We start from the raw sequence: 72,089 nt of genomic DNA on the forward strand, positions 1-72,089 counted from the left end.
TCTTGGATCGACGCTTCGCAAGTCATCGACTATAAAAAGAAGTGACCATCATGCCCTTTCACACAGCAGACGCAGCTACGTCGACCACTCCTCCTTCACCTAGTTCTTCTGTGCAAGATTTACAAAAACAACCCTTGTGGGTGTGGTGTGGAGAACGTGTGCCTAAAACGCAAATCGTCTTTTTCTGCCAAATCTTCGTGGTGTATTGTGTCATCGGGGCAGTCATCGCCAATTTGAGTTTGCAACAAGGAGACTAACAATTGTGGACCATTTTATTGAGCAGTTGCATCGGTTACCTGCTTCCTAATCCCTCCCTGAAATTCACCTCGAACGGGAACCCCGGGAACCTTGTGTCCAGTGCCAGTGCCAGTCACCACTTCAATCACAACCAGAACCCCATTTTAGACGGAGACACGCCTCTGACGTCCAGTAACCCCTCGGACAGCCACAGAACTCCGGAATTATGAGTCACCAAAACCAATTTTACTTGACTTTACCCAGTGACAGTTCCATGGAGGTGTTTTCGAAGAACACGTTGTGCTGTTACACGGCCAAATTACCTCAGGCCATCCAGTTAGATCACGAAGCCCATTGGGAAGTGGCTTTAGTAGAAATGATTCACCCGACCCAAGTCCTCAATGTCCTTCCCAATCAAAATTTTTTTGATGTGGAAGTTCATGACGAGCAAATGCAACAGTGGATGGATAGCAATGTCAAATATGACAAGAAAACCCGTACACAAAAGTACACCACCTATCACTTGTTCATTCCCCCAGGCTATTATTTTAGTGGTCAACATTTGGTCAGCACCATAACCTCCAGGTTTAATGTCGTGTTTCTGAAAGCTTTGGAGCATGTCAACAAAAATGTCACCATGGAGTACCACAAAGCAGCTCGTCGCTTCTTGATGAAATTTGAACGGAGTAAAATCATGTCCATTTTATTTTGTCCTGAATTGTTTGACATGTTGGGCGGAGACATGGACATGAGAAAGGCCATGATCAAGAAAAACGAATTGCCCATCGTTTACGACAACGAGTCTTTTAGCAAGTTATTTCGTGCCCCGGTAGAACTGAACCAAGGACTGAATTTGATGTTCGTGTATTCCGATGTGGTGGAGTACAACGTGGTGGGACACACCTCCGTACCGTTACTGCGTGTCATTTCTTTCAAAGTAGATTCTGCCACGAACGCTGACGAGGAAGGTGGAAACACTTACCACGTCCACCGCGAATTTGTCCATCCTCACTATTTGCCGGTCAGCAAGTTGTATTTGGACACGGTCAACATTGCTATAAAAGGAGATTTGGGACAAAATATTCCATTCACCAAAGGAAAAGTCACGGTGAAACTCCATTTTCGAAAGCGGTTCTCTCACGACTCTTAAGTCATGTATCCAGTGTACCGAGGGGTTGCTCGACAGCGAGGACACGGCTTAGGAGATATGTTAAAATCGGCCTTTCGTTCGGTGGCCCCGGTGTTGAAACCAATGGTGACACGCGGATTGCACGCCTTGAAAGATGCGGCACTGACGCAAGGCAAAGAATTTCTCCAAAATGTCATCATCGACAAACAAAACCCTAAAGAAGCCTTCATGAGGGCAGGCAAAAATGTCTTGCTGCAAACGGGCAAAGACATTTTAGGCCAACGAGAAACACCTATAAATGCCCTGCACGCTACCGAGTCAGGCATTCAGCAAGGACAAGGCAGAAAGAGACGACGAAGAAAACACCCTTTCACCAGACTTCAAGCGAGAAAGGCCAAGAAAAGAAGAACCGTTCGAGACTTAGACGTTTTCGATTATTGAGAAAAGAGACAAAAAAATGATGCACCGAGAATCTTGCGCTTGTTCCAAGACGGAACTGGATCTGTTTGCCATGCCCCCCCCCACGATGATGACGATGCAAGAATCCCAATGGGTGGAATTTCACCCCGTCTCCTCACTGACCGATTCCGCTCCCATCGAGTTTGAAATCAAAGGACAGCCCGAAGATTACATCGATCTGAATAGCAGTTACTTGTACATGAAAGTCAAAATTCTAGATAAGACTGGAGGTGCTATAGACGATGAAGCAGTAGCTCCCGTCAACAATTTCATGCATTCCTTGTTCAGTGCAGTGGACTTGTACTTGAATAACAAACTGGTCAGTAGCAGCATGGATACTTACCCTTATCGTACCTACCTGGAAAATCTCTTGACGTACGGAATAGATGCCAAGAAGACTCATCTCAATGCCTGTGTGGTATGGAAAGCTGACGAACCTACCGAGTTTGAAATATTGGAAACTGATGAAAAGAAAGACAACAATGATGGATTTGTAGAACGAAGAAAGAGAATCACGGGAGCCGACACAAGTTTAGAACTGATGGATCGTTTGCATTTGGACATGTGGTTGCAAGAAAAGTATTTGCTGAACGGGGTGGATGTCCGCCTGAGACTGAATCGTAGCAGTGCCGCTTTCCATTTGATGGCTGATAGTGACGGTTACAAAACCAAAATCCTAGAAGCCAGACTCTACGTACGCCGTGTGGAAGTGTTACCTAAAGTGGGAAACGACATCAGTCAGACGTTGAGCAGAACGACTGCCAAGTATCCCATACGACGCGTGGAAGTGAAAACCTTCACCATTCCCAAGGGACAGCGATCCATGATCGAAGATCATCTGTTCCAAGGACAGTTACCCAAACGTTTGATCGTTGGTATCGTCGAGAATACAGCCTTCAACGGAGCTGCCGAAAAAAATCCTTTCTACTTTCAACACTTTGGCGTGTCCAAAATCGAAGTCAGTCGCGATGGCAAGACCTTGTGTACCCGACCTTTCGAACCTGACTTTACCAAGAAGAATTACTTGAGATCGTACTTGTCCCTGTACGAAGCCACCGGACAGTTAGGAACCAATACCAGTCACGGTATTACGTACGAGGATTATGCAGGAGGCTACGCTTTGTGGGCTTTCGATTTCACTCCAGACCAAAGCAGCGACGAGGGACATTTCCTCCCTATAAAATCCGGCCAGATTCGTGTGGAAATTCAGTTTAAAGACCGAGACCCTGATAAAACGGTGAACGTCATCCTGTATGCAGAATTCGATAATACCATAGAAATCAACAGTTTGAGAGAAGTCATCCTAGATTACTAGAAACCATGGAAGACTGTTATCCCTCTTTACCTAGTGGAGAAACTTTTAGTGTTGGATTATTGTTAAAAAATGTTAGAGTTGTTGTTGTTTAGTGTTAAGTGATTTTTGAATAAAAAATGTTGTGTTTTGAAAAAATTGTTTGATGTTATATTGTTGGATTATTGTTAAAAATGTTAGAGTTGTTGTTTAGTGTTAAGTGATTTTTGAATAAAAATGTGTTTTGAAAAAAATGCCTTTGTGGTTTGTTTAGCTATAAGAATGTTGGATTGATGCTCTTTCATTTCTTACTATCCCTCTCATGACACTCACTAAACGTTGCGACTCAAAAACCGTGTGGGGGATGTTTTCCTTCACGTCCGCGCTTTGACTTTAAGAACCGGGGTTGTTTCCAGTCTAACCATCCATTGTCGACTCATCCTCCTACGAAGATGTGCTCCAAACTAGCTAAGCTCAACGAAGCCTACGTGAATTTGCATAGGGTCAGACACAGTCTGATACCGAAGCCAGAAGAAATAGAGAATGTGAGAGTGTTAAAAATCACTGAAGACCTGATAGAAGAGCTCTTCAGAGAAGAAATGAACAGGGAAAAAGAAGAATGGACAGAGAAGTACAGACTTCAGAGACAGCAGCAACAGCAGCAGCAACAACAACAGCAGCAGCAACCTGAAGCTGACAGAGGCTTTGTCGATTGTCGTATCGAAACCAAAGAGTTCTTCTTCTCTTTTCGAAGAAGCGACCTATCGCCAGAAAGTCTATCCTCAGAGGACATCGCATTCTTAGAAACTAAAAAAGAATGCCATAGCAAACAAAAAAACAGCCCTTTTCAGGGCTACCCATTACTCTAGAAAAGAAATAACAATCCATTTGCCAATGTGTGTAGATAGAGTAGTGTGAAAATAAACACTAACTCTTTTTTAAAAAAATGTGAGGGTATGTGTTTGTGTTTGTAAGTGGTTAAGTAAGTTGGTATGGATAGTAGATTAAAATGATGTCTTTTTTTTGGTGTTTGAGGTGTAAATTTGGGGTTAGATTGGATTGCTTTGCGTATGTGGATATTCTATTGAAGTGATTTATAAAAAAAATTTAAAATAGTGATGGGTAGCATAAAAAAGTGATTGAGTGTTTCTTTTAGGTCCGCGCGTTGTTGTTTTTTGGTTATGATCTAGGTAAGATCAATTTTATGTTTGAGGGGGATGTTTTCCATCACGTCCGCGCTTTCAATATAAATTGAAAAGTCGCTGGGCAGTCTAGCTACCCTTGTTGATTGATCAACACAAGAATGAATAGCAGAATAAGCAAACTTCTTGAACTCCAGATACATCTGGAATATGTCAGGCGCCTGTTAAATGAACTGGCCGCGGAGGCTATAGTAGTAGAGGAAAGAATGAAGAACGAAGAGGAGGAGAGAAGACAGAGGGAAGAGGAGGAAAAGAAACTAGAAGAGAGGATGTCGTACAATATTCCCGAGACAGAGGATTGGGGTGTTGAAGCGAATCATCCTCCCTCTGCGCTCCCCAGAAGAAAGGTGAAAGGAGACTGGGGAAGAAGATGCGTGTGTGGCGCCAGGCCAGGAAGGTGCAACCATTAGATAGGTGCATCTGGAGTTCAAAAAAAAACAAACAGCCCTTTTAAGGGCTACCCAATACTCTAGAAAAGAAATAACTATCTATTTGCCAATGTGTGTGTGTGTGTGTGTGTGTGTGTGTGTGTGTGTGTGTGTGTGTGTGTGTGTGTAAGTAGAGTAGAGTGATTATAAACACTAACTCTTTTTTCATAGTGCGAGGGTATGTGTTTGTGTTTGTAACTGCTCACGTACGATTGTGTGGATAGTAGATTATGGATTTTGTTTATTGTTTCTTAGCGTATGTGAAGAGTATAGTTTGGGTTTTGTAACCGCTCACGTACGATTGTGTGGATAGTAGATTATGGATTTTGTTTATTGTTTCTTAGCGTATGTGGAGAGTATAGTTTGGGTTTTGTAACCGATCACGTACGATTGTGTGGATGGTAGATTATGGATTTTGTTTATTGATTCTTAGCGTATGTGGAGAGTATAGTTTGGGTTTTATTATATGAAATGAGAAAAGTAGGGGGATGTTTTCCTTCACGTCCGCGCGTTGCTGTTTCTTTGGTCATGATCTAAGTAAGATCAATTTTATGTTTTAGGGGGATGTTTTCCTTCACGTCCGCGCTTTCACTATAAGAACCCACAGTATTCGTCGTTCAAACCATTCTACAAAGAAGATGGCTTTTAACCAAATGGACAAAATACAAACATTGCAAGACGTTTTAGACAACTTAGGAATGATGGAACAGATGTTAATAAGACTCGTTGAAGACCATTATTCCTATAGTCCCCATCGTGTAAAGATGGAAATTAATAACTTAAAAAAGGTAAAGGACAAGATTAGTGGTGTCATGAAAGAGATAAAGGAGGAGAAGGAGGATGAAGAGGAAAGAATAAGAATAAGCAAATGGAACGAAAAAATTGAAAAAGAAGAAGAAAATGAGAAGAGGAAGAAAGAAGAGGAGGAAGAGAAGAAGAAAGAAGAGCAGGAGAAAAAAAAGAAAGAGAAGAAGAGAAAGAGTGTAGGAGATAAAATAAGAACTTGGTGGAGAAAAAGAAGAAATTAGAAGCAGAAGAAGAAGAAGAAGAAGAAGAAGAAGAAGAAGAAAACCCAAAGGCCCTTTTCAAGCCAGCCATATTTCTCGAAAAGAGATAGCCTTTCCATTGCCTACCCTTTTTTAAATTTAAATTTAAATTTAAATTTAAAAAAACTTTTTTTTAAAAAAAAAAAATCCCATATTCAATTCCCCTTGTCCCTAGACAAACCCAAACTCTATTCCCATGTTCAATTCCCCTTGTTCCTAGACAAGCCCAAACTCTATGTTAAATTCCCATTGTCCCTAGAGTGGCCCAGCGTTTTTCTCCATGTTAAATTTCCATTGTCCCTAGAGTGGCCCAGGGGTGTTTTTAATGCTAAGTCCCATTGTCCCTAGGGTGGCCCCATTCACTACTCTTGGAGCAGAGCTACAGTACATTACAGCTGAGCAAAACCGGTAAGAAAAACTGAGGCAGACAAAATAAGACAAGTCTACATGCTGATCATATTCAAATACGGTATCCATAATGACATCAAATATGGAAAGTACTATTACATTGGAATAAAAGGTTTATTAAAACTAGTGTCATAAAAAATTAGATACCTCTGAGATAAATATAACTAAAAAATATTCAAATTTGTTGGATACAACAATAGTATATACAAATGGAGGTTCTGGAACACTTTTATCACTACGTGATAAAAAGGAGTCCGATGGATATGTATACTACTGAGAAATGAGAATTCTGGACCAGGTGTGTTGCAGAAAAAATGCGTGCTTGATAGAGACCCAAGGATCACCGTGATGATGGACGGGCGTTCTGGACCACTCCTGCCTGTAGAATTCTGGGCAACTTTGACCTGTGTACCATGGGATCTCTGAATTGCAGAAAAAATGAGTGACCATTTTTTTCTATGGGGTCCTGAACCACGTTGAGTTGCATTAGAGATGTTATTGTAGTATAGAGAAGTATAACATATCTTCCGCGTTATCATTGCAGCGTCAGTCGATTGGGATCGGATAAGTCCATCAGAAGTCCAGTACTGGAATTAAGTGAAGAGGATGCCAAGGAGTGGCTGAAGCGTGCCAAGGAGCTGATAGCCTACGCGATTAAGGATCTGAGTTATGTGCCTGATACGATCTATTACGAGGAAAGCGAAGACAAGTGTGAGAACGAGGTGTAAGTGAGACGTAGTTATAGTCATCAGCCTCCGGAGCAACGGTACGATCAACAATATTTCATAAAAAATAAGCTGATGAGTCTTGTCTATCATCGTCGCAGCGAAATCAGTTTTATTATTGGTTGAAAAGGGTAAAAAATTTCAGATGTTGGGTCGTGTGAAATTTATAAAATTTAAGTATGTCTTCACGCGCATCATTGAAAAGGTGGGTCTTCATGAGAATGCGTAGAAATATAAGACGGTCTCCAGGAAGAGTCTAGGTGAGGAGTACGATAAGATTATTTTGGAGGCGCTGTCGTAGAAAGTGGAGTCAAAGATGCTTTGGGAATCTACGAGTTGAATTGTTAAAAATAACAACAAAAAATGACAAGCGATTATTTTCCATTGGTGGAGATGAACTTGTCGACTCTGAACAAGTCCTGCTTGTTTTTTTTAAACTCCTCTTCGTAGAAAGGACCTTGGGTTCTCCCGAGGAATCTTTGAACGTGTAGGTGACCGGAATGGTTTTTAGAAAGGTATCGATGACGACGACTTCTTCGGTCCATTTAGGAGTATATCCCTATTTGAATGTGGTATTTTCTTTTCTAATTCTGACGTGGTCACCTACTTTGAATTTGGATCTAAAAAATAAGATGTCTGTGATTTGTTGGTCTGTCGAAGAGGATTCTTTCGGTGCCATTTTAATGCTGCCGTGCCACGTGTGATTGTATTAGTCAATGATGTCTGGTAGAAAATCTAAGTTTCGGTAGGTATTATCGCTGGTGAATCTTTTTCATATGCGATTTTTGAGAGTTCTGTTAAACCGTTCGACGACAGACGCATTGACGAGATTGTGTGAGCTGTACAAAATAATATTGTTTCTTGAAGCCAGTTGAAGAAAGTTTTGTTATAAAATTCCATGAACTGCCCATAATTTATGGGGTTTTCGTGCACCTGGGCTGCCTTGCACACCTTAAATACTATCCAACGCTTTCACGATAGACTTTCATGTTTATTATTTCAGTATTTTAGTATTTAGTATGTTTGGAGCCAATGATGCCACTCACAAGAGCTCGGTCTACATGTTCTCTGAAAATTTTAGGCTGGAGTGTTTTTATGTTCCTCAGCATGACTCGATCATATCCCGCTTCGTCGTCGAGATGATATTATCTCCTGTAACAGAGATCGTGTTGCATCGCGATTGGCATCGACACCGTTGTAGGGCTCTTGACCGGGAAGCGGCTGGTCGTGCTCATCCAGTTGCAGTTCTAGGGGATTCCACGGTTCGGTGTATTTATGTTCCCGCAACGTCCATCCATGATTCATCGTGACCACCTTGGCAATGGCGACACTATCTGTTCTGGTTTCGCACTTAAGGCACCACGAGTTCATCTTGTTATGTTATGCATTTAACAACGATAAGTCTCCACTGGTGATTGCCCTCCGTGCCTACGTTGGATGTAATCTATGCAGTACCATCCACGCGTGCTATATCGGTCGTCTTGAAGATGCAACGAGTTGTACACTGATGATTTGTGCCCTGTTTGTAGATAACGTCATCGGAGGGGAGGATAAGTAAGCCAAAGGAGTCAAAATACTCGACGTCGCTGTTAAGGCTAGATCTGCCATGGGAAACATGAGTATGACCATTAAGCGGTGGTATCGTCTAGATCCATGTCGTGCAACATTGTTGCATAAAGTGCGTACAAAAACACCCTCATACATAATCTGATACGGATCCGACGTCATTAGTTGAAGATCAAGAAGATGATTGATGATATCCACCATCTCGTTATCGATTTATACTCTGACATTTCCCGTTTGTTTGGAAGCCATCACCAATTTTAGACGCGAGACACTCTCCGATGGATTTATATTGTAGCGGATGTTGTTACTTTAAGTAACAGCGCAGCCTCAGGTGCCATTACCTTGACGAATCTTCTCATGATCTCTTCTTAACACCTCTTTATCCACTTTTTAAGCTCATTCGTTTTACTTTCCACCTGTATCTGGCTTAAGTTTTGTACATTTTTATACGACTCACCTTTTACCTCTTATAAACTTTTTACGATCTCCTTGTCCGATAATGATTCTAGAGGAATACTAGCTAATAACTCTTTCTAAAGTACGAGCTTGTTTCAGACGAGCAGACTCTAATACTGGGAAGAATGGGTATGACCATTGAGCTGAGACCATTCTTTGCTTAAAGTAGAAGAATTTTGATAACCGATATTAAACGCCAAAGTACTTGCAGCGGTATTGAGCCTTACATCCTCGAGCTATTTCTTTTCATTTCCTCTTGATTTTTTTCCCTTTTCTAGCATGATCCTTTATTTCTCTTTTTTGACGACTCAGGGCTGGTTTCGTTTTTTTCCTTCTCTTTTTACAGCAGTTGGAGGGAAGCTGTTGTTTCCTTTTCTTTCTGTTTCATTGTTGTTGTTTTTTCAGTTCTATCCTGGTCTCTCCTTTTTGTTCGGCTTCGGCTCGTCTCATCACTACTGCGGTAATAGCTCCTTCAGCGAAGATGGAGGAGTTTCCTCCTCCAGCAATCAATGTTGCTGTTGTTGAATCAATTTGCAACGTGGCCAGCAACCGATCCTGCTTTACATTGTATGTCGTCGCCGCTTCGTCGAGTTTTGTCAGGATCGGATTGAACAGTTCTACAGCAACATCGCGCTGAACGACTTCACTCCAGCTTTATCCTAGAAAACGCCCTGACGTAACGCCATAAGCTGCTTGACAAACTTTTTGAGCACCTCCATGCGCTGACGACGCGTGTTGACTTTTTCGATTGGTTTGATGGCGACCACAACGCTGTTGCTGTTATACTAATCAGGGAGATACAATTCGTCAAGGCGATTTTGAAAGCCATCCGGGATAGCAAAACATACTGACATATCCGGTTCATGTTATCGCGGTCGATTCTAATGTAGTCGAACATGATCAATTATACGCGTCCTTGTCCAGTTCTTCTACACTACAGGATGGATCTCTTCTGGATTCGTTACCGTGAAAACGTCTCCAGAAACAAAGTTTCTAAACTCGTACAGCGTGCTGTATTTGTCCTGGTGAGCATTGGGCGTGTAAATCATCTCGCGATCTTAGTCCAGGATTTTGTTCAGTAGCATGTTCATGAAGGGATTCGTTTTGCCACGACCGGTTGGACCCACGATTATGTAATGACAATCCGGCATCAAACATTATATGGATGCGTTTTCGTTTTCTACTTCATGTCGACGTTAATGATATTTATTTTCTATATACCATTAGTTCGTGAAATTCTTTCGCCGGTGATTCATCATTTCGTACACATCCTTTGGTATTATCGTGAGATATGGGAGAAGTTTCTCTGTCAGTCAGGAGGAGCTGCAGGGCAATCTTAGCATGAACTGTCACAGCATCACCAATCTCTAGGGCGTGAGTTATCGACACCCGCATGCCAACTCCGCACGCTGACTGCACGTTAACAGGCTGGTGGAGACCAAATAGTTGCTGACCTGTAGAAACAGGACGAGAAATATTTACATTAGTGGAAGGATCTTAAACGGTCTTTCAGCGCCAAACGGACAGGTGTTGATGTTGTCCAAGGCCGTTTCCGCTAGAGATCTCGAGGTGTCTCTGGTGCTCAAATACGATAAAACGTATCGTGTCACAATCACGTTGATGAAACCCTTGACGATGTTCAGACAGGCATTGACGGGACTTCCCACGACGTGGACGATCACCGACGACACCCAAGCGATCTCGTATACTCAGAGCGATCTCGTATACTCAGCTCAATTCGTTTGGAGGAACTAAATTATCGATACGGGAGGAATCCTCGACAAGCAGCCGGAGCCAAGATGGTCATCACAGATTATCCACCTGTAGCAAACAACGAAGTATCCAATAAAATGTAGGTGGGTACGACGATTTCGTCGAAAGGAAGACGATGACGCACATCGGAAAGATCGCGAGTGCATGGAAAGAGTGGTGGCACGAAAACTCTTTCGCGGCAATCGAAAAATCCTAGGTCAGCTGCCGATGCCGTACACGCAGAAGACCGGACTCGACATTCTACATATGTCATGTTTGAACGCTTTCCATCTCAACATAGAAACCAGCGTGGCTCTCGCCATCACCAAAGTGGTAGGATAAGAAATGATCTCGTGCTGCTCACGGCGTCACAACAAAAACAGGAATACAATCATGATATGCTCATCGTTGTGGTCAGATCTGTTAACCTCGTTGTTGTCTGCGTCATGCTTAATCTTGGCCAAAAACTCGTAGAAAGCCGTTGAATTTTTCTTGAGTCGCTGGGTGTTTCTCGATTTGTAGTGGAAATATTTAATCGCCCTGATGTTTCGAACACCGCAATGCTGACACACCTGGAGCTGACCTAAAACCCCTTCTTGGTAACCCATGCATGTTATTTTTTCTTTCTTTTTTCTTTTTCTTTTCTGCGTTAAGAATGATGTCATATTCCTCTCATTTTGCCTACCTGCTCCCAAAAAAGGCTGCGACGAATATGTTCCTCCATTATTTTGAAGATCGTAATATCATCAAGGCCAGGGTTAACAAATCCGGTGTTTCTGCATGGCAGTCCTCTGTGTCCTGCTACTAAATTTTACTGCTAGACCAGAACAGGCAAATCATTAACCATAGTCCTAATCGGGGCAAAGGGTTTTGCAGGTTGAGGATCAGCTCGGTGTGACCAAAATAGAAAATCTAGGAGCAGGAATACGTATTGCCTTGGCCGCTTAGCCAAGGAGGCCAAATGATTTAGCAGAGCTATGGGATGGCCTTCAGTTATTTCAGCGCGCCAACAGAGATTTTGACTGTGTCATTTTATTCCGTTTTAAGGTTTCTGATCTGATCGTTTTGGTACCCAGACCAGGTGGTTCTGAAGAGCTGTGCTGTGTTCATCCGTTATATCAATGCGTGCAAGTAAAGATTGCTCTAGAACTGGTTTTTCACTTTACGGCATCGTAGCAGAGAACGAAATGTTCCTGAGAGTAGTGCGATAGCTTTCTGCTGTTGCTGCACTAAATCTTGAAGGCAGTTGGGATTGTGTGATAGCCCAGTGACTCAGAAACTCTATTTCATGTACTGATCTTTTTTGCAACTTGACTTACAATGCACGAGAAAATTAGTCATGTCCAATAGCTCTCCACTGGTACAAAGAGGTGAGGTGATTAAGTTCAATAATGATTTCCATGACTGCAAATGCATACTTATCTTTAAGTCAAAACACTTAAAGAGTTAAACATTTAGGCATATATCCACTGTTGATTGCTCTCATTTAGAAAATAAACATGCGCACGGGATATGAAAAATGCATACCACGACCCGCCTCCACCCACACCCACAGCCCCGGAAGAGCCTAACAGAATAGCAGCGGCTGGCCGCCAGTGTAGCTGTTCAGCTGCAACCATCGCTGGTTAAAATAAATACTACCAACGTTTGTCTACGCACAGAAAGCGAGTGAAGCATTCTCAGCGACAAATACAAAATATATGTTTACTTTATGTGGAGAGTTCGATATTTCATCGCTTCAGTCATGGATAACATTTGCTAATCTTATATCCCATTTCAGGCACAGTATTTTCATTATTGTTTCCTCAGTCATCACTAGTATTACTTATAAGAGTGTACTTTAGTGCTGACCATAACAATAATTACACGTTTCCTTAAAACGGAATAAAATGAGCAGCTTCTGTACAGTGTTCTGTCGTCTGGAAGTCATAGCCTTCTACACTCGATCATTTTTGTTCCCATTAAGAATATTTGCACACCCCTGTGCATCGAGTTTGGTACTTTTCTCTGGTTCTCTTTTAATGCAAATTCACGTGTGATGTCATGGGGGGATACCCCAAACAAAACCGACATAAGCACACTACTAATACGTCACTGAGATTGCGTCATAACTCTGTTGACTTGACAAGTACAAGTACATAACACAGGAACATGGACTAGTACAGATGCAGTCGCACGCACAAGTCCATACATGTCAACATCCACTGTCTTCTTTTCCATTGACCACGACCATGATTTGCATCAACGCTCGCATGGTGAACAAACCGATCAGGATGGACCGTGGATAGATGCATGGGAACTCAGCTACATATTTGGCCGTTAAAGCTCATCTTATATTTTCATTGTTCATTCAGTCAATAGTAAAGCCAAATATTCCCTTTCAATTGTGGAATAACTTTCCTGATTTCTGTCATGCATTTTTTTAAATAGCAAAATAGTGCACTGGATGATACACGCCATCCTTATCTCCAATACTTCACCAACATCTTCCACCAAAAGAGAATTTAAATAATTGGTTGAAAGTCGGTGCTGAAAGAACTGGTGCACTAATAAGTATGGTCTTTAATTTGTGGAAAGATTCTTGACATTCGTCCGAGCAAACAAAAGTAGATTTCTGACTCAAAAGGTGTGTCAGAGGCTCTACAATTATGGAAAAAAATTTGAGCAAAATTTCAGATAATATACAGCCATACCCAAAAATCGCATCCTTTGTTGTTTTGTTTTTAATAAAAGGCACTGACCTTAGCATGCATGCACACAAATATTAAATTGTTAAATTAAGCTTTTCAATGTAAGAATTGTAAGTATTGGGCGTTTCAAATAATAACTGAAAGATGTGTATTAGGAATACATTCTCATGTCCTCAAAGGTTAGTCACCAAGAGCTAAAGTTACATCAAACAGTCACTATTTTGCATCATTTGTTTCCAATTTAAATTCTCAAATAACCAGCTAAAATATATATAAATATTTTGATTTTGTCCTGCAAATCACGGGAATATATATATATATATATATATATATATATATATATATATATATATATATATATATATATATATATATATATATATATATATATGTGTGTGTGTGTGTGTGTGTATATATATATATATGTGTGTGTGTATGTATATATGTATGTATGTATATATATATATATATATATATATATATATATATATATATATATATATATATATATATATATATATATATATATATATATATAAATAATGGTTTTCTTCAGCGCACTTAGCCTAATCTATAAAACAAAATTTGAATTTGTTATTAGTTTCAGCACTTACATTTAGTATGAAGTTCAATACCTCCGGATCTACCAAGATCTGTAGTTTCTATATGTATCCCAAATTCAAGTTGAGGCATTTTTGCAAACGATTTCACATTTCCTGTTAGGTACCTTACGATTAGTTGATATTCGATGTACAGTAAATACTATTATACCGATTGTTCATATATTTTAAAGAAACGAACACTTTGATATCAGATATACGTGCAGTACACATTCCAATTGTGCTATATAAGACAAAAGTCAAAACAATTCTACATTCATTATATTTATAAATTTGTATTTCCTACCCAAACGTCCTTTGAATATGGTCTAGTGATAAAAATGGCAGAATACTTTTAAGCAGTATATGCAGCAATTATATAATCCAAATTAGATATAAGCGGAATCTTGCTCCCTTATTTAACTACATTTCAGTCGCTGTGTATTTACCTATGAGCAGATTTGTCTTCAAAATGTCATCGTGGAGCAACGTTGCACTGACATCTACAGACCAGAACGTTTTACGATCTATATAACATTAGCATTTTGTTGATGTCGCACTGTTGGTACCTCGGTCTTCACTACCCGTATGTAAGTAGAACTGCAGTTCTTTCAACATTTGTGCTGTTCATATCAGTATTGTGCTCAAAATATTCAAGGAAATAATAGAATGAGACTTTAAACAATCCTATTAATGGCTATCTTACACTCTATCGTTTCAAAAGCTGAGCTTGCCTTGTGCACAGCATGGTTCAGTTTTTAGGAGAGGCGCCAGAGGTGTACAGTGTGTGTGTGTGTGGGCACAGTGTGTGTGTGATCTGGATTTTTAATAGGTACAATCGGGTATTACTATTAAATCGAGGGGCGCTGACGTGTCGTGCACATGCACACATAAGTTTCTCGGGGAAATACCTACTCTCACCAGAACCAGTCTCGCATTCTTTTGCGGGTAGTGAAGAAGCAAGCATGGCACGGACGTCGGAGAACATGAACTGCTGCATGGGATGCAGGAGTATTGGTGATGTAAGCGCATAATTGTTACAGTGCACAGCTTTATTTAACAAATAAATTTTGACTCCGAGGTCACAACTATGGAAAGGATTACCATGTTGCGTATATTTTCTTTTCTTGATTGAAGCAAATTGTGAATGGCAATCCTGAAAGTTCAACTTTTCTTTTGTATTAAGAAATATTATTTCTTTGTAACTATGCATCTTGCAGTTTACCGGATGGTATTTTCTATATGAGTCACCACAAGTTTGTATCTACTCTTTATAAACTTGATGTATTGCAAACTGCATCATTCTAACGCTTTCATTTCTTCGTTCGACTTACCCTGCATTATAGCAGTTTAAATTCTAGATTTTTTGTTTGTTTGTTTTTTATGACAGATCGCAACTTATTTTCTTGTCTGTACATTTTTTAAATAAAAATTTCATCCTCGTTTGTTCACTATAAACTTTAAATTCAGTTTAAACATATTCGTGATGATAGAATAGTGATATAAACCCTCGTGATAGTAAATTTTGTATAAAGTTATGTTTCTCCAAAAATATGTATCAGATTACAGGAAGTACTTTCTGCAACCTCTGGAATCCAGCCCTCCTATAGACGTGAAAACATCATTGTGTGGGGGCGAGGTGGGGGGGGGGTGTAGGTGGCGACTCGGAACTGGATGTCGTCAATGTTTGACGACTTGAATATAGAATGGATGGGAGGTCTTACTCGTAATGTCCTAGTGTAATTATTTTCGGAGAGACATACTTGACCTAAAAATTTACCTTCTCCGTCAAATACTTTACCCGATGATATTATCTTTAGGAGAACGGGTAAGAGGGTGAAGGAAATGTTGAGGATCCGTCGTCTACCTAAGTCATCCTGCATAGGCGTACTAAAAGTGCTATTCATATGGTGAATTGCTGCAAACGTTAGTTAGCAAACCCTTATGTCTTGAGATCACGTGTGAGCAAACCCTTATGTCTGAGATCACGTGTGTGCGAGGCACGTCTCTGTGGGATCCCAAACACGGTATTTGCTTGATACCGTTTCTCGAGCGAATCCATACTCAATTAGGAGGATGTGTTGTCGTTGGCTTGGTATTGGATGGCAACCAGAAGTTTTACTAGATTCAGTTCAGTTCGTTGTCGCGCAAGTAGAGGGTGGAGAAGGTACTGGGCACACCAGCACACTGACTCCACTATGTCACGGCAGAAAGAGTAGAGTAGCGTGCGGACAGTACGTTCTTCGTGAGTTTCATGTATTATATGAGATCACGGGTATTTAAAGTTCGTTTCTCTCGAAGAATCTATCCACAGGATTTATTATTTTTTTTATAACCGGTGGACTACAGTCGGTCGCTTGTAATGAAGCTGGGCTTACTCATCGGAGCAAAAGTAAATAGTTCAGATCCAAGGACAGAGCACGTAGTCACTCACTCTTGGTAAGGAAGCTGAATTTATCAAGCAACATGCTTTCTACGATAGCTGCTGTAGCGAAGAGTTAGATAACGGCTTATTTGAGTTCAAAACCATCGACAGGTTCCACTTTAAGAACAGTGTCAGTGTGCTTGGTCGAGATCTATCTAAGTTAGTCACCAGGTCAAAAAAGTCCTTGTTTTGACAAATATCTTATCTTATTTACTGTCTGAAGGCACATGAAAGCATAGAGCGATATTCCTTAATTGTTAATAGTGGCTAGCATAGCTTCATTGAGAAAGATAAATAAGTTGACCACTTGTGGGATGAATGCTTACAGATGTGTCACATTGTGTGAGTGACACCAATTGGTGAAGGCGGCTCGCCACTGTCCCTTGTGTACTTTTGGAGTGGACGGGCTGACTAAATGATGAGATCCTTCCGCTGGTAGATGGACGGTTAGAGACACCATTTCGTGCGAAGAAGCCAGCCTCTCTCGGGGGGGGGGGGGGGGGGGGCGGGGGTAGCGAAAGAGGGAGGGAGAAAGTCAGCTAGGATATTGAGCTTACGCGAAATGTGTTACAATCAAATGTTGATACAATAACGGTTACACCAAGATCACTGTCTATTTGCACAACAACAAATCCTAACAGTCTTTGAACCAATGCGATGCGATACACCCAACCGCGGGAAGCATGGAGAATGGCTTTCATTTCCACCATGTTGTGATGATGTGAAAACCTTCGTCTGAACTAACTATTTGCTGCTCACCAAGAAATCTGGGAGAAAGGAGCGACAGCGTTTAAGCAGCTTGCGAACTATGGTTGTGGCGCTTCAATCCATTCTCTGTTTTGCCATTGAAACATAATGTATGTGATGTCCTATGATATCATGATGCAGTGATTCAGAAGATTCTGGGCACAGCTGAGATATGAATGTGATTTACAGACGGAGCATTTAAAGACGTCCTAAACATTTTCCGCACCAAAGAAAAGGCCGATTAGTTGAAGAATAGTATTTTTGGATTAGGTCTTCAGAAGACATTTGAACAGTCAGGTCTGTGCGGGTGGAAAGGGGATAGGAACATAATACCTATGTAAATTAAATGTTGAGGAGGAACATGGTCCGAATTATCCAGATTTACTATGCAGCCTAGGATGTGAAGGTGGAGAATGGGTTAGTTTATTCATTGAAAATATTGGTTATAACTTCGAGTTGATTTTCGCTACCAGGAACAGTCTAGAATAGAAAGACCAGAATGGCAGGTTTTAAACTACCAGTACTGCCCGTTTCTTCAATAAAGTGTTAATCTCCTTCTGTAGTGTATCCGTCTTCGTTAGATTGGTGGGAGTGTCCGTCATGAAGAAACAAGGCAAAATAGATGGCGGTTTAGCATATTCAAAGCACCTACGAAATAACTGGAGCAACCAGTCATTGTGTGGTAGTAAAAATGCTCCACAAATCTTTAGAAAACAGGAGACTGATATCCACCTGATGCGTGACAGCGGGCGAAAGGGAAGGTTGGTAGGCTTTGGGAAGGAAAAAGCTTTGTTTTTGTCTCCCTTATCCTTGGTTGTTTGTGATTAATATGTGGGTCCGATTGCTTATTACTTGCTTGGTCTCGTATAGGGTCGTCTTCACCGAGTTTAGACTCACGAATTCGGCTGACGTTTATTGACTCTTCTCTGAGACGACTCTTGGCGAGGACGTGTCTTAATGGGGGTCTAGGCTGAGAATTGAAGGGGCAACTCCTGTTTCGCCTGTTTACTACCTTCCTCCAGTCTACTCCAAAATACGATGAGAGAGCCGAAAGTGAAAAAACTCAGGACTGTGGCGTGGTTTTGTTTCAGCGACGACGACCACAAAAGAAAGTCCCTCCTATCCGCTTGAGACTTATAGTATTCACCACCGTGCTGCCCTAATTATCACTTGTGATTGCTCCTAACTACATCCAAAGCATTTTGATTTCATGCCTTCTCCGCCGAGTATTAAATGACCAAAGACGCCAGATAGATAAGAGATCAGATGGGAACGAGGTTCCTAACTACTTTTGTAATGGCACCAAATATTTGCTGTCCACTTTAGAGAAAAGGCTGGTCGAACATTTTAACAGTCATAGGATTCTTATCCATTGTGGGAACTTGCACGTGATAAATATTGCTGTGTTTTATACTAGCTTGGTGAACGAACGGCTGTTATCTGACTGAGGAAACAAAACCGTGCAATTGCCTAGATCGCATATCTCTTGTTCGTAGGGCGTCCAGAAATTTCAACATATTTGGAAGATTTGTGGAGAAATCAAAATTGCAGCATCTTCAGCATCCCTGTAAACCCTCACTTTGTCTGCTTCGCCACTGGAGGTGGAGTAATGATAGGAGATGGTATATATCCCTTCCATTGTGGCTTGAAAGATAACATATGTACTCTTTACCGAGGGGACAGCATTCTCAAGTAGGTCTGAGTCCGAGCGATCATCTGTGTGGGGACTTTGCTTTACATGTGCCGAATTCAAGGGTCGGTAAATAACCACATGGAAACGAAGGCGCTGTATCATCAGTTCGTGTTACAAATGACCTGCCAACAGGAAGAACCAACTTAGGCAATCCAGAAGAGTTTGGAAATACACGTCAGGTTAATAGGTGTTGCCGGGATCTAACTGTAACTGGTTTGGTACGATCGGTTGGCTCTTTACGTTCGGTATGGGCGGTTGCATATGTATGTCCAGTGAGGTCAGTTGAATCGATCTAGCTGACTGGGTCATATGGGATGCTAGGTTGCCGTGGATGGACGGCAATGAAAAGTCGGTTCGAACAGAAGGAAGAACGTCTGGATTTGAAGCTTCTGCATGTTTTGCATTTAATTATTTCTTCACATACAGACCTACAATGATGACGAAGAAAAGGTGCAAAAATACATTTAATGTTAATATATCGAGTCACGAATGACAATAACTAAGAGGCAACTAAATAATAGGTAATAATTACAATCATTAGTATAAATATTGCTCGAAAAGGTGCCTTCACGGTGAGCTGTCAATATATATATATATATATATATATATATATATATATATATATATATATATATATATATATATATATATATATATATATATATATGTTTGTGTGTGTGTGTATGTATACATATGAGAGAGAGAGAGAGAGAGAGAGCGAGAGAGAGAGAGAGAGAGTCAAAGGAAGGGACGTCTTAAGACAAAAAAAATGACGTAGTGATGAGGGTTGGAATTCGGAGGTATCGGAAATAAATTCATAACGTTATTAGCAGATTAATGTATTTGACGATGATAGGGCAATACATAGTGTCTGAAATTTCGTAATGGAGTTAGCTTGGTCACAACAATTAGAATGCTCTCATCGCTGAAGTTAAACAAGACATGAAACATAAAGTAATGTGACGAAAGATAGCAGTATGATTGTTACAGACAAAAATATTCCACATTGCTGTTCTACACTGTAAAATACGAGAATATATGCGAAAATTAGTTCGTGCATAAATATGTTTCAAACATATCAATAGTCGGTAAATCACGTCGCAGCCTACGATAGATTTAGACAGCTAATGAACAGACGAAATTTCGTGGCACGTCCTTTGACCGATGAGGAATATAAGGGTATACGATTGGTTTGGTGCTTTACGACACATAAACACAAGTAGATTGTTTATTGCAATGCACAAGGATATGCCACGGCAGTTGTGCCCAGTCGGTTCGATCGCAGGATTCGAATCCGCAACCTTCCAGTAGTGAGACCGGCACGCTAACCACTGAGCCACCACTGCCCCTGGGGGAATAATAGAGATGAAAACCACCTTATCTAGGTTGTTGTTGTTGTTATTGAAGGGTTTAACGCCATCGATAGTATTTACGAACATTACTTTTAATTTTCGGCCAATAAAAATGGTTCAAGATCTTATTGTAAGCCTTATTGACTCCAAAAAATAGACGTAAAAGGAGTTGCATGGGTTAGACTAAGATTTTCATGCTGATATGATGTTCAAACAACATCTTATTGACTACTGGTCATCAGCAGGTACCTCGGCTGGTCTCTTGTTTTTTCCTAGCAACTGCACCAGCAGAATATAAATTAGCGATTTCAATATCAACAGATCAACGTTCTGATCCAAACAAGGCTTGTCATTTACAGGTGGATTAACCACGCCCTTATATCCAGCTAGATCATTGCCTAGTAATAAACGAAAACACTCGTTGGGTAAAGAAATCACTGTTCTGACTGTCACAGCGCTTGAACTAAGTCTGATGCCAAATTGACATAGTGGAGGTGAAAATTGTCAAACCCATATTCTACTTACTGAATAAGAACACTTTCACTAGACAAGGACTTCTCAGACAAAAGCAAATACTTTATAAATCAGTTAGACCATTGCATTGTAAGATTTTGGATTATCAACAAATCAGTTAGAATACCGAATGGTAAGATTTAAAGTTAATAAATCACGTAGACCATTGCATTGTAAGACTTTTTTATTATTAAAAAATCAGTTAGACTACCGCATTGTAAAATTTATAGTTAACAAATCATTTAGTTAATAAATCATTTCAACTACTGTATTATAAGATTTATAGTTAATAAATCAGTTAGACTACCGTATTGCATGATTTATAGTTAGACTACCGCTTTGCATGATTTACAGTTAATAAATCAGTTAGACTATTGTATTGCATGATTTATAGTTAATAAATCAGTTAGACTATTGTATTGCATGTTTTATAGTTAATAAATCAGTTAGACTATTGTATTGCATGATTTATAGTTAATAAATCAGTTAGACTATTGTATTGCATGATTTATAGTTAATAAATCAGTTAGACTATTGTATTGCATGATTTATAGTTAGACTATTGTATTGCATGATTTATAGTTAGACTACCGCTTTGCATGATTTACAGTTAATAAATCAGTTAGACTATTGTATTGCAAGATTTAAAGTTAATAATTCACGTAGATCATTGCATTGGGAGTTTTTTTATTATTATCAACAAATCAGTTAGACTATTGCATTGCATGATTCATAGTTAATAAATCAGTTGGACTACCGTATTGCATGATTTATAGTTAGACTACCGCTTTGCATGATTTACAGTTAATAAATCAATTAGACTATCGTATTGCATGATTTATAGTTAATAAATCAGTTAAACTACCGCATTGTAAGATTTATTAATAAATCAGTTAGACTATTGCATTGCATGATTTATAGTTAATAAATCAGTTAGACTACCGTATTGCATGATTTATAGTTAGACTACCGCTTTGCATGATTTATAGTTAATAAATCAGTTAGACTATTGTATTGCATGATTTATAGTTAATAAATCAGTTAGACTATTGCATTGCATGATTTATAGTTAATAAATCAGTTACACTATTCCATTGCATGATTTATAGTTAATAAATCAGTTAGACTATTGCATTGCATGATTTATAGTTAATAAATCAGTTACACTATTGCATTGTGAGATTTTTTATTATCAACAAGTCAGTTAGACTACTGCATTGTAGGATTTATAATTAATAAATCAGTTAGACTATTGCGTTGCAAAATCGCACTGTAACATGAAAACGACTACTGTAAATATATTTTATTATATAATAATAAATTAAATTAGTATCACTAGTGTGTCATTAATTGATAAAAAATATATTAGTTTTATTTAGAATGTCAATACAGTCTCATTCCCGTTACAATCACACTCCATACTATTTATTTATTTTTGGGTGTCTTTTGTAAAAACGGAAAAAAAACACGTACGAGAGAATTAAATCTAGCTGCCGCTGATGTTTGTTAACAATCGTGGACGGGTTAACATCGTCATTTACCGTTTCAAGACTGATCCACGGAATTAATAAAACAAAGTCGTGCCAGTCTTATATTTTATCAAGTAATCTACCAGAAGAAGCATAGCAGCACAAGTGACCTCGTGATACAAGAAAGCCAGAACAAATTCGGCCTTTGTTTCTACAATGCAGGGCTTTATGAAACGATTAATTAGGTTTATATTGGATTGTTAGTGAAATTGAACATGTCAAACAGTTGTGTAAAGAGAAAATTTTTACAGTTACAAGAAAAGCTTATCTGGTGGGGGTGGGGGCTTCAGTTTATGTCCAACAACCTAGCTAGATAGGCTATGATAGTTTACAATTATCTTTGGTAAACATGTATGACACATACATCTTAAGCCTCGCTTTCAGTCAGCGAAAAAACCCTTGCTACCCTAAATATAGATCTCCTTCGATGATGAAAAATAAGAAATGCACAAATTAGTCCGCCATTAATGGATAAATCTCACGATTTCTATAAGCTCGTTGTGAATTGCAACACACACACACACACACACACACACACACACACATATATATATATATATATATATATATATATATATATATATATATATATATATATATATATATATATATATATATATATATATATATATATATATATATATATATATATATATATATATATTCTATTATTGTCTAGCGGGTAAATATTTGTCGAAACTTCCGATCGCTTACATTACGTGCGAGAAATATCATTCTTTCTCGTTCAGAGAAAGAAGCTGAGTTTTATCTATCATTTATTCTTGAAGTTCTGAGTCTAGCTTTGTCAGGTAATAGGAACAAACTATGTATTTACAAGTAAGGCCCTTGAATGAATCCCAACATCATATATGCCATCAGTATTTTAAAAACTGAAGCTGGCCTGACGTATGTTTAAAATACAATTGTCCTGTTCAAATCATGCCTTTGTGTATTCTCGCCCTTAACAATACACCTAAATGGCAAAATATTTTCTTTATTTGTTCGTGTTTTGCCGTTATTGAATCAGTGCTGGTCATAATGTTGTTCTGTTTGAACAAACGGTACGGCTTACGGTCGCCACTAATTTGCTAAGGGGTCTAGAGTTTAATTAGTGATTGAAAGCTGCCTCAAAATTGCAAGAAACCAATAACTTGGAACCAGCTGCTGGCTTATTAAGTAACTCTGATCGATTTATTTAAATAAAGCTGTCAGATTCTGGCGGCTTTTATTAACATGCCTCCAACTTTAATTGTATATTCCGTATTTCAGACTTCTAATCAATTTAATTGTCACCTCCCAGTAGCTAATTTTCTGTAAAGATTATTTTATATACGAGGATTTCTAGCATAAGCAGTTTAGATCAATCAGTTTTGGAGTTAAGTATTGGAAGGAGGGCTAAAGTAACCTGATTATTCATCCTATCAAAGAATCTGATTGAAAGCTTCGTCTTCTTATTGCAATCTTACAATTAACAGTTGAAAACAATTGTTGACAAAAAACGTATTTAATTTCCCAATGTCACATTGAGGCTGGACCGAGGTTTGCTTTCAATGTCTTAGATGATTCTCCATCCTGGAAACTTCACTGGACGACCGTCAACATATAAGAAAGATCAACATACACAGTTTTGCACATTTTTAAGTTAGTGAAACAAAAGTTATAATTTAGCAGACTTAAGACAGACAAGATTATTTCATTAAATAATAGCGCATGGAAGTACAAGTCGGATATGAGTTTGAAAAATAGCATATGTAGTTTCATGATAGGACTGGCAAGAACAGAACGTGAGTTATAATTCTTATTATTCTGTAATTTAGATTACGAGCCTTTTCAACAATCCAGTGGTGAATAAATACTAGAATGATGATCGCTACAACGTTTCATTGATATAACATTTGAGTATTTCGATAACACAGTTCTACAAATGAACCAGTATATATAATTCTACTACACTGATCTAAAGAAAGAAAATATTAGAGGAGGAAAGATGGCTAATTGTTGCTTCAAGATTTATCGATGCTTCAGATTGTACTGTCCACGATTTTTCTCGAGCAAAGAGGAACGGGTGAGTTTTGCAAAATATCCCAGTTTCCAAGACGATATAGACCTCGCAGAAGTGTCTAATGGTACAGTTTGGAAGAAAAATAGTTTAAAAAGTGTTTATGAAATAAACAGCAATGGGAAGTTAACCAGACCGGATACAGACAGTCTTGGCGCGAAGAAAATAACGGAATGGCAAGCGGCTTGGAACGTAACCAATGCTATTCAGGTGAGATGATTGAAATTGTGATGTTTATAGATTTCGCCTTTTGATATATATATATATATATATATATATATATATATATATATATATATTGTTATGTACATTTTATTTAATTTATATTTTATTTAATTTAATTGTTTGTTTGTAAGTTTTACAATATTGTATTCCATTATATGTTAATTCAAATGGTACAAACAGGAAATTCTTAGTCTGGCCCATGACGCTCCTTTGGCTGGTCATTTAGGGATTAATAAGACTTATCACAGGATCTTAAATCTCTTTTATTGGCCAAAAATTAAAAGTGATGTTTGTAATGACTTTAGATCTTGTCATACTTGTCATATGGTAGGAAAATACAATCAGAGGATACCTAAGGCTCATATGCAACCTATTCCTGCATTTGACGAATCATTTAGCAGAATAATAGTAGACTGTGTTGGTCCCTTACCTAAGAACAAGTCAGGGAGCCAATACTTGTTGACCATGATGTGTGCGCCAACAAGGTTCCAATGGGAAATTCCATTGAGGAATATTAAACCTAAAACAATAGTAAAAGCTTTGATAAAGTTTTTTTATACTCAGTTTGGCCTTCCCAAATCTGTCCAATCTGATCAAAGGTCAAATTTTATGTATGTAATGTTCCAGCTAAGTATGCTTAAATTTGGCGTCCATCAATTCAAGTCAAAATTGAAATGGTGGTTTGACAGAACTACAATGGAGAGAAAGTTTGAGTCAGGTAATAGAGTTCTGTCTCTCTTGCTCATTCATCAATTTTGTTTTCATTTTAGGTATTACGGCCCTTACAAAGTTAAGAAGAAAATGAATGAGTCAAATTATAATAATAGTACTCCTGGGATGTAAATAAATTAAAGGAGTACAGTATATTGAGAGAGATAGCCAGGTTGAACATGCAATTAATTTAGTTATACCTGTCCCACTCAGTGAAGATTTAAGTGAAGGAATACCATTGTACTCTACTGATTTTGGAGTGAAAAATCTTCGGAATTCAGAAATTATGAATAATCTGGATCAGAAACTTTCACATTTCCATCAATAAGATAGGAATAAACTTAAAGAACTATTATTTGAATATGATCACTTATTTCCAGAGGTTCCTACAAGAACAAACACATTTGTTCATGACGTTGAAATTGTAAATTCCACACCTGTGAAACAACACCCACACAGGATGAACCCTCTCAAACAGGAAAACTTGAAAAAATAAATTTATTATTTGCATGATTTCACAGAGTCGGGTAAAAGTGACTGGAGTTCGCCATGTATACTTGTTCCGAAACCAGATAAAACCTTCCGAATGTGTACTGATTAAAGGAAGGTGAACAGTGTGACTAAAGCAGATTAATTTCCATTATCAAGAATCGATGACTACATTGATAAAATTGGAAATGCCATATATGTCATCAAATATGAAATTCTGAAAGGATTTTGGCAAATTCCACTGACGGAAAGAACAAAGAAATTATCGGTATTCGTGACTTTAGATATACTTTATCAACAAAGTGATGCCGTTTGGGATAAAGGGTTCGTCAAGTACTTTTCAACGTTTAATGAATATGATTACCTATGGTCTAGATAATTGTGATGCTTACATCGATGATGTCATCATCTACAACGACACCTGGAAAAAACATTTAGCAACAATTCGGAAATTATTTGACAGACTCACTGATACAACTTTGACAATTAATTTAACCAAAAGTGAGATCTGCTGTTTAATGTAACATTTGTATGACATATTGGACGACATGGACAAGTTAAAGCTATAGGTGCTAAGGTCAAGGCTATCTCTGAATTCCCTGTGCCTGTAAGTAAATAGAAACTGATGCGATTTTTAGGTATGGCTGGATACTACTGGAAATTTTGTTCCAATTTTCCATAATTGCTGAACCCCTGAAAATGTTATTGAGCAAGGGAACAAAGTTTCATAGGACTAAAAAAATGTCAAGGGGCTTTTATAAGTTAAAGGCCATACTTAAGAGTGCACTAGTTCTTACAGTTCCAAATTTCAGTCAATCATTCAAACTGTCTGTTTATGCAAGTGATGTTGGGGTTGGAGCAGATAAAAATGGTGTTAATCATCCAGTGTGCTATTTTTCTAAGATATTAAAAAAGCACCAGAGAAATTATTCAACAATCGAGAAGGAATGTTTGACTTTGATACTGGCATTACAACATTTTGAAGTTTACATTAGTTCAAATCTTTCTTCGATTATTGTGTTTAGTGATCACAACCCCCTTACTTCCTTCGGCAAGATGAAAAATAAAACTCAGAGACTTCTAAGGTAGAGCTTGTTGCTACAGGAATAAAATATTGACATCTGGCATATCAAGGGAAAATATAATTTAATAGCCGATTCACTTTCCCGTGTATAGAAATATTATTTCATGTACACTTTGTATGAGTTCTTCTTATATCATTTTTAAACCTTATATATAATTATTCTATGGTTAAAGAAACCTTTATTATATAAATCTTTATTTTTTATGGATAAAATTGTTCTGTATATTTCATTTAATTTATATCTCATTTAATTTAATTGTTTGTTTGTTAGTTTTAAAAAAAATTCCATTACATGTTATTGTAATGTAATTTTATTTACTGGATTTGACATTGTCCAGAAATTTAATTCAGTGATAGAAACACATATTTGGAAAGATTCAGATAAAATATAAATACTCTCCCTCGCTTGTATACCAAAACAATGACTTCTAAGTGTTTCGAATTTTACATTTTTTGAATATCAAAGAAATCCAACAATAAATTCGACAAGAGGAAAATAAAAAGGCCAAATATGAAATAATACCAAAACCAACATTGATTATACCAATTCAAAATGAAAAGAATGAAAAGAATGCATTTAAAACACTAAATTGCCATAGTGAATAACAGTTTTAAACTGAAGAAATCTAAAAATACTGCCCCGTCTATTTCATATATATATATATATATATATATATATATATATATATATATATATATATATATATATATATATATATATATATATATAAGGTATGTACTTGCTTACCATTTCACTCAATGGAACGTTTAAGCAACTCAAATAAACTATATATAGTCAAACATACAAATGTATTTTCTTGTCTTTATCTATGGAGTAAATTTTTTATTCCCATTTTAAACAACAGGAAAATTACATATGTTGCATAGATTAATGAAGCTGTTGATTAATTGTAGATGTTCTTGCATTAACCTTCCAAATCATTTTACCGAGGTCGAGAATGTATTATGTTTAGAACAAAAGCCTTTAAAATGTTTACCGTAAGTACACGTTTGTAAGCCGAATCCAACTGCAAACTTCACAAATCCATATATATCGTCGTATAATTCGCCAACAGATCTGGGTCAGTATAGTTTGTTAGGAGTAGTCAGTAAAACAAACAACATCGACCCTGATATGATGGTGTATGATGAGACGGCAGATTATTGTCTATGTTATTTGCAGTTTGTTATCGACTTACAAGCGAGAATAGACTGTACTTTACTAGTGACAATATGAACGAACTAGAACTGACTGCATATGTTCGAATCCAGGCTTGACCAACTTCGCTATGTAAGAAAGATCGCCAGTAGATTCCCATGGATCAGTGGTTCTTCACGGGCCTTCCTTCACCAAATATACGGGCCGCCATGTATAGCCGACCATGTGCTGAAAAATGGCGCTATACCACACAAAATAAAAACTATGCCAGAGTAAGAATTGCATGTCTGTTGCGTATTCGCCATTATTTACTGCCTTTGGGTAATAGCTTTAACTTGTATTATTTGCAGCAAAACTAGTTATACTCAGATAGCAACAAGGGAGTACCGCCATTTACTTGTAAAGGCCATCTCTATCATAATCTCTCAGGCGCTGATTGCGTCTAAGCTGGTTGTTTGCCATTCACCAGATTTAAAACTTCTAATTACATTTTATCGAGAGCAGGTTTCATTTAAGATGAAAAAATATTCAACTTTCTTATTTGAGTTAGATGATTGAAACAATAATGTATTGGCATGACTTTGGCAAAGTTCAAAGACAGATGACACTATGTCATGTGAACATTGTTCAGTTAGAAGTTAATGAATGGCATATTACTGCCAGAAACTTTGAGAAAAAAATGGCTTTGTGAAATATCAGATTTATTGCTGTGTTCCATTCATCATTCGCAACTCGATATTTTACATATTTTAATCTGTTTACAGATTATACATGAGGTGCTTAATATTTCAATTTCAACCAATCCCCTACAGCAAAAAGAGCAAAATAAGCTAACCCTTCTCTCGTCTCTTTGTTCTACAGTTGAAGGATGATCAAATAGTCCTTAGTTACGCCTCCTTACATTGGACTCGAATGTTGTACTTTTCGTACTCGCTTATAAGTCGAGTCCAATTGCAAACTGCACATAACCAGATCTGCCGTAGAATAATACACCGGCAGATGTGGGTATATGCAATTTGTTACGAGTAATCAGTAACACAAACACAATAGACCCTGATTTACCGGCGTATTATGCAACGGAAGATCAAGGTCTATGTTGTTTGCAGTTAGTCCTCAAATGCACTGACTGATGATTCTTTTCACTAACTAAATTGTAATTCCATTAGCTGTAAATTATTTTTTCTACATTATTTATAACCGTTCTTTCATCGCAAACCGTAGACCTTGATATCTAGCATTGCAATGTTTCTTTTGTTGTAATAACTACAGAAATATTAAGCTCGATTGAAAAAAATGACAATTAACACTAAGCTAAAGATAATGTGTTATCTTCAAGAATGTATACTGTTTAATTTATCGCATCTTGGCTGCTTCTCTCGACCACACAGACATACATGCAGACGTATGTACATACAGACAGAGGTCGCAAAATATTTTGGCACGACAGAGAACTCAGATCATCATTATTGTTTTACATTAGAGATAAAAGTCTGATTAATATGTAGCTATATTATTAATGTTGAATTTTATATGGGTCTGCGGTCCTTAGTACTAAAAACATTGTCATTGTCATAATATAACCAGACAAACAGACACACGAATACTGACAGACAAACGGATGGATGAATGACAGCATTTTGCGTTTGTGTGCGATATGCCAGCATTATATTTTCACTTCAATCAATTGTTCTTAATCCAGACATATATTCCAAGAAGTAAATATGCCACAAATTTTACTTATATATATATATATATATATATATATATATATATATATATATATATATATATATATATATATATATATATATATATATTTCTGTTTTCAGGGTATGTTTATTGTGAGTTTCCCATTCGCCGTGCTTCAAGGTGGCTACTGGGCGGTCTTAGCCATGGTTCTGGTGGCATACATTTGCTGTCATACAGGCAAAATTCTTGTTGAATGTTTATACGAAAATGACGAGAACGGGTCTAAAGTACGTGTTAGAGATAGCTATGTAGACATCGCTGAACACGTGTGGGGTAAGAGATTTGGCGGGAAAATCGTGAACTGCGCGCAGATTATTGAGCTGCTGATGACGTGTATCCTGTACGTGCTGCTCTGTGGTGATCTAATGTCTGGGAGCTTTCCTTATGGGCCAATCGACCTTTCCTCCTGGATCATGATAATGACGACCTTTCTTTTGCCATGCGCCTTCCTGCAGTCTCTGAGCAGCGTGTCTTGGCTGAGTTTCTGGTGCACAGTTGCCCACATGGCAATCAACGCCATCATCATTATTTACTGTTTCACGAAGGCCGCAGAATGGAAGTGGAATGCCGTCCAGGTCAAAATTGACATATGGACCTTTCCAATATCCCTTGGTATTGTCGTTTTCAGTTACACATCTCAGATTTTTTTGCCTACACTGGAGGGAAACCTGACTGAAAGAGGGAAATTCAACTGTATGATGAACTGGACACATATAGCGGCGGCTGTTTTTAAGGCTCTTTTTTCTTATATCGGATTTCTAACATGGGGTGAAGACACCCAAGAAGTAATAACAAACAACCTGCCGACGGAGTCTTTTAAGATTGTGGTTAACTTGATACTGGTTATAAAAGCTCTTTTCTCTTACCCACTCCCTTACTTTGCAGTCGTTGAATTGATAGAGACAACACTTTTTCAAGGCTCCAGTAAAACACTTTTTCCTTCGTGTTCAGATGACAACCTTAGCTTAAAGGTTTGGGCGTTAGCTTTACGAATAGGCCTCGTCTTACTAACGACGCTTTTGGCAATCTTTATACCTCATTTTGCTATTCTGATGGGTCTGATTGGGTCTTTCACTGGCACTATGCTTTCCTTCGTATGGCCTTGCTGCTTTCACCTAAAGATTAAATGGTCAAAACTGAAATGGTATCAAAAGGGTCTAGACATTGGTATCATACTTTTAGGAGTTGTATTTGGGTCTATAGGGATCTACTATTCTGTACACGCGCTATCAAGGGCTTTTCGCGGTCTGCCTACTAATCCGGAGAAATCTCCTATACCAATCGTCCCTAAAATAAACAGTGGCAATAATTAAGTGACATCCTCGTTTAAGTTAAATTGAGATATTTTATATGCTCTCTCCCCCTCTCTCTCTCTCCCTCTCTCTGACATTAGTATTATAAAAAATCGTATATGCCTAGATCTACGACTTTCAGCAAGGGGGGTGGGGTGAGATATCTCTTTAATTCAACATTTATCGGTAATGTTATCTTCAAAATACCTTTCCTAAACTAATAAGCAACGGTAGAAAAATTTTAAATTGCTAATTTACAAGAGTTTGTATAATATGTCGCGTATTCATCATGCGCTACATTAGCTATCTATACAAAATTATAAAAGGTTAGGGTCCTCCAAGGTTTACTATGGGATTATAAATAAAGTCATGCAAATATAATTTCAAAAGTGGAGTCATCTTTTTATTTCTTCTATATTCCTCCGTAATCACGAATCATCGTAGCTGTGTGTGTGTGTGTGTGTGTGTGTGTGTGTGTAATTGCAGCAAAATTGTTGGTAGTCCAGGTAAAACAAGAGTCTTCCGCAAATACAAATAAGTTATTGTTTGTGTGTCTGGTTGATGTTTAAGGGCATATTACTAGTTATATAATGCCGAGGCAGTTCGAGGAAATTGTCCTGAGCAGAAAGCTCCACGACAGCCAAACATGCCATCTTGTTAAAATTCACCCTTCTGCTGAGCTGCCATGCCTTGTAATACAATTAAGAAACTAGAGTGCCCGTAAAACATATCCTGCTCTCCACCTGGCTTTGTTCCAAAACGCATAAACCACTCCACCCCTAAATATGGATGGTAAAGTTAAATGCAGGGGACAATTTTACATGCATATCTGTAATACGCTCTTCATACTCAGTAATTGCGAATTTGTTTTTCGGGTGAGGATCTCTTCAGTTTCCATGTTATGGTCCAGGGTCTAAGTCCCTGTCGGTTAGGGATGAAATCCAGGTTCCATTACATGTAAATATTTTTTTCATACCCAGGAAGTGTCTATAGAGTTATAGAGTGGCAATTTCGATAGTGTATATGCTATGATAAGTCTCCTATGGTAAGAATAGATTCTGGGGCCAAAGTCACCTGCATATCTCAATTTGTATTTCATCTATCAATAAGTATATATATGGTTCTAGCATCGGGATCTCAGTGGTTTCTAAACTGTAACCATCAGTAAAATCTATGCCTCAAGGCATGATCCAGGGGTTCCACTACAACTCCATCTTAATGTGTTGACAGCTGAGTCTCTAATCACGTACATGAATTCTTAGACATGTTATTTTTATAATTTGGGAGTTATTCTAAATTTATTAAAAGCAACGCTCTTCCGTCTACCCGTACCCGCAAGAACTGTTTCAACATGTTAAACTGTTTTAGACATCTACAGGCCATCCTGAATCATCTTCCATTGTCTTGAAGTCTATAACTTCAACAGTGAAGTGTGCGCTGCACAAATTTTCTTACCCAAGCATCCACGCCACTTACGCACGTTCATGTAAGCATGATCACATATTTCCCTCCTTTATTTGAAAAGTCCCTGCATAATAGGTTCGCTTTTATATACAACTGTACACGATTTACTTTCGACTTGTTAATAAGTAGTGTATTGACAAGATTAAGTAAACTCGTTAGTGTTACTTTGACCTGGACACGGCTATGCATACTTTCAATAAGCTAATAAAAAATTAATGAATACATAAATAAAAATACAAACTTGCTTGTAGTCAAAGCAAACATCACCGGTTGCTTGGATGGACGAATATATAGATCTACGCACAATCACGGTCTCTATGCATATATTTAAAAAGAGAATAAGCACTGATTGTGGAAAACATGGATCTAGATGGCAGTAATAGACTTGGAAAGATGAAATGAATTTGAAAGGAAGTAAGCAATATTAAAGTCACTGTCCTGCTAATCCGTACACAACGAATGAAAGAAAACGTTAAGGAAGTTTTGAAAGATGAGACATTTTAAAATTAAAATAATTATTTGTGCATACATTACAAGAACAGCAAACAATATTGTAACATGAACGAAGGTATAAAAAGTATAAGATATATTGAAATGAACCTTAAAGATTTTTCAGAAATGAATTTTCCTTGTACGAGATATATAGTATAGTATAGTAAGACGAAAAAATACAATTCATGAGACATGTATCGGAAGTAGTTCTACAGGTAAAAAGGTTGGTACTGGTAGTGTTAAAAACAAAATTCTATTCAACATCCGATAGAATGACGCCACATCGATATCAAAAGAAGAAAACAACGGGTGTCGTTTACGGACTAACAAATTAATGTTGGATTTTCTTGTCAAGCAAGATCTATTATGTTTCTATTATCTCAAGACAATTTTTTCTCAACCAATATGATGAACAAAATAACTTTTTTTGTACAAAAATCAGAGGAAGAATATATTCTTTCAGGCTCTTTGGAAGTGGGCAATGCAGTTTTTTCAAACACAAATATCTCTCCCCCGATTAACTAAATGGTTGGTCCGTAAGTTGATGAAATGTATTAAGTAGCCAGCATTAAAAAATATTCACAAGAAAGAGGAGATGCTATACAATGTTACAGACAGTAAATTCCTCCAAGTTGTGATGTTTTTCCCGAAGGTCCTGACATCCCCACCCACTGCGTCTTTGAAATTCAAATTGTGGTGGAACCACGACAATGATGGCAGGGATGGAGGCGGAGGTCACAGCGCGTTGCACCCACCCCATTGCACCTAGTGGTGACAGCAGGGTTGCTTCGGGAACGAACACTGGAAACGAAAATCACGGGTTCTCAAAATACGAACATCCCGAGAGGCTGCGAAGCAAGCAACTTTGTTCTGTGATGGAACTTTTATTTTTGACAAATTCTGCTTCCAGTCCGTAACGTTCACACGTGGAACCATCAGCGGATAGGCTGTGATGTTATCAGCCTGTACTGTTCCGAAGTGCAAACCTAACGACTGAGGTTTATATACATGTGAGAGACGCATTAGTGTGCTATCATAGGCGATTTATTAAACGCTGTGGCTATACACTGTAGCACCAGGGTTGTTTTGCTACGGGTGCTGTTGTTGTTGTAGGGTTTAATGCCATTTTTCAGCATAAGATAGGCTATACCTGGCGGCCAGTATTAATGGTGGAGGAAGAACCCGGGAAATCCCCGGAAAGAACCACTGACCCACGAGAAGCTACCGGCAAGCTTTCTCACTGCTACGGGTGCAGATATCTTAATCAGCTGTAACAACCGTAGTTGTCCGAGGAATCGCAACAGCAATGGTAGAAGTAGTAGAGTGGTGTACTGTAGTAGTAGTAGTAGTAGTAGTAGTAGATTTTTCTACAAATAGATGTTGTGTCATAATATCAAATCCTTACGTTGTAGTTGGATACGAAATACACAGGTTTCGCATGATTTCGCTATCTTTATAATCATTCGCAAGTAGATGGCTTGTTTGGTCCGGTTTGGTATTGTGTTTTACGGCAGAGTAGTGGCCCCTGGTTGTCGACAGGCCTAAGGTGCTCGTCGTTACAGATTGTTGACATCTCACCTCTGTCATAGTGGGTTCGAGTCTCGTCTCGTCCAACATATGTACTTAAGAAATCTTGCCAGTAGCTTGCTGTGGTTTGGTAGTTTCTCCCGGGGTTTTCCGGGGGCCGCCATATATATTTCATCTACTGAAAAATAGCGTTAAAACCACAAACTTTACGACACAGCAGTACGAATAGTTTATGGAATTCCAAATCAATTGGAGTAAAATGCCTTGTTCAGGGACACACCACGGTAATCAACCTGAGCTTATCCTATGGTAGGGATTCGAAACTGCACCACTTTGGTCGCAACTTTTGTTGTTGTTGTTGTTGTTGGGCTTAACGCCATTTTTCAGCACGCGATTGGCTATACATGGCGGCCAGTATTAATGGTGGAGGAAGAACCCGGGAAAACCCGGGAAAGAACCACCGACCCACGAGAAGCTACTGGCAAGCTTTCTCACATACCCACATTAGCCGAATCCGAGACTCGAACCCACGCAGACATCGGTGAGATGGCAGTGATCCGTAACGAAGAACGCTTTAGACCACTCGGCCACTCGGGGCCCCCGCAACTTTTGTGTTTTAACCACTGCATCACCGAAGCTCATGTCTCTATTAGCCGCCTCTTACAAAATACCAGAGGGCGGATCAGGCTAATTCCATGTCCCCAAGCCCGAAGGTGGAACAACTTTAGATGAGGCTCTTCCTGAATTCACATTACAGAACTATTGAAAAGCATGGCCTCTAAAGCTTGCATTTATTTGCTTACTTTGTTCCACCAAAAGTGATTGAAATTCCCAATTTCATTTTGGGAAGAAAGACTACTTTAATTGCTTTGTCAATTTTAGATTGTTGTTGTTGTTGTGGGGTTCAACGCCATTGTTCAGCACACGATAGGCTATGCATGGCGGCCAGTATTAATGGTGGAGGAAGAACCAGGGAAAAACCCCGGGAAGAACCACCGACCCACGAGAAGCTACTGGCAAGCTTTTTTACATACCCACATTGGTCGAATCCTAGGCTCGAACCCAAGCAGACAGAGGTGAGATGGCAGTGATCCGTAACGGAGAGCGCTTTAGACCACTCGGCCACTCCGGGCCCCTAGATTTTCGTCAGTATTTAATCAATATTTTATGATCGTGTTATAGCTTCGTATTATTACATTATCACTAAACAAAAGACTTGGTTTATAAAAATAAATTAATGTCACGAAATACAGATGAACCAGCTTTCCATTTTTGCAAGACTGACATGGCTCGTTGCCAAACACTGACACATTTTAATTTTTATTCAATTACAAAAAAATGACATATTCTAATAGGAATGGTATTGATATCGTATTTTGAAAAATAATTCTTCCACCTAATTGCTAATTAATTAGTCTGTCGAATGATGCACCCGTAGTTCAGGGTCAAAACTGTTAGCCTGAAATCATTAATAGAAAGAACAGTGTGGACACCGATCTGCCGATGCTTCAATCTTTAATCCAAAATGTTACCAAACTATCTTATAAGCTTCATAAAGAAAAGGAGCTCGGTGAATGCGATTTGTACTCTGTATCGGCCATAATGGATCATTTTTGACCTCTGGATTCTTCAAGCGGCCATGTGGATAATGACGTTGGACTGTCATACAAAGAAATGCGATTTGAATCGCGTTGTCTCCATTGTGTTTTTTTTTGTGCGGGGGACGCTATTATTTCCTGATCATTATCTCGTCACTGACCGCAGTATACGGGTTACTCGACCACACAAAGTTCGACGACTCCCCCATAACAGCTGAAAATAAATAATTGAGTCGTGTTTTACATGAAACAAGTTATTGTGATATACAATACGCATGCGTGCACACGAACTGACTTCGTCGCTTATTAAATCCTTATTTAACAACGACTGTACATGATTAATTTTTTTATAATAACCACATTCATGCATGAATCTGCATCCGACAAGAGCAAATGCACTGGATTATAAAAACATCGAATGTTTCTCATCGTTTAACACATACAACACATGATTGAATTCAGCATGAACGATAAGGTATGAAATATCGCAGCTGGAACAGATTATATTCTATCTAATAGCATGGCGTTATATGACATACGTCTGACGTAGTAGACATGTACAACAAAGTCTGAAAGATTCAATATGCGCAACAACACTATCATATAGAATCGATTGCAAGAAAGTATAGTTTTACATTTTCACATACCTCTACAGCAGAAGATTGTTTCCGTGAAGTCGACAGCATGGGCGCCCGCGGCATAGGTCAAGGGTTCAAGGGTATGCGTGTGTCTCATGACCCCCCTTGAAATCATACTGTATATATATATATATATATATATAAATATATATATATATATATATATATATATATATATATATATATATATATATCTGTCTGTGTGTGTGTGTGTCTCTCTCTCTCTCTCTCTCTCTCTGTGTGTGCAATAAACTGACAACGAACAGTGCGAAACTAGTATCTATCTAACCTGAGTGCTTTCGACTCTTTTCAAAGCAAATACAAAACATAGACAAGACAAGCAAATAAAACAAAAAACGGTTATGTTTGCGAAACTTTACATGACTGTTTCTACAGGAATTCAACCTTTTAACTCTATTATGTGTTAACTAGTTTATTTCAGCTTATTGATGATACTGGAAAATATTGTTTAGACTTAGAAATTGATGAGCCATAACGACATCTATTATTTGATGTAAATTTATATAAGCGCAGATTATATCCCGGATATTTCATTGTTATAGTAGTTATAGGCTATTAGGAAATTTAGAGAATTATTTAAAAGAAAATGTGTCGGCTGCAAAAGATAATTTTATTTGTGCACGGTTGTCTTTTCCTAGACTTCTTGGTTTACACCACTTGGTTTTAATGTTCTAAGGTGGCGTACCCAGTGAGATTCCTTTTCTTTCCTGATTTGGGGTCTCCAGTTGGGGTTGTGAGCAGTGGCCAGGAGAGGAGAAGTGTTCTGCGACCGGGCTTCTGTACAGCTTCTTTGTCATCCAACCAGATCTATGAAGGTTGATCCTTTTGTCCAGTTTTTCAGTTTCTCCGACATACTGAAAGGTACAGATCTTACATGTGATGAGATAAATGACATTCTCTGTTTTTCACGTTTTGTTTGGACCATGTATGTTTAATTTTTCTCTAGTCACTGTGCTAGAAAAAGTCATGGTCTCTATTATATGTTGACAGGTTTTGTACCTTTTATCGCCAAAGAGGGCAGATTAACTAGGGTGGTCTTGATTAGTGATTGGCATTAGCTTCGCCCTGACTAGGACGTCTTTGAGGTTTCTTGGTCTCCGGTAGGCGGCTATTGGTTTGTTAGGGAGGATTAACTTTAGTGCGTACGACAAAGACCTGCTTACGGAGGCAACGTATATATATATATATATATATATATATATATATATATATATATATATATATATATATATATATATATATATATTGTGTGTGTGTGTGTGTGCTTACCGTTTGTATATTGTATATATTTTTGTATCTTTTACTTTCAGATAGTAGTCATTTTGTAACAACATGTTTACATTTAAATTTTTTTAACATGGTTGTAGGCTATAAGTAGATTGTTTTTGAGCTTAGAATAATTTATGAACAGACTTATTTACATTTTGATAGGAATTTTCCATTAGAACATCCCACATCTAGGTCAAGTGAAAATGTGTATAAATAAGGACTTGATAAGCAGATAATTCATTCTCGTTTAATGACTAGTCTGTTGGAATCGTTTGTGGTTGTGTTCAGATAGAATCCGAGCGGAATTATTTATATACATTTTTCATTGGAGTTACTGAGTGCTCGTTTCCTTTGATTAACACATTATGTTGCAATTATTGGGAATTCATTCAACATCATTTTGAATTTCGTCATTGTGGTACAGCATGAAATTAAAGACTAATTTAGTTCATTTGGGGATCATATATTTTGGGGCTTTTGATAGGACATTTAGGATTATTTGCAAACGTTTCTTAGATTTTCACTTTTTAACTTAGAGAAATAAAATGTTTCTTGGATTTAATGAAATTTTTTCTCTAACTTCTTTCTGTTACATAATGTGAGACCTAGAGTAGTAACCTGGCAGGATCTAACAAGCGACGTTTAGTATTTTGCATTAGACAAAGTCTCAAAAGGAGAAATAGAGAAATAAGCAGTTTTACCTGCTAATTACGTCACGCTTTAAATTAGACACCTGCCAGATACATTGGGGGTATTTTGAATATGTCTGATTGAAGTATATTTAACCTGAATTGCTTTGAATTTTGCTTTTGTTGAACAACTATAAGGTTTGTTGGTAATGTGAATAGTCATTATTCTTCTAGCCAACCCACTCCCATGACAGACGGTCATATTACACAAATACCTGTAATGGTGGTTGAGTGCAGAATAGCCAAACATCACTTACAGTACGTAAAAAGTGAAAAGATAAAAACTTTTTAAAAAGCTCATTTAAATGTACAGGTCTAAACTTTTTAGAGGCAAGGGTAGTAATAGAGGCTAACATAGGCAATTTGATATTGCATTTACGCACAATAGATCACGGCTTTGAGGTAGTGTCGATCTTTTGCATTGTAATTATCGTGTTGCATGACGACGAATAAAGATGCAAGGAGCGTTACATTTTATATATACACTGGGCCTTGCGTATAATGCACGTGGCAAACACCACGATGCCATGTAATGGGGGCTGCCATATTGTCTTCGAGCGAACCCGCTCCCATGACAGACGGCCATATTATATCAAAATACCTCTAACCCGATCGCCATTGAACTTTCCTTATGGAAAGTATGTTTGTGGTGGATACTGTTAATGGTGAATAAAATTCCTAAATATTCCTGAAATACCATCATGAAATTAATTATTTGCTTGTTTACATTACAAGGATACCAAGAAAATGCTTAGAAGTATAAACTCAAGACACGTTGATTAAATAAAGTATAGAAATCTAAGCTATCAGTTGTAGTATTACAATGAGGTGTGTGTGTGTGTGTGTGTGTGTTTTGGATTTTTAACGTAGCTTTAGAACAATTTAAGTCATATTGCTACGATGTCTGCAGTATATCAGTTTATAGTGATGTCTAGTACTGGGGCATCATGCCGCAGACATGTAGCATTATGTCCCACCCAGTCACATTATCCCGACACCCGGCCGACCAGTCCTAATACTAACCTCATTTATGCTGAGCCCCATGCAACGTAGCTGTTTGTACCATTTCTATCAGTCTTTGGTATAACTCGTCCGGGATATATATATATATATATATATATATATATATATATATATATATAGAGAGAGAGAGAGAGAGAGAGAGAGAGAGAGAGAGAGAGAGAGAGAGAGATACATCATGAACAGAAAGACACGTACACAAAGAATATGAAAATATTAAACATTGTTCATTTTGGGGATCATTATAACGTTTGTGACTGAAATTTATATAATTATTATTATCAAAATACATGTTTCATCATCTTCTTCATAAAATGCTGGTTATGGCCAGTACAGGTCTCCCTACCTTATTTGAGGAACTACTGTCAAGGTTGTTTAAGACTGAAAAAAAATCAATTTGTTTCCAACCAGTAGGTGTACAAAAATAACTCATATTCAATTTCTCCAAGTTTTATGCAAAATCCCCTTCTCCTTGCCACTATATTGATTATTCATAAGTGTTAGTGACACCTATTTTTCACTACGTGCATACTCCATTTTTCTGTACACTGCATCAGATTAAAGCTTATTTTTTTCGAACATTGCTAAATATTGCAGGATACTTAATTAAAAAAAGTGGGACCTCGCTATTACCATAAATTTTAGCCATTTCGTCCCACTCGCAGTACCGTTCCCAACCTGCCTATACTGAATGTGCATTACCAATAGCCTTTAGAATCTCTCTCTCTTTAGTCAACTCCTGAGTGACTAGTAGTTATTACAATGAGTGAGTGTTATATCCAGATACATTACCACCTCAACATCTTCATTCATAACATTTACGGAATTCGTAACGTGATAAAGCCTGTACGCTGATAACGATAACATTTGTGCTGTTGTAATACTTAGTTCCAAAGTAATTAATCTTATGGATTCAAGATTTACTTCCAAAGAAAGAAAAAAACATTGGCATTGTAGGTTAGTGAAATAGTCTGCATTTTAAAACGTACCATACGTGTAATATGTTCAGTGTAAATATATCATATTATGTTAACATTGAAAGGTTTATAAAGGAATATACACCTGTTTAAATAGGAGTTAAAACTTAATGGAACAAAATTGGACAATATTCGCCACAAGCTGCTTGAACGTTCTTTGAATGTACTATTCTTGAAAAAATGGCATCAACTGCATTTTACTGCCATAATATTTGTCCCATAATCCGATACATAACACATTGTTAACTTCAGTATTGTCCCATCATCAGATACATAACACATTGTTAAATTCAATATTGTCCCATCATCCGATACATAACACATTGTTAAATTCAGTATTGTCCCATCACCAGATACATAACACATTGTTAATTCAATATTGTCTAATCATCCGATACATAACACATTGTTAAATTCAGTATTCTCCCATCATCCGATACATAACACATTGTTAAATTCAGTATTGTCCCATCATCAGATACATAACACATTGTTAAATTCATTATTGTCCCATCATCAGATACATAACACATTGTTAAATTCAGTATTGTCCCATCACTAGATACATAACACATTGTTAAATTCAGTATTTACTGTACGACATTACTAGCTTTCATATGAAAGCTACATGTAATACAATAACCCTGCGAACCCATATGTGTTTTCCTTGAGCACTAAAATAAATTAAACAATTGTTTGAATGTTGTCCTTGGATGCTTGATATGGGAGAATTCTGCATGCATGTATGTACGTACGTACGTACGCATGCATGCATGCATGCATGCATGCATGTATGTATGTATGTATGTATGTATGTATGTATGTTGGCATGTTTATGCATGTTTGTGAGTACATAGGCGGATAGACAGGTTTGTAGTAAGTAGGTAAAACTTTAGCTACATAGCAAGGTAGGTGTATACTTTGGGATGTATGTAAGTTCGAAGATAGTTTTATACAGTTAGACCGGCATACGCATAGTCCCTACCTATTTTTCTGCGGTATGCAAGTACATAAGAGCTTGGCGAGGAATGCCAATAATCGTGACATGGGTTAAAATCCTGCCTGGAACGAATTATAACTATCTAGCTTGTTCGACTATATTAGTGTTTGTGTTTGTGTGTACGTGTGTGTGTATGTGATTTTAGATTTTTACTTAACAATTACTCAATCATATCGCTAAAATGTCTGCAGTGTGGCAGTTATAGTGATGTCTAGCACTGGGGCATCATGCAGCAGACACGTAGCATCATGTCCCAACCAGTCACATTATCCATACACCAGGGCGAAAAGTCCTTATGCTAACCTCTTAATGCCGAGCTTGACTCGCCCTGGGTTGCAACCCGCGACCTCCCTCTTCAGAGGAGAACAGTATAACCACTAGGTCACCGGAGCGGTCGACTATATGTATGTATGTATGTATGTATGTATGTATGTATGTATGTATGTATGTATGTAGAATGGTAGTTGTTTTTTTATTCCGATTTTAAAAGCTGTTGTCTGTATGATGATTGCAGGTTAATATATATATATATATATATATATATATATATATACACACATGTACATACATTTACATACTTGTAAAACATGTTGGCGGGTAGCTTAAAAGTAAATAAAAATTTGATGATAGGATAGATAGATGGTTAAACTGATTAGTGCTAATGATCTTCAAAAAAATGAGTAAAACTATTGACTTTCATCGCATTTTGTTTCTTTTATTTACCGTGATCACATTAGTTTATCATTGCCTGTCCGCTGCAGTTCATATTTCTGGTCACATGACAATGAAAGGATTTTTCCAAAGCGAATAATTTCGTCACTGAACAATTGTTGCTCACGTCGCAGTCCCTGTTGTCAACGTGTGTTCTGTATATTACCATTATTCGTACAGCACGACGCCAAATCTCCCGTTTCACTCCATGATTCGTACAGTACGACATCGAATCTCCACTTCCATGCCATTTAATTGTTGTTCTTGCAATTAGTACGCTGCATGATGTTCCCATCGATACCAAACTATTATAAGCAGCTATCCAGGATAAGATAACTTTGCAGAAGGAGGAGTTATAAGGCGAAAGCTCGAAAATGAAGGATGGTGGATGCCTTCAGTTGTACATGGAACATGAAGGAATGACACAAATAGAAGAATAAATGAGGAAACGTACATGGACCGAGAAAATCTTTACTGTAAAATGTATGACCAGAATAGACCAAAGCAGGTCAATACGTGTTTAGGGCTTCGTGAGAGGAAGCTAAATTTTGCAAAAAAAAGGACACCGATTCAATTTAGAGGTCAAAAAATTAAGTTTAAAAGAAGCCAAGAAGAGACAATCGTTGGGCAGTCTGGCACATAGAATCAGATATAGTAGTTCTTAAAAATATATTTGAATAAAAATAATAAAATTAAAGGAGAAAAATATTTGAACAGACTGAACTCTCAACATAATTTATTTGCTGCTAAAGGTTTCATTTAGAAATTTGCAACCACAACGAAGAATATTGCTTAAAAAGTAAAATGTTCCAGGTAGAAATACCCTGTACATTTTCCAGTTTCTTTTTTTTTTAAACCCAACAAAAACTAACAAAACAAACATTATGAATACATGTATACTCGTGGCTAATTGAGGAGTCTAAAATATACTAAAGATGGTTGAATACTCTTATTATTCCCATTACAGTTTTATTCTTGTTGTAGCTGAAATAAAGTTGTCATGCGGATTGTTACAGCTTTCAGTAATGGAGTCGTCTACTTTCGTTATGTATTTACGTCATCAAGTGATTAAACTGCTACTGTTCTCACTATCGATTCATTTATAAATTTTTCACTATTGTCACATAAATGAACAATTTTCACCAGGACATTAAATGATATAATATATTTTAAGTCATCAAACCACGATATAAGATTCGCATAACATTTAGCGGCAAGTATTTGTACTCGTCACTAGTTGGTCTAATCTGGTGCACGAGACAAATCAATACAAGCAAAGAAATTCACTAAAATTATAATGAAGATATTTTTGTCTGGTCACAGGGTTCGCTTTTCTACACGACCGTAAACGATTTACCTTCGTTTTGTTAATCAGAAGTGTATTTACAAGCAAAGGTTAGTGTTGTTTTGACCTAGACAAGATCATACATGATTGAAATAAGCTAATATGTGATTAACGAATGCATTGATCCAAATGCAAACATGCTTGTAGTCAAAGCAAACACTGGTCGCTTCGATTGACAATTAGATCTACAAATTAAACACTGTCTCTATGCATGTTTAAGCGGAGAATAAGTATTAATTGTGGAAAATATGGACGGTACTGTAGAAGTGACAGAATTTAAATCGTAAAATAAATTTTAAAGGGAGGTAGTAATATAAAAGTCACAGTCCTCATAAAATGTAGACGCCGAAATTTTCCTTTAAAAGAAAGAAAAAAGTATCTTCAAAGAAGTAAGGGGCATTTACAAAAAAAACAAAAAAAAAAAAAACAAACAACAGCAAACAAACAAACAAACAAAAAACCAAACAAAAATATCAAACAAAAAACAAGTATTATTATCATTTCACACTTCTCGTTAACAGCAAATAATATTGTGACACGAACGTCAGGAGAAAAACATCTCAGACATATTGAAACGAATCGTAATGTGATAAGCGCCAATGAAGTTTAATTGTACGGGAATTGCTCCAGAGGATTAAATACAGTTCATCTCGCGAGACATGCAGATCGAATGTAATTATACAGCCGAAAAGTTGGTACTAGTAGTTCAAAACAGAAATCTATACAATACACAACAGAAACAGGCCCCCCCCCCCGAGATCAAAAGAAGTAAAGAATGTGTGTTATTTAGGGACCAACCATTTTGTTTCGGATAGTCTCTTCCAGCAAGATAGCTTTCTTTTATTTAATCTAAAGACAAAATCTTTTTTTAATAATGGATAGAATTATTCTTTCTTTCAACAAATCAGATCAAGAATATCCTTTTCCAAGCTATTTGGGAGCGGGTAATCCCCCCTTCACCGCCCCTCAACAAAATATCAGCTCCCTCCACTCCCCATAAACATTAATGGTTGGTCTGTAAGTAAGTTGATGAAATGTAAGAGACTCACTTGAATGACGTAAATTACTTACAGTAAATCTCTCCAAGTTGTGATGTTTTTCCCAGGGACCTGACATCCCCAGCCAATGCATCTTTGAGATTGAAGTAGTGGTGGAGCCACGACAAAGACAACAGCGGTGGAGACATAGGTCCCGGGGCGTCGCACCCACCCCTTCGCACCTAGCAGTGACTGCGGGGTTGCTTTGGGAACGAACCCTGGAACCGGGAATCAGGGGTTCTCAGAACACGAACATCCTGAGAGGCTGCGAAGTAAGCAACTTAGTTCCGTTAGGGAAATTTCATCTTTGACAAAATCCACTTCCAGTCCGTCATGTTTCCACGCCGAACCTTCAGCGGATAGGCTGAGCTGTTCCTAAGTACAGAGCTAATGACACAGCTTTATATATCCATGAGTGACGCATTAGTATGCCATCATAGCCTATTTATAAAATGCTGACAACAAGTTATTCTGACAAGACATGCGCTATGAGACTATATATATATATAATGACACGTGCACTAGGAAACTTTCTATTATTACATACACTAGTTTAAACTGCTTATCTGAATTAATTTAAAGGAGACTAGAAATCAAAATTTTTCTTTTACGTCTATCTAGACATTATCATGGAATAAAAGAGGCAATGAAACATTTTATCTTTTTATTCAATTAGAAAAGAATGACATATCCATCCAACGTATGTGTTATACTGAACAGTTTTTAGAAGTATAATTCACTAACCAAAAATGTTGACAACATCGACCCCGGTCTTCTGTCGATTAATACACTTGTAGTTCAGAGCTAACACCGTTGACCTGAGACCATTAATAGAAAGAACGGATCAGACATTGACGGACCACGATATAAGCCTAGTAGTAACTGAGTGCTTTACCAGAACCAAGTTAGTGTATTCTTTGCTTGACGGCACACGATAAGATTCACTCATTGACCAAACACAAACGAATCTTATCGGACGCTATTTTATTGTTACAGAACCTATTGACTGATGTCTTACTGAATAGTTTGTCCTCGGATTCAACAAACAGTACGTAAATGCGAATTTCAATGTAAAATTTTGAATTCTAAAGCATATATTTAAAATTTTGAATTCTAAAGCATAACTAGGTATTAGCATTGACAAATTTCAATTTCAATAAGGTACAGGCTCGCTCCGCCAGATAAGGAGTAAATAATCGATAATTATGTCTACTTACATTATATGATGCATTGTGTTTTAAACATGTAATGCTTGATATGATTATAGCTACAAGTCTCCTTAGCAACACACCTAAACTGCAGATGAATATGCACATTGCTAATCTTTAACATGAATATAATTCGTAATAAGACATGACTGGATATGGTTTGGGGTGGAGTCGAACAAACATGTATACAATTCTTTCTTGTGTCAGTCCATATTGTGTTTTTTTTTTTAATGGAACGAAAATATTGGTCATGTTGTTAATAACTGGCATTAAGCTCCCATATGTGTACCCTTCAAAACTGCATGTGATATTCGGAGGTCTGTCATTTGAAAGTTAATTGTTTTGAACAATTCAGTAAATAAATTGTCGATTGTAAATAAAAGTGGTCGAGGTTGGGCCACGTTTACTCTGAATAATACGTTACACTACACCCAGTACGTAAAGCAGAAATAGAATTTTCAGAATTACGTGGTGGATAATGCGTTCATGGACAATGTAAATAACGAGATGCAATATCTGTGATAAAACCGAGACTTCACAACGAACGTTTAGTCACTGGAAAATGGATATAAGGTAATGTTCTTACATGATGATATTTCCAGATATTAACGGTTTTGATGACAAACTAACATCTATGAATTTGTTTCATTTGAAGGCAATAAAATATGTTTCATATAAACTAAAGTATGTTTGATTTTTTAAAATATAATGAAACATTGATATCAATACTTGAATGGGACATATAATATTTCCTGGGTATATTATTCGAGTACAAATTGATGGCTGGGTGAAATATAAGATGAAAGAGGTATATTCCTGTTGATTTAGATATGTGCACGGTGTACTTTGTTCTTTCATATGAAGTTATCCTGCTTGTACACCACAGAGATGGAAAAATGAAGACATATATGTCAAGCATGTCGCGTAGTTTTAAATTTGATTTTATATTTCCTCCACGACAGAAAGACTACGCTTGTATCTTTAACGCATTCGACCTATGCCTTCTGTTATTTCGTACAGTTATATTATAATCGGAAATTAAAGTAGTAGTTGTTGTTTAGGTTTAACGCCGTTTCTAAGCTCAATATAGACTGTACATGGCGGTCAGTATAATTTAGTGGAGTAAGAACCTGTGAAAACCATGTAGGAACCATCGACCCACGGGAATATACTGACAAGCTTTCTCACATACCCACATTGGTCGAGCCTGAGGCTCGAATCCACGCGGACAGAGGTGAGATGTCCGTGTAAAGTCGAGCTGTTTAGACCACTCGGCCACTCAGGGCTTCAAATTAAAGTGGTGAGTGGTGAATAATAATAATAATAATAATAGTAACGATAATAACAACTTGGTACTTCATTTAAAAGGCTCTAAGCGCTTCAGTTCAAAATAAGTGTAATAAATATGGAGTATGCGCATTTGGTTATAGCGCCCCGTTTTAAGGAATTCTTAGATTTGTGTGATTACTTGTGTGATTATTGGAATTCGGCGCAATGGAAATATTCCTAGCCCGAAATGATTAGCCAGTTATTAGGAACAAACGTCACGGAGTGAAGTGTTAGTGAGTTTCCATGATGCCATGGATCACTAGTAGTGAATTCAGGCCAAAACCGAATGAATGTCCCTGTCGTAAGATAGTCCATATTAAAATCGAGTGGCGTATAGCATAGAGTTATAAATTTGGTACCGATGTTTCAGTGATGCATTCGACTCTTATGCCTACATAATGCATGTTTTTTGTTGTTGTTATTTTTGGTGTTTTTTTTGGGGTGGGGTGTGGGGGGTGGGTTTGGACATTTTAAATTTGAAACCGTAGTATTGCCCATAAAATTATTTTAAGTGAAGATTGTCATGCAGATCTTTGATTTCATCGTTTTAGAAAAAGGGACACATTCTCTGTATTTTCACACAATTCGACTTCTTCAAACTCCTGGACGTAAATTTTTACTTATATATACAACAAACATAATATAAAATTTCAACATGATAATTTTAATTTAGTTTGTTAATATGGATGGGAACTATGTGCATGAGGTGAGATTACCGCAGTATTAAGATTGAATTTATTTTCATTTAGAATCAAAATGCATACTTATGGAATGTCCCCTATTTGATAGCGTAATTTCTGACACTGTGTATATGTGCGTGTCCCCTTTCTGATGGTAAAGATTATGAAACAGTGTCTCTTGGAAATCAAACACAAATCAATTACTACTGAGACGCTTATATCAAATACATAGAAAAATAGATCTTTGTCGCCCATAATTTGTACAACTGACCAAAATAACCGGTTAAATGTTCACAAAATGCACGATCACCATGTCTAAGTTGTCCTAGAGTCACATCAGTATTGGAGTTCCTTAAGACACAACACTTCAAGAATAAAATACCAATATTTTCAGTGATTGGTTATGAAAAAAAGAGAATATTTGTGAAGTAATGTATTAGACCTCAGTCTTGATGCAGATGTAAGTAGAAGCAATTTAAGAAATGTTCACAGTAAAGATTACAAGTTTACAAACTGATAATGTATGTTTTGTTTGGTTTAGGTGTTTTTCTGCCTGACTGAAGCTCATTATTTTTAATTTCTTATGTAGAAGAAATATAAATTATATGCATCTGCATTATCTACATTATTCACCCTTTTATATTAGATGGTAATAAATACAACTTCACCTGAAATTTTGGTGCTTAAAATGGATGTTATAGTTCAGGTGCCTTCAGGCTGTCCTTGGACCTATGGGGCACTGCCTCCATATATTTGTCCAAGGTAAGGTCATCAAACTTTCACTTCTCCTATTTTTTCATTGCTGCTTTTGTCTCCTTTAATTCCTTTATCATAAGCTACATCTCCCTTTATTATACACAATTTCCTCCTGTTTTTAACTCCATTGGACTCACTATACTTATTGTTTATCTTTGGCATTTTTCTGAATTTTATTCGTCAAATATCACCCCAAATCTAACATAACCACTTAGAAGCTGTGATCTACTATATTTGGTGTCAGATTGGCTTATTGCATCAATTTTGTCCACTACGCAAAGGAGGGAAGCTTTCTATTTGTGTGACAAAGAGGATGGGTAGGTTGACCTTTCTGTAAAGACTGGAAGTAAGTGACCTTATGTATCTGAAGACAGTGTAAAGTGTTCAAAGCTTATACTTTATAATAAGATTGGGTCATGATCACCTTTCTTTGATGTTAAGTTCTGCATCTACCAAACAAATATAAAGTCCTTTATTTTAGGTGAATTTTACTTTTCTAAGTAGGAAAGGTACATACTATTTAGTATATTGACCTTTGACATATTTATTACATAATATGATATAATATTATTTATCCCATATCACCCATGTGAAATTCAATAAGTACTGATATGAATAAAACACAACTCATAGCTAAAACAATTCATTTTATACCAAAAATATAGTTTTGTGGTAAAGCATAAATATTATAACTGCAGCAAAATAGTTCAAAGATCGTTACATACACATTAATATAAGACACAGCTTGATACCTCATAACTTGTTTTGACAAGCGAGACTAAGTACACTTGTTACTTGTACAGTCCCAAGCTATATCACAGATTATTGAAAAAAATAAGGTTGGCTATAGATGCAACGGTACCAATTGAACAAAGCCAGGTTGGCGGAGCTTAAGATGTTCGGAACATCGCATTCAGAAATAAACAACACAACTAGCTGTGATTGGTGCATTATATAAAAGTTATCATTTCTGTTAGGCTAAAAAAAGTTGAGCCTCTTTGCAACAAGTGAGATGATGTTAATTCATATCTAGATCATATTTAGTGTTTTTTAGGATTTTTATTAAAATGTGGTACACACTGCTGAAAATGTGTATGTTGTGACTAGATAACTCTTACACCTGTCTAGTTCTAGTAGAGTTATCTCTCTTAAATGCAATAGAGTACCTGTTTTTGTCCTTGTCAAATTGACAACCTAACATTGTTCTCTATGACAGTGTGCATGCTGCGGTTGGATAGAAAGTATATTATTTCACAAAACATTAGCATTGAGGTATATGGAAAAACAATTGGTACCGTGATACCTACAAGAAGTTATTCGTCTTTGTAGTGCCCTAGTTTTTTCATAAAAACCATATTTCATGTTTAAGTCATGAGTGTGTCTTATATTGATTTAATAAATGTGAATAAAAATAGAAACTGAAAAAGGAAACAACCAACTTATCAATTTGCATATGTGATTGAGAACAAGAAGAAAAATCGTAGAACTACATTTTGTAGCGGACACACTCGCAGGGATGTCAGGTGTTCATTCACTTGGTTAATACAGAGTTGCCAGAAGCATATCCAAACTCCATTTAAGGTGCAAATACATGCATTTGTATGCGATATAAATAAAATATATGTATAGTATGTACGCTGTATCAATGATATACCACTCGTTGTATAAGCATCGTTTCCTTTTAATGAAACATTTATTGCTTTCAAATAAGTGGATGCATAGTATATTATTCACCAGAAACATCTTCAAGTTTTATAATCAAGAATTAAGTTTGTTGCAGATTCTAAGCGTTTACATACTGGTGCTATGTAGGAAGATGCTAAGAAATATGAATACCACAATACTATAGAACCCATGATTTCGTAGAAACCTATTATACTATATGCCTTTTGTGCTTGAAATACGGTTCTATTTGACATACTGTAAGATATTGGAAGTCCAGTGTAGATTATTTTATTGGCATGGCAGACTGGTTTCTTGACATTTTTTATACTCAAAACAAATGTGGAAGATGAATAATGTTTGTCATACAATTTAAATATGATATACGAGCGTTGGTGAGTACAACTCCATCCTAAAGGAAATAGGTCACTTTGACTTACCTTAATGTTTGAATTACTTTGGATAAGTATTATGTTTAGGTCCATATATTTGGCACCGAGCCGTGCACCTTTGTATCTATATATTTTACGGTTAGTACAGTTGCACCGCACCAAAGGTAAGTCACTATGACTACATTTTAACTTTCAGTGACATTGTTTATGTGTGTTTAGATTGTCTAATGAAGTTTTATGTGTGAATGAATCTAGGTTAGTACAATGCTACCTCGCCAATAATTAGGTAACAGTGACCCGACTCTGGTACTCGCCAGTGAGTCCCGCAGATACAAATTTGAAAGAACCTTTAACAGGACACACCTCCAAACTTTCATCATGCGATGTACAACATAAAGTTAACACAGAACAGTATCACCGCTTTCTTTAATCACATACATGGCCTATTGGCTATAACTTTATTGATTTTATTCAGACGTATTATATATCAGTTTATTGATACTGTTGATATATGTGAATTAATTTTATAAGCGAACACAAGTAGGTCAACTCGGTAAAGATGAAGATTGCTTGTAGGAAAATGTGAAGCCAAGTCTTTTAGCTGGACCAGCTGGAATAAAACAGCATCAGATTTTTCAGAAGATGTGAACGTTCCCCCTATTTTGCTACCGATGCCATCCATGTGGGCCAAAAACCAGAACAGTAAAAATCCATGGCTTTTGTGCCACCAATCTCCATGGCATCTACTTCCAAGCAAAACGGACCAGCAGAAAATGCGGTAAGGACAGTGCACTTGTCTGGTTAGGCCTATATAAATGACATGCTGTCGTTGGTTGTCATTGCGCCACAACATTTTGTTCCTTTGAATGTCAGATCCTGCCGTAATTAAACTTGACTACAACATATTTAGTCCTACAATGTAAGACGTATCGCATGTTATTTATATTTTGGTAGCACTAGACCTAGTCATACAATGTAAGAAATAGCACGTTTTTGTTTTAGTGCTATATCTTACTACCCAAATAACGGCCTTGTATAGCCTGTTCCGACGTCGGTTGACATCGGAATGAGTAGTCAAAGTTTCAGGAACAACTGGCCGCCTATATCGACACTCTTCCACTAATTAATGTTGTTTAATATACTTACTGTGCTGTCTTTATCCTGGCGGAATGGAAATATAACAGTAGCAAATGGACCCATTTTCATGTGCCGTTGACGTACATTTGAATTTGTTGCATTGCGACGGTAGTCGAGATATGCCGAAGTATGTTTAAGTAGGTTCATATGATGGATACGTTTCTTGAACGAAAAGATACGTTGCTTACAGTTCCAATAGGTATAATATATTTTTATCCGTTTTGTTAAGGAATAATATTTGAACTTAACCCGATTACAGCATACCCGTCTTTCATAGCGTTCCAGACAACTGAAATGTATGCCAGCTAAACTTGAAAACAAGTCCATTACTTTTGAAAGAATTTGAATTTAATAGAGAAAAGACATCAGGGTAAGTAAAGTCTGGAAAAAACATTGCAACCTTACCTTGTAGAAAAGCGTCGTTATTGGTTGCCAGTTGTGTGTGATATTCCTGAAAATTTGACTTTCGTTACAATGTTAGTCGACATGAAAACATGCCACCAGTAATGTAACCTCGATATCTGCTTTTTGGTCTACGGTAATATCATGTGATATGTCTTACATTGTAGCACTACAACAATATGACCAGTAGATTTGTTGACTTCAGTTAAGATCTGTTTTCGAAGTTTGGAGTAACATTTCTGTTTGCCAGAATTATGTCAGTAGTCCTACAATGTAAGACAGGGACCCTGCTATTTATCATTATGGTTTTGGATTGCCCTAAGTAAAGTCTGAAAAAAGCAATGTGACTTTAATTTGTAGAAAGATATCGATAAAGGTTGCCAAGTGAGTGAGATATTCCTGAAAATTTGACTCGTTGTTCCGATGTTAGTCGACATCAGAACATGCTACGTAGTGCTGTTATCAAGGTGTTAAGATGGCGACCCCAAAAATATAAATATCAGGGTGGTTGTCTGACATTGTAGGACTATGTCAGGAGAGTTCAGTCCTTATCAAGTTTGTCCATTTGTCCAGGAGGATTCGGCATTTTGTTATGAGGTATACTCCTATTCAAAATTATTTTTAAAATAATATTCTTACAAATAACAGCAGGTAGTATTTATTTCAGTGTGAAATATATAAAAAATTATTTAAAATAATTCACATATGTTTTTTCATTCCTATATTTTCATATGTAATAAATACATCCTTTTATTTTATGGTAGGTAGTGAATTACTGGAATTTCCACAAAATAATTGTGACAACTCACTGGAGTAAATTATGATAAATATTGTCAGAGCTGCATCGATAACAAGATAACGTATTGTTCACCAAAAGGAAGAAAATATATGCTGGTCAGTTCATATCAATATGATGTACTTCAACAAAGAAATAATAATAATAATAATAATAATAATAAACAAGCCTACCTTCCCCCTCTGTTTTCTTTTTCAATGCATTTGTGGGTACATATTTTGCCTTTTGTTGGTCTAATTTATTTGTGGTTAATTAGGACTAATCATTAGAAAAAAGTCTACGACCCAGATCTGCTGCTACATAACGGTATTTGCAGTTTCTTAGGACTAACAAATATCACTGACCCAAATATGCATTTTGTGTTGGCAGTGTAGGTTCTATGCTTTTCGTAATTGGATTCGACCTTTATGCAAGTATTTACTGCAAGTAGCATGAATAGCATAGACTTCAGTCTGCTAGCACGTTTTATTCCAATAGATCAGGGTCTACACTGTACTTGGGTGCAGGATATAAGTAAATAATATATTGCATTTTAAGTCAGATTCTTTGTAAATAAAAATAAATAATTTATTTCTTAAAATATGTCATGCCTTTGACAACCTGTACAGCATAGTGGCCATTTTCTTTGCCTTTGTTAATACCACAAGGTTTGGTACCACATAACATATCCTTGTATTTTCACATGTGAAAATATAAGAATGGAAAAACATATAAATTATTTTGCCAATAAATCTATATTTGACACTTAAGTGTATAAATATATATTTAACACTTTACATTTATTGCCATTGTTAGCAGGATGTATGAAGCTTTGTTCATCTGAGACAAGTCATTTTCCACATGGGCAAGTACTGAGCAGATTAAATCTTTATCTTTGTTCCAAAACAAGAGCAGTAAATTGTTTATTATTCTTATTCAAACAAGCCTGTTACATGAGGGAAACCTGTATATCTGAGAGGGAGGAGTGACATTTTGTGAACAGTCATTTACACTTATTTTTTGAGGTTATTATTATTAACACATGACAGTTACCATTTTCATTCTCAGAAGTAATCGGTACTGTTTATACATCAATAATACAACTGAAGTGCAGCATTGACCCTTCCCATGTGACATGGGCATACAAGGGATAAATTAATGGCATATTTTGTCATTGATTTTAGTATGGTGTGCTGTGATAGAAATATATTCTTTAATGTCAGTAAAGGATTACTGTCTATTAAACAGTACGGGTATATACCACTATATAAAAAATTATTAAATATTAAACGGTATATGCCAGTAATGTATGTAAAAGTAGTTCGTGTGCTGAATTTGGCACAGTATACTTTGTTGAAAAGATTGTGGGAGGCATGCATAGAACAAGCTGTCAGCAGTCTACCATCGAAATAAAATTCACAGAAACTTGTTTTCTGGTGACTTAAGTAGTAATCATCTACACTTATTCAAAGTACACTAAATACTTGTACATGTATTAATACCCAGATTTGTGGATACCACAGTCAGGATCTAACCGGTTGTTTTACTCCAGCCGAATGGAAGGTAAAACATTGATGATCTGCATAGAGTTTCAGCTTTTCCAAATCTACAAGACTAAATCAAATTACAATTTAGACGCAGAATTGAATGTGGAAAGAGCAGATCATCAGTGGGTTGCTTTCAGGAAAAAGAGAGATGGATCTGGCCAACTGTTGTTTCCCACCATTGGGAGAGTAAAGCTATCAATACTTTCAATACCGCACAGCAACAGCAATGCTGAGAGAGCATTCTCAACAGTTAAAAAAAAGAACCAACCAAAAAACCAGTCTCACAGCATCAACCCTGGAAGTTATTCTTGTTAGCAAATGTGGCACCCAAGGACAAATAAATAATGAACTTTTGCAGAAATGCAAATCTGCAACATACAGTGGACTGAAATAACAAAGGTAGACACACACATATATATATATATATATATATATATATATATATATATATATATATATATATATATATATATATATATATATATATCTTACCCTTGTACCTCCTGATTTTTTACCCTGCCTCCTAATTTTAATGGTGATTTTCCTAATTTTGATTTTTTTAATGTTGGAAGATCTGGTTTTAGTTCAAAACTAGATGATACTTGTTTATGATCATGTTGTCCTATTTAGACTACAGCCAGATATAACTGTAAAAGGAAACTACCATATGTGCTTTTCAGGACTGATTCACCTTTCCATACACTTTTCAGGGTTGATTTATAAATCCATAAATGTAAATTCACTTTGAAGGTTATAGCTGTAAATGTAAATTCACTTTGAAGGTCATATCCATAAATGTAAATTAACTTTAAAAGTCAGGAGTACTATATTCTTTATACTCCCATTACTTTACTTTTTTGTGACATCATTTGAACTTGTAACCATTAGTAATGTGTATTACATTTTTTCAGTACTGATGGTTTCTTTTTTTCTCCACTTTTGTCATTTTAAATCGTTTTACTAAAGTGATTTGCATTTTATGTTTTTATATCCTTGAACACCTTTTACCTTTTAAAATATTTAAAAATCTTTTAACAGCTGAAACACAAGTATTGAAATATTGTAACTTTTTTCTTCACCAGCTCACCTCTTTAATAGCTTTATTCAGTTCCTGGTATCACTGCCAGCACTGGCATATGTAAATATAAAAGCCTTATTTCATCTCATCCATTCATTATACCTAGGTCCTTAGCAGCAAACTGAAGTGGGTTTCATGGCATGTCTTCTGTTGACAAAAGAATATGACATTCACTATAATCATTGATTATTACATTTCTGATCTTAATATTTGCGGCTGGAAAGTTTTGAACATTTACCCGTCCAAACAAACGAAGGAACAACAATTTCGATTCATGACAGACTTGAGCTTACAAGTATTGATGACCATTAAGTGTTCCGAGAATTTGTTTTTCAGACATTAGTCCAGGGCAAGTGACTTTCAAAAACCCCAAAAGCCCTGATTCAGATTTCATGTGCCCCAAAGTACCCTTTTTTGCACTGTTATTTGTCACACGATATTACAAATACCGTAATTATTTAAATATGAAAAGAAATAAGCAAAATAATATATTGTCTGACAGTATTACTGTATTATGTGAACACTTGTCTTTTAAGACCTCATTAGCATGTTTCTGTGTTTGCATAATTATGCCTTCATCAATCAATTCAGTCACATTTTAAAGTAAATATTGTTAGTGAGGAAAGTGCTAGAATCTACTGTAGTAGCATTCATTTTCATGGAGGACCAATTTCCGTGGTTTTCGTTGTTGCCTCTAACCATGAATTTTTATCCCCAACGAAAAATGAGCCACGTAGGATGTTGACCCCTCACCCTCGTTTTCTTAGTGTTTCATTCCTAGAGATTAACACAGCTACTAGTTAGTATTCGATACATCAAGGTCAATACTGTGATCTGGTAATTAAATACTAGTTTTTACATGTGGTTGTTTAATTTTTCATTTTAACCTTTTGAAACAAGAATTATAAATTATTTTATATTGTTTTAATGCACACGTTCGATAAGGTATCCGATAGCTGTAATTTTACACTCACTGCCTTAAATCGCTATGTAAGGTAAGAAAGGATAGAGAGAAATTAGATAAAAGCATAAGGTATTCAAACGATAGTAATACTGAAAATAAAAGAAAAAATAATACAAAATAACATTATATGAAAATTAAATTTAATACTTATTCAAATATATTGTTGAAACGTTTAAATCCTCCTGAAAGCACATTTAATTTTATCCATGCGCTTTTAATCCAAAAGGACAACAATGCTGCAAAATACTATAACTATTTCTTCAAACACTATTAGTAATGAAACACTACGTATATACACTAATTACAGCAGAGTATCAAAGCTCACACTTCACAGATTTTTGGACAAAGCCACTGTATCAACATTGTGTCAATCAAGTCCCATGGTACTCACAAATGCTTTTCAGGTAAATAATCCCCAAATTGCTGAATTAAACAAGTCCAGCTTTCTCAAAACCACTGATAGGTCACTGACAGACCTAATAGGTCTGATCTTTCACTCATTGTCGCGTGTGCTGCAGTTTTCCATTCAGCGTGAATTGGCTTGATTAATGAGGTTGCACGATTTACTAATACTGTGCACTGGTCGACAACGTAACATCTTTTTCCGTAATGGCGTCCATGACCTGTTTAGCATACCACTCGTGGAAGTGTGACTTTAATTCTTCTTTGTACTCTTTATTTACCATCAAGTCTAGTGGTTGAAGTCGGTCTGTACAAGAGGCAGGCACAAACATTAGCTGCCTAGTAAGCAAGCGCCTGCCTGGGCCATGTTCGCAGCTTCCGACGGGTTAGGAAGTCCATGAACCCGGGGGTGGGGTGGGGGTGGTCTAAGTTGAATTTTACCAATCTTAAGCCACTGTGTTATCGCCATGATCGTCAGAAAATAATGATGGTGCAAGTTGATGGACAGTAGTTTAAGTAAGAGATCATTCATATATACTTTAATAAACAATTGGCCTAGTGTTGCTGGCTGTGTCAGCTTCCTTTGATGTTGAGCACTCAAATAAAAACATGACACAAGTTATTAATCTTGACAGGTGTTTTATTTGCGCTCACAGAGATAGAAGTACTGTTCTAGTGTTGTTGGCTGCGTCGGTTTTGACTGATGTTATTCATCTGGTCAAAAAACGGTTAAAGTATTGAACTTGCTAGGGCTTTGATTTGTGCTCATACAAGTGGTAGTATTGTTTTAAAAATTAAAGTGACCGCTCTTTGCGTTGGCATAGTTTTATTCTTTTGTATTCTTTATTTTGGGTATTTGTAGAGGTTAAACCATGAAATTAAATACCTACTAATATGCAAACTTTGACAGGCAAAACCATGAATTTAAGTACCCATGAAAATGCTTTCAAAAAAAAAAAAAAAAAACAAAAAAAAAAAAACCATGAAAATTGAGCCCAACAAAAATAAAAGATACCACAGTAGCTTATGCTTGTTGCTCAATCCTCAATATCTTTTGTTCAGTTTTATTCCATGATGACCTGCGTAAATACTGTTTAAACCAAACCCAACCTAATCATTGAATACAAAATGCATTAGACAAGCTAAAACTGGTCTAATCATCAAAATCTTGTCAGATAAGCTATGACCAGCCTAATGATGTTATCAAAATAGTAACAAAACAGAAAAACTAAGACCAGTCTAATAATATATCAAACAAGTGAAGACCAGCCTAATCATCTTAGCACAAAATTTTGTATCAGACAACAACCAGCATAATGATGTGAACACATAATTGTACATCAAGCAAGCCAAGGTCAGCCTATTAATCATTTTAACACAGAATCATACATCTAATTAGCTAAAGACAGCCTAATAATGTATACACAAAATCATACATCAAGGAAGTAAAAGCCAGCCTAATGATGTAAAGACAGCATTTTACATCCAACATACTAAAACCATTCTAATCTTGTAAGGATAAAATTGTACATCAAACAGCTAAAACTGGCCTAATCATGTAAACACAAAATTATTCATCCAAGAAAGAACAGCCTGAACATGCAAATGCAAAGATATCAAACGAGCTAAGACCAGACTAATATTGTAAACACAAAATCATACAGCAAACAAGCCATGGCCCGACTGTAAACACAGAATCATACATCAAACAAACTAAGACCAGCCTAATCATGTAAACACATAATAGTAGAGCAAACAAGCCATGACTCGACTGTAAACACAGAATCATATATCAAACAAACTAAGACCAGCCTAATCATGTAAACACATAATAGTACAGCAAACAAACCATGACTCGACTGTAAACACAGAATCATACATCAAACAAACTAAGACCAGCCTAGCAGCAGGAAGGGCGAACAGACCACTTGGTTGAGATATAATTTGCTGAAAACAAAACATCATACGAAAATAAAAATAAGGTCATGGGTTATCTTTCGTATGTACTTTGTTTACATATATATGAGGTCGCGCCCTTCCTGCTGCTATTAATTAAAAAAATTATTGTTATAATAAAATGGTACATCCGGAATCTTATACTGCAAGAATAGCTCGAGAACGATTAGAAGCAATTAAGAAATTTCTTCCTGTTAGAGATTCATTTAGAAAAAATCTACAAGCGCAGCAGGAAGCACAAGCTGAATACGAAGAAGACAATAAAAAGTTATTTAAACCCGTCACTGTAGCTACTGAGAAAGTTACAACTGTCATCAAGGAAGATCTTCATCCAGTATCAAAACGAAGCGCAGAACAAACTGAAAAAATAGCAAGAAGAACCAAACAAACAAAAAAGATTTTACGAGATCTTTCAACTGATATAGCTGCAGCTCAACCTCCACCTCAACCTCCACCTACTGTCACTGACCCTGTTGATGATGAACATGTTACTTTTATAGAAAAAATTACTGATAAAGATATACAGGTAATACAAAATAAATTTGAATTAAAAACTAACGACGATATTATGGAATTTAGTGCGTTTGCTACTTCAAGTTTTCCATACAAATATAATTATTCAAAACCTGAATATGTTAAAAATGTTAATCGTAAAACATGGATTGATTGGGTGTATAAAATAAACCGGGTTATTAGCCGGATAACTAAAGATAATATTTATGATACTTTTAATGAAGGAGTATTATTACAAGAAAAACTTGAACGAAAATAAAAGGAAAAAAAGAAAAAGGAAAAGTTGGAAAAATTGAACAATAAAGAAGAAAAATGGCACAAGAAGAGGAGGAATTGACACAAGGAATAAGTAAATTAATACAAAAAAGTAAGGAGGAACTGAAAAGTGATCAAAAACAGCTAGAAAAGCGAGAACCTTCATATAAACTTCCTCCAACTTTGCAAACACAACAACCTCCTCCACAGCAACAAACTACTCGACCACAATCTCCAGGAGATGATACACCTGGTGCTACTGGTAGTGGTTTGGGAAATGGTTTTATTACCTGTCCTGATAATATCCTCAATGACGTATCACGGTTAGAAGTTCTTATCGGAGGAAAACGATCTGGAAATAACTCACCAGAAATAACCAATGAAGCAGCTGATATTTGTCGGCGATTATTCCAATTTGGTATCATGGATATCAGCGTTTACAGAGAACTTATCGATGAACTTGTTGATGATTACAGTGACTAGTTGTTACCATGATTAAATCCGTACCTGTCAGAGTAGTGAACTCACGATTACCAGTCTACGAGGTATTTTACGGAGATGGACTTGGTGATATTGTACGGGGATTATTTACAAGGATGGCCCCAAAAGCAGCGCCTATTGCAAAACAATTATCGATGAAGGCTATTGATATTGTTCGTGAACAAACTCCTGGTGCAATTGTCAATGTTGCTGGTAAGGCGTTCTCGGCAATCAAGGATAGACTAGAACGATTAATAAGACGAAAATCACAACCAGTAAAATTTCCAAGTACTGAAATTATGCCCTCAGACGTCAGTAAAATAATAAATCAAGCTGCAAATCAAAGACTAGCAGCACTAGCAGATCAAGGACTCGGTGAACCAAGGAATAATATTTCAAGTTTAATATCAGGGAGCGGAATTTCCCGAATACGATGATTCTCGTGTTAGACGAAAATAATTATAATAAAATGTTCAAGCGCGTATCCGACGAAGCATTTGATATGGAAGCACCTGTCCGTAAGGATGAATCGGTACGTGATTATCAATTTTATTCCTATGATGCACGATTACCAGATCAACATGGAAGAATTGAACTACAAGTTCATGACACAAGTAGATATTTTCTACCTGCTGAGGCTTTTATTGAGGTAGAAGGTGAAATTATAAAAACGGATGATACTGAATACGCAGATGCGGTACAAGTTGGTTTTGTCAACAACGGTATTATGGCATTGTTTGATAGTGCCACCTATATGATCGATGGAAAAAATATCGAGACGATTCAGAAAGATGTCGACGTTGCTACAACAATAATAGGGTTGGCAAGATACTCTGATGATTATACAATATCAGCAGGTCCCACGATGATGTTTGTAAAAGATAATTCTAATCATCCAGATGATAATCCGTATAATATAAGACCACCAAGAAATTTTGCAGGAAACGATAACGCTGATGTGGCGCCAGTAGTTCATGGTTCTAATTCAAATTTCAACTTGGAATTTGCAACACGCCGATCAATGTTGAATACAGGGAGGAGAAATTGTTCGTGTGCTATTCCATTATCACACATCTTTTGTAGAAATGTTAGAAAAGTTATCTTTGGAGCTAGACACACGGTTGCTCTCGTGAGAATGGTTACCGACGACGATGCTATCTGGAGACCTGCTGGTGATGCTGGTAAAGTAGTACTAAAAAAACTATCGTTGTGGATGCCGGTGATGACTCCAACGATCGTAGAAGAGCAAAAATTGCTTTCTTTTATGGATACAGGTAGTAAGTCTCTGTTGTCTTGGTTAACAACAACCACGGATAGTATACAAATCAATACTAACCAGTTTACATGGCATATAGCATCAAATCAAAGTGTTTCTGCACCGCGACATATTTTTATTGCGCTGCAAAATTATAATCGGTTGAATAGTCAGGAACGTTCACATATGATATTTGACTAATTAGATGTTAGAGAGGTTTCGCTGAGGATAAACGGACAAGAACCAACGGAAAATATACTACTAAATTATGAACAAAATTATATAGCACGTGTATATCATCGTTTGATGACATTCATGGGGCGTGATCAAAATGTAGATACTGGGTTGCAAATATTACAACATGATTTTAGAACTCGGTATCCGATCTATTATTTTTCGCTGGAGCATCTTGATTTATCGAAGCAATATGTTGTTTATATACACTTTAAAGCCAGCGTGAATGCAGGTGGTGTTAATTACAGAGCAGCAATCGCGATTATACTAAGCGACAAAACAATGTTACTTGAACGTGGTAGTGGTCGAATGAGAGTCGTTGATGCACCAGTAGAAAATCTTTAATCATTATTTGGAGCGTGGCAAGTATTTATCATAAAATGTCATACAGTCATGTTAACGTAACTCTGACTCCCGGTCCGGTCAAGAAACTTCAATCAAATTCAACAAAAAACTGCGGAACAAAAAAAACGTTAAAATAAGATCAGAGTTCTAGTGGTGGTCCAAATATAGTGTCACTAACCAAAAATCAGATTAAACACTTCAATAAAGCACTGAAATGAAAAACTGGAGTTCAACTTGTTCTTTCTCCGAGTGCCATCAATGACATGGTTAAAACAGGTAGTATTTTTCCACTTCTTGCAGCAATACCAGCATTAATAGCTGCTGATGCTTCAACCGTAGCATAATCAGCGCGTTAGGTGCTGTTGGAACAGCTGCTGGAATGGCTCTAAAGAATGCAGAAGGAAAAGGATATAAAAAGGGAAGGGGTCTAAGATTACCAGGAACTTACCTGGGGAGAGGCCTAAGATTACCAGGAACCTATCTAGGAAAAGGTCTGAGGATTCAAGGAACCTAAACTTCACACCGATGTCAAATTTTGATTTACTTGATGCAGCTAAACAACAAAAAATAAAAAACTTCAGAGGTGTTGTTATGCGAGATCAATTACCGAAACAACTGAATGAACTGGAAACAGGTATTATTAATCTCGACTCGAATTCAGGACCCGGTACTCATTGGGTATCATACGCGGTTGATCCAAGTGGAATCGTTTATTTTGATTCATAAGGGTTAGCTCCACCGCGTGAGTTTATCAAGTGTGTCGCGCCACTTCACGCGCAAGTTTGGTATTCAACGCTACCCACACAAACAATGACAGATCCGCCAATATGTGGCCGTGAAGTAATTAATGTACTTAACGCTATATCAAAATCATCCAAACCGCCACATAAAGTCGTGCATGATTATACAAGCAACCAATTCGTTTTAAACAGATCTTAGATCTTACATAATGGTTGATATTTACGGAAGAAGATCTTCTTCTACTGGCGTTAGAAAAAGAAAGATGACATTGATATGTCGAAGTACGCGACTAAAGATGAACTCGCTGATATTATGAATCTTGCTGGAGTTGACCCAGATGAGGTTGTTATTTTTCAGGATCGATATGGTAAACTAAAAACCAGCAATATCAAATGGAATGATGTAGTTCGACGAGTACTCGGTGTGGTCACGGATAATATCCCTGTGTTTAATGACAGCGGAAAAATCAGGGATTCAAGTGTATCGCTACAATTATCAGAGATGAAATTGCAAGAAGCGTTGCTAATCGCGTGAAAAATACCGGTGTCACAACGTCGGGAGAACTCAGCATGAACGGGAATAAGATAGTAGTTTTAAAAGATCCTTCATCCGACTAAGATGCCGCAACGAAAAAATATGTAGACGTTAACTACAAAAAACCGTAGATGGTAAACTATCCACGTTGCGGGCCGAGTATGACGTTCACGTAAACGCGTTCACAAATCTCCGTAGAAATTTTAGAAAACTTAACGAAACCGCAGAAGAATTTTTTGGTAATCCGTTGACCGTTGACGCAAAACTATCTGATATAAAAAAAAACCCACAGGAAGACATCGTAGCGGGCATTCCTGAAATCGTTAATAAAATTAGTTTGATTAAAATTCCACCTGGAGTTACTCCCGGGCATATTACCAACATCGTGTACATATAATCATAGGGATTTGCAACATGGTCAGTGCATAATAAAACTATCAAATATACCGCAACAGTCACTGGTGTGTACAGGTTGTCTGTGTTCAGTGCTGCAAAATTTGAGCCATTTACAAAGTATCTATGGCGACATTCAACTGATTGGTTTTCCGGGGTTGTGTCTGTTGTATTAAATAAAGGAACCGAAGAAGAATTTATGCTGGAAGCAGCTGATAAGACATTAACCTCAACATCTTACTGGTGGTGATTGGAATTTGTAGCTGAAACACCTCAATTATTTACTGCATAAAATAATAATGAGTACCCCATTCGACGATGCATCGCAACATTACAGGTACAATCAAGCACGTGAATGGCAAACATCGCTGAAAAATATCGTCGAACAATATACAGTAAAAATAAAAAAATATCGACGACGACTAGTTATCGTGGACGTGATTGTTTATCAAATATCCGCTGTTGTTGCTGGGACCGGTGTGATATTATCAACAATGACAATGATGGCACCAGTAGCCGTGACAATCTGTATTTCAGCTACAACAACGATTGCAGGTGTTCTTAATATCATCGCAAGAAAAATATGTACTTGCACGAACGAAAAATTATCCGATTACATGATAAAATTACACACAGCGACGGTCGCATACTCGAAGTTATCTTTGTTGTTATCAGCGAGTCTCAGTGATGGAATTATATCTGATTTCGAGTTTTCAGAGATGATTAAAATATATAATTGCTCTGGTATTAAAGGTACGAGTATTAACAATGACATCAGTAGAGTTACTCCAGCAGATCGTGACAAACACAACCCCGCACAAGACCACGATGATCTCAGTAAGCTCGACTAATCCTGAATTTAACATCAATTTTCCAACTGCAATTCCAGTAAAAGAAATTGCACTAGCGCAATTACGAGTATATAATAGTTGGCCAAACATCAGATCAAAATCATTTAATGGTACACCAGCAAATAATTCGCTTGTGTTTGCTAATAAAAACAAAGCGGATGGAACGCCTGACTGGAACGTTGTTGGAATACCAACTGGTAGTTATCAGATTGAACAAATCAACGATGAATTTCAGCGCAGAATAAAAAATATCACCGGGAAAAAATCAAAAATAACAATAACAGTCCATGAGCCGACTTTATCTGCTACGATTGAAATAAACTCTCCTGATTATGCCGTAGATATTTATCAATCATCAATAAGATCCGTACTGGATTGGCCGGATGTTTTCCCCGTGCATGAAGGACCACCAGAACCAAAATTAATTGATTTTCTCACAGACGATACAAAGTTTATAACAACTCCAAAATACCAATATTTTTTCCATGGACTGGTAAGGATACTCATATTATTAATGATGGAAAATTATATCCTATGGTACCGTCTTCTTCAGGCTCAACAATTATGATCGTAAAACTTCAACTATTATTGTTTATGAAAGATATTTCAGAGAAACAGCTAGTAGAATTAAAACTGAATACACAACTACATTAACGACATTAGCGCATTTATTTAAACATTATATCCTGGAGTATCCCAATATCGATCCAAAAAATCAGATCATTGCAACGATACAATATTTAAATCAAGTTATTTCAGACCTTAAATACACTAATCAGAATATTTTTGAGGTAATAAATGCTAATGCTTATATACTCAAAAAAGAAAAAAGTATTAAACAAATATATATTGATCATTATAAAATAACTGAAGCAGATTTATTAAATTTTACACTACCAGGATTTGAAACTGGCGAACTGATATCATTACTCTACGATATTATTAATAAAACCTTTCCTGAAATTGTTGAGGTATAAAAAATAGCCCCACCTCCGATTCTTCTCAGATATAATAATGATCCATACGGATGCGGTAGACATATTTTACCAGGAATCGTTAATATAACATCAACGATCGCAGTCAATCTCGTTTGTGATGTGATCGAAGGTAGCTATCAACTAGATCTTGGAAAGTCGAATCAGGCTCAACAAGGATATATCTTATACACGTTCACCCCATAAGTTCCCCCTGGAATTTTAATCTTGCAAGAACCAACCAATCCTGTTTATCTGCGGTGTCATAATAATATGTTAACACGAATAAATGTTAAGTTCACTGACCACCTCGGACGCTTAATTGACCTACGGGGAGAGGAATTAATTGTGAATCTGTATGTAAAGTCGTAAGACTTTTATCGTAGATTTTTATCGTAATGATCTTTGATCAGAAATATTTTATTATTATTCTAAAATATTTTATTTATTCTGAAATATTTTATTATTACTCTGAAATATTTTATTTATTCTGAAATATTTTATTATTATTCTGAAATATTTTATTTATTCTGAAATATTTTATTTATTCTGAAATTGATGGGGTGATTGCTCTCAAAATCATGTAAATCGATCGGTTTGTTAATTCTGATATGTAGTTAGGTAGTCAAAATCATTTAAATCGATCAGTTTGTTAATTCTGATATGTAGTTAGGTAGTCAAAATCATGTAAATCGATCAGTTTTGCAAAAAATACTACAATTTTTTTTTGTTATTATTCTGAAATATTTTATTATTATTCTGAATTTTTTTTTTAATTCTGAAATTGATGGGGTGGTTGGTACTCAAAATTATATAAATCGATCAGTTTTGTAATTCTGATGGGGTGGTTGGTACTCAAAATTATACAAATCGATCAGTTTATTAATTCTGAAATGTAGACAGGTAGTCAAAATTATACAAATCGATGAGATTTTATGGAAAAAATATTTCAGAATAATAGAATATAAAATATTTGAGAACAATAAAAATATTTCAGAATAATAGTAAAATATTACACGTGCTCATGTTCGATCGTTTCATCGCTGAAATAATTTTTCTTAATTGTCTTACACGAGCGTTAATCGTTTTCTTTGCTTCGTATTCACGAGATAACTCCAATCTAATGTTTTTCTACTGCGGCAGAGAGAGGGACGAATTCCTTGACCTGATCATCTTTTACTGCAGCTAGTGACTGGAACATCGCCGCCTGAATTCGTTTTATAAACTTGTATTCAGACGGCAGTGTATAACCACCATCAATTTTTACGTTCTTCTAAAAAATCAGAATCAGAAATAATCATTTCAGGATTCAGTTCATCAGATATATTAATACCGTCTTTTTCTAATTTTTAAATAGCAACAATTACATCATTGATATTTTCATGGTTCATTATTTAGTATATATATATATATATATATATATATATATATATATATATATATATATATATATATATATATATATATATATATATATATATATATATAATAAATTTTAACAATCTGAATATGGTTTCCTCAGCAATAAAATAATCCCCATAAACTCCTAGATTGCCACGACATTCTAGCAAGGTTAGAGGACACACATAAGGACAACACAACAATCATATAAACTGCTAGATTGCCCCGCATTCTATCAAGTTTAGATGGTACACGAAACACAACCTCTATGAGAACCCCTAACCCGTCAAACAACGGTCTAGCAGTTTCAAGAGGGCATGTTTGGTAAGTGACGACACAATCCTCATATAAACTCCTAGATTTCCACCGCATTCTAGCAAGTTTAGAGGACACACATAAGGACAGTACAACATATAATCCCCATGTAAACTCCTAGAATGCCACCGCATTCTAGCAAGTTTAGATGACGCACGAAATATATACAATGTATAACTCATTTCTAAAGACAGCACAACATATACGGGGGCCTTCTCTACACTTAACAGATTTTGACACTCCACAATAATCAGCCCGTGGGTGATACAAAACATGTATCCACCAATGGTGACGTGGTGGGAGGGTGTTTTTTTCTGTTTAGTTTCGAGGGTTTTAAGCGTAGCCCCCAATTAATCATAAAAGTGCAAAAAAGCGTAACCACCGACAGTTGTCAGTCATAGGACTTGATCTCCTGACCTCAAGTTTCATAGTTCGACGAGTTTGCAATGAGCTACAGAAGCATCTGATATATATATATATATATATATATATATATATATATATATATATATATATATATATATATATATATATATATATATATATATATATATATATATATATATATATATATATATATATATATATATATATGTTTCAGAAATTATTATATAGTTACCAATAGTTACGGTTTCTGAATAGAATGTAAGTTATATATATTTCTGCATTAAAACAGCGGTTTATGAATAGATTGTAAAATATCTGCACTAAAACAACGGTTTATGAATAGATCGTAAAATAGCTGCACTAAAACAGCGGTTTCTGAATAGATTGTAAAATATCTGCACTAAAACAGCGGTCTCTGAATAGATTTAAAAATAACTTGCTATATTGTACGATGCAACCACGTTTATTTTTCTATTTTGTAAGTGAGAAACCATAAAAATCCTTCTATGAGTATAATTATTGATATTAATTACAACGTAGATGGTTAATTAACTAACTACGCCGATAAAAATCACAATCTACGGAGAAATATATGTTTACAGAATTATCTCCCTTCGCTCAACTCGCAAAAATAAGTAGTATGTGAGTGGGAATTTCTGACCAAAAATAAATAATTAAATAAATAGTTAATAAATATAATTCGAGGTAATTACTTGCTAAAGATGATAGTTTATCTCAATAACAATAATAGAAAATAATTTTTTGTTTATTTTTTTGAGACAGCGGATTTGTATATATTTTCCGCGACTTTTTGTATTGAATACGGATGAATATCAAAGTATTTCGCAGCTGAATTGATTGATTGAAAATCTCTCTCTTCGCTAGTCTCTTTATGGAAGGATTTAATCGCTCTAGGAATCTTTATGTACTTACCAGTCCCTTCTCGTGTAGAATTCTCACTTTGTGTAATAGCCTGAAGATGGGATAAATTATTATCGGTTTTTACACTGTTGCTGTAATCTATCACAAGACCATCTTTCATCAACCCCTTCTGACACTCGTATGTAAATCGGTCACAGAAATACTTTTTCTTCCCAATAGTAAACATTAAATAACCAGTATTATTAACAAAACCAACTGTTTTTTTTTCAACCTGCAATGTCTAATCATGCCATCACGATTTGATTCGTAGTTCGCTATTGTAGGATGCTTCACAAATTCTCCGTTCATTATAATAATATTAATTGTTTAAATCATAATTTGTCTGAAAACTTAGATAATCCTCCACAGATTTTATAGCGTTGTTACTGTTATTACTTTTTTATCATAGTATCTTTTAAGCTCGCGATATTTTTTCCACCACAACTTGCGCACAACTGTGTTTTTCTTCGTACTCCAACACCACATCGCAGACACGGTATTGGTCCTAAACAACCTCTACGAACGCTCTGCAAATGTTGTCCGCAGAATTTCTTTTTACAGGATTTATTATAAGGGGTCAATTAACCGATCATCACCCATTTGCATCGAGACATTGTATACATAATATTTTAATTTAAATACTTGTTTGAAATAAATATGAAAGATTTTGATAGATTATAAAGAATCAAGCCTTGGAAAGCAGATAAATTTAATCTCGACAGAATATCTCCTGACCTACCGATGCGAGATCTGGTTGATCCAAAAAATAAAAATTTGATTAATAAAATTCACGACGCCAAGAAAGAATTTCAAGCAGATGGTGCATCTCATGTCTGGTCAACGTTCAAGATTATACGCAACAAAAATATCATCGACGCTACGATGAAGGACAAACGAGCGGTAACTATCATTAAATACCTTGATAATCGAAAATATCTTTTCAGAATAAAAGTAGTCGTGCTAACAGAAACAGATGATTGGATTATTCATGACAAATATGATCCTGTTCATGCTAATAAAAAAACTGTCGTACTAAGTAAAGATTCCAAACCAGGTCTATTGACTGGTATTGACAAACCGTATTATGAGCTAGCGTATCCTGTAACAGCAGTTATTTATGGAATCTATCTGATAAATGAAAAACCTAGCGTTGATAATCTGAAGCCGATGAAATTTTCAAAAATAAACTGTGTAGCTGAACGAGTAACATAACATTTTACCGTTTCGACTCGTGGAAACGGTTTAACAGATAAAAGACGTAAAATAATAAACGAGTGGGGAGAAATGGTTAAAGATACCGGGGCGTCTGTAAAAGATGTTGCTGAGTTAGGAAAAAAATTAAAATTTCCAATAACCGTAGCGACGATAACAGGGGAGATTTTGTATGAATCAAAATATAAATCAAAAGGAGCTTCGATCAAAATTATTGATCATAACGCACACGCGTGGACTAGCGCAGTAACAGTGTTTCCACGAAATCGAACTGTTAAATTTTACCGCGGAGATATGTTTGATTTTATTAACAAAATAAGTAAAAACGATCCTGTGTCAGTATGGTTGTTTTAAAGTTCTGAAAACGACGAATCAGATATGGAAGAAAAAAGTAAATTTGATCAGTTTGTAAGACCGAATGGCGTTATTTATCGAACAGATCTTCTCCACGAGAAAATGAAAAATCTTGCACTCCAATATACTGATGATACGGACGAAATATTGAGCAACTGTTTTACTGTTCCGTCAGTTGCGGCTCATTTTGCTAGAAAGAAAAATTCGTGGAAACCAACTAGATTTGATTTTCTCAATGATATAATATCCAGTTGTGTCGAATATGGACACGGTGGACTATGGAATGCTAAATACGAGCATAAAGATGTTATTTCGTTTGATATGGTCGCGTGTTATCCGCGAAGTTTTCTCGGATACGGAGATTGTTCTGTATATTTTAAAAGATTCGTTCATCTGACACACGAAATGACGCGAGTATCGATAAATGGACCATTACCGAATTTTGGCCTGACTGGATTTGCTTGTGTCGAGTAATTCGCGTTTGCTAAAGATCTCCATACGATTTTTTATGTTTGGTTCGGTAGGCATTTTTCAGAAAAACGCTGGGTACCAATAGTACTGTTACGGTATATGCTCGATTGTAAAATAATAATATCGCTGACGTTCAGCGAAGCAATTATATCATATCGGAAACAAACCGAAGTTTGGTTACCACAACAAAAAGAGTATTCTGATGATGACAACCCAAGGAGGATCATATGATCATAAACGACATTGTACAAGATTGATCATGGACGATGCTGAGTTAGATTTTATAATCACTTATACAACGAATAAAAACACGCTTATAAATCGAGAAATAGCTTTCTTACCAAATGGAACTAAATTAGGTACAATTGTGAGCTACATGGACGGTGAGTCACCTCAATATACTCATTTAAGATCATCAATGTTAGCGTACGTTTCGATAAATCTATTATAGATGATAAATACAATTTATGAGTTTGCTGTCAGAGTCGCTACGGATTCGTTTTATATCAATAAAAAATATTCAGGATTATTGGAAAAATTAAATATAGACACTTGTGCATCGTGGGGTTCGTGGAGAATAAAAAAGAAAAATATACTTAATTATTCCGAATCCACTGATGTAGCGGTTAAAGATATTTACCTGATAAAATCAGGCAAAAATAATCAAACATTAAAGCTATCGTCTGCACCATCGGTATACGATCCAATAACTAGAAATAAAACGGTTTATCTAAACGGACCTGGATGTTCTCGTAAAACCACTCAAGCGATCGAACTATTTCAGAATTCAGGTATGATCGTACTAACACCTACACACAGACTCGCGCGATTAATGAAACAACGAGGAGTACAATCATGTACTTATCACAGCTTCTTCAGACGGAAGGGTGATGCATGGACTCCTGATCGAATGGGTGAAAAATATATTCCGAGGATTATAATATGGGATGAAATATGTACAATATCATCAGAAACATTAAAAACATTTCTTGATTGGTTATTAACAAGAAATACTGCTGTGATAATGTGCGATGATCACGGTCAACCACCACCTATAGACGGACCATCTCCACATGATTGGCTGAGAAATTTTGTTGATTATTATGAAGAAATAAATGATGATCATAGAGCACTTGATGCAGAATTAAAGGAATTAAAAAAATTAATCAGACTACAACCGAATAAAATTCAGTGTGAGGTAATGTGCGAGGTAATTTCAGAAACACCCATGAATGACTTTCTACAAACGTGGAGACCAAACGATTTGATAGTTGCAAGTAGAGAGATAGTTCGTGATACACTTCAACGGGAGTTGTTTCAGTTACAACGAGAGAAATTTCCAACGTTGCCAGTTCCGTTATG

General features: G+C 36.5%; 1 protein-coding gene and 1 long non-coding RNA gene across 6 annotated transcripts; one reads left to right on the forward strand and one right to left on the reverse strand.

The window, feature by feature from the left end:
- Positions 1 to 29,806: 29,806 nt before the first annotated feature.
- Positions 29,807 to 31,469, forward strand: LOC149806789 (vesicular inhibitory amino acid transporter-like). The gene has a single exon (XM_089957690.1). It carries the CDS (start codon positions 29,807 to 29,809, stop codon positions 31,034 to 31,036), a length of 1,230 nt encoding a protein of 409 aa, XP_089813816.1. The 3' UTR covers positions 31,037 to 31,469.
- Positions 31,470 to 31,480: 11 nt separating this feature from the next.
- On the reverse strand, positions 31,481 to 45,158 carry LOC149806790 (uncharacterized). Of its 5 annotated transcripts, XR_016421035.1 has the most exons (5): positions 44,838 to 45,158; positions 42,434 to 42,813; positions 37,441 to 37,609; positions 36,744 to 36,850; positions 31,481 to 36,310 (listed from the first exon to the last, which is right to left on the reverse strand). It is a non-coding gene; the product is annotated as an uncharacterized LOC149806790 (long non-coding RNA). The 5 variants fall into 5 exon arrangements; XR_016421034.1 differs by having other exon boundaries at positions 36,744 to 36,838; positions 42,434 to 45,158; XR_016421031.1 differs by having other exon boundaries at positions 42,434 to 45,158.
- Positions 45,159 to 72,089: the final 26,931 nt, after the last annotated feature.

The sequence above is a fragment of the Sinohyriopsis cumingii genome, chromosome 1 (genome assembly GCF_028554795.1).
Source record: "Sinohyriopsis cumingii isolate HCF-2022 chromosome 1, ASM2855479v2, whole genome shotgun sequence".
NCBI lineage: Eukaryota > Metazoa > Mollusca > Bivalvia > Unionida > Unionidae > Sinohyriopsis > Sinohyriopsis cumingii.

What these genes read in the sequence shown, in the direction of transcription:
- LOC149806789 (XM_089957690.1), top strand. Translation starts at nt 29,807, where the DNA reads ATGTTTATTGTGAGTTTCCCATTCGCCGTGCTTCAAGGTGGCTACTGG.